A 72089-nucleotide genomic window follows, 5' to 3' on the forward strand; every position below is an offset into this window, starting at 1 on the left:
ATGGTTCTGTTTTCACTGGTGCAAGCAAGTTTCGCTGCAAAGACTGCAGCGCTGCCTATGACACGCTGGTGGGTTTAACAGTCCACATGAATGAGACGGGCCACTATCGAGATGACAACAAGGACAAAGAGGAAGATCAGGGAAAGCGCTGGTCCAAACCACGTAAGCGCTCCCTGATGGAGATGGAAGGGAAAGAGGATGCCCAGAAGGTACTGAAGTGCATGTACTGTGGCCACTCATTTGAGTCTCTGCAAGATCTAAGTGTTCATATGATCAAGACCAAGCATTACCAGAAAGTGCCTCTCAAAGAACCAATGCCAGCTTTGGCCACTAAGCTGTTGTCCAATTCAGCGAAAAAACGAGCTATCCATGATGCTATATTGTCCCCATGCTCTCCAGACTCTATCCATGCTGGTAGTGGTGGTGTTTCCCTTGGGGATGTTGGCAAAGATGCAAAGTCTGCAGCTAACCCCTATGTTACACCAAACAACCGCTATGGCTACCAGAATGGTGCCAGCTACACATGGCAGTTTGAAGCTCGTAAAGCCCAGATCCTCAAATGCATGGAGTGCGGGAGCTCTCATGATACACTCCAACAGCTGACTGCCCACATGATGGTTACTGGTCACTTTTTGAAGGTTACAAATTCTGCATCAAAAAAGGGCAAACAGCTGGTTTTTGATCCAGTTGTGGAAGAGAAGATTCAGTCAATCCCACTACCACCGACCACCACCAGACTCCCTGTTCCCAGTGGTGTAAAATCCCAGCCAGTGTCCCCTGCCCTCTCCTCTGGCTCAGAGGAAAAGAGAGAAGGAGGCGAGGATGAAAAGGTCGAAGGTGGTGAGCCAATGGAGAGAAAAATCAAGGAAGAGAGAGATGACTCGGGTGAGAAATCTGAGACTAACGCCACATCTTATAAATACCTTAGAGAAGAAGATCTGGAGGAGACAGCCAAAAGGGGGTTTAGATATTCTTAAATCCCTTGAGAACACAGTATCCAGTGCCATCAGCAAGGCCCAGACAGGCACACCCACATGGGGTGGCTACCCTAGCATTCATGCAGCCTACCAGCTGCAGGGTTCCATGAAGCACTCTAGTGTTCTACCCCCAATGGTCCAGAGTATGCAGATGCAGCCGATGTTTAACAGTGGGCTACGAGGCCTTGTGACTGACCCCAACTCAGTCATCCACTCACCTCGGAGCCCTTCCTCCCCTACCCCTCTCAGGAGCAATGTCACTGCCATGGAGGAGCTTGTGGAGAAAGTGACAGGGAAAGCGGCCAATGTGAAGAAAGAAAAGGAGGAGAAGATGGTGAGCCTGGAACGATGCCGGCCCCCATCGTTAGTAAAATCCCCCTCTCCTGCACTGAGAGAGCAGAGAGAACAATTAGTATCTCCAAATGACCTTTCTGTAGGTAAACCATCAGGTATGAGAAGTAGCAGCCCAGGCAGTGTAGATTCAGAGCTCATTTGCAAGAAGGAGCCCAAAGAGAGCCTAGTCGATGGCCACAACAACCATTCGAAGAATGGCTCCGAGATGTGCCAATCCCCAGTAACTAATGGCAACAGTCTTGGCATCATCACTGATCACTCACCGGAAAGTCCGTTCATCAACCCTCTCAGTGCACTCCAGTCAATCATGAACACACACCTGGGTAAGGCCTCCAAACCTGTAAGCCCAGCTGCAGACCCACTATCTATGCTTTACAAAATCAGCAACTGCATGATGGATAAGCCACCTTTCAAACCAACTCCTCAGGGCAAGCCAGCTGAGCCCATCAACCACTATCAGTTGTATGAAAGCAGTGACCAGCCCATAGACCTCAGTAAAAGTAAGGCCACCATTAACAGCAACAATAACAACAACAACAACAGCAGCAGCAGTGTGCTCTTGACCAATACTAGTGTAAATGGTAACAAACCCCTCATTTCCCTCCCTGACTCAGTCTCCTCTCCTCTGAGAGAGAATGCTCTGATGGACATTTCTGATATGGTAAAGAACCTCACTGGGAGACTGACACCAAAATCTTCAACCCCCTCCTCCATCTCAGAGAAGTCGGATGCCGACGGCAGCGCATTTGAGGACGCCCTAGAGGACCTCTCCCCTGTGCAGAAGAGGAAAGGGAGGCAATCCAACTGGAATCCCCAGCACCTCCTCATCCTCCAGGCACAGTTTGTCTCCAGCCTGAGGGAGACCTCAGAGGGCCGCTTTGCCATGACTGACCTGGGCCCCCAGGAAAGGGTCCACATCTGTAAGTTCACAGGCCTCTCCATGACCACCATATCCCACTGGTTGGCAAATGTCAAGTACCAGCTGAGACGGACTGGGGGCACCAAGTTTCTCAAGAACATGGACTCGTGCCAGCCTGTGTTCCTTTGTGGTGACTGTGCCTCCCAGTTCAGGACTCCCTCCTCCTACATCGGCCACCTGGAGTCTCACCTGGGCTTCAGCTTGAATGACCTGTCCAAACTGTCAACTGAGCACCTTCGGGAGCAGCAGGCTGCCTCAAAGGTGATCACAGACAAAATGACATTCGGCAGGCCCCTGTCAGCCTTGACCACGGCAGAGGACGACACAGGCTCTGTGTACCAGTGCAGACTTTGCAATCGGACATTCGTCAGCAAACACGCAGTCAAGCTGCATCTCAGCAAGACCCACGGCAAGTCTCCAGAGGACCACCTGGTGTTTGTCACTGCTTTGGAGAAACTGGAGAAGCTAGACAAGATGGAGAAGGTTTAAGTGGGGTCTCGTGCTGAGAGTAGAGACTGACAGCTGTGGAACTGACTAGAATTTCATTGCACTAAAATGACATTGTTCACAGTTACTGCACTGGGCCAAACTGAGCCGCCAGAAAAATATCGGTCTTATTATTCTTTGTTGTAATAACTGCCTGACTGGACCATGTCTTTTCATGTTGATTTGTTTTTGTTTTGCCAAGCTTTTTTACACTTATTTTGTAATATATTTATATGCTATTTGTCTGATCTGTGCATGTATTTTAGTGAATCAAGGTTAAACACAAAATTTTAATCTTTTCATGGCAAAAATACAACTACTGCTTCAACGGTAAAAGTGGTGAGTGGAAAAATAATTTGTGGAAGAGAAAACTGTATAATACTTGATATGAAGAAGGTGAAAATTAAATGTATACACCAAAAGAATGAAAGAATACCCTGAAAGACTGAAGTAGCACCTTAGACAGTTGAAATTTGAATTTGTAAAGAAAACATGTTTTGAAATATCTTGCATTTGTCAAAATCAGATTGATTTTAAAAGATCAAGGATTATCATTTCCCCCCTCTCCTTTTTAGTTCCTGTCACTGCAATGTTTCTGATGATGAATGGCCTGCTCATAAATCTGTCAGTGTATTAGAAAAAAGATCATGTGAACATTTGGAAAAACTGAAATGCTGCTTCTGGTTACGAGTCAATCAGTTAAAACGAATGGCCGTCAGTATGCAAGTTTGCTCAAAAAACCTTTCCTTGTTGTGAAGTATCACCTTATAGCAATTTTCCAGTTGTATGGTTTGTTACAACATTCTCTTTCTAAATTGTGTCGCTTTATTCAACTGTAAAGAGAACAGTCCGTTACATGTAAATGATTACCAGTGAAATGTCAGTACTCCATAAGACATATCTTACCATTTGAAACGGCTCAACATTCTTTGTATCTTAAGGTGTGTGCATTCTCTAACTTTTATATTGTCATTTTATATACAAAAATGATTAAAAAAAATAAAAACAGATGGTGTATATAGATATATGCTGTAGAGCTACAAAAATGTCCTTTTTTAAAGAAAATACAAATTTAGCTTCTTTGGCTTGGTTTACAGAAATGATTTTAATTATACTTGCATCCAATTTGATGCATGAAATGGTGTGGAAAATAAATAAGCGATGCACAATGACTATACATTTCAATGTTTTATCGACAATATTGTAAAAAAAAAAACTTTTTAGCACCAATTAGTTTGTTTCATTTCTTTCTCAATTGTAAAATAAACCCCAAAGCAGTTGTTAACAGTCATACTTTTGTGGTTGTGTGTTCATTTGTTATGGCGGTGCACCAAACTCGACATTCACTCTAGCATTTGCTTGGTGACAATCACAAACCAATCACACCCGTATCAAATCCTAACCCAGTGTAGCAAGATTCTTTTTTTTGGTTATACTTATGCCTTGCAGACGTGATTCAAAATATGCTTTTCCCTGTTAGTACATATTTTATGTTATGCAACAGGTCTGCTTTTATGTTTGCAAAATGTTAAGAGAAAAAGAAAAGTCACTGGTGACATACTGATGACTGAGCCGTATTATACTGCCGATGATTATTATAATGATGAAGATGACGGGGATGATAAGCTTGTAAGGCAGCCTATTGTACTGTAAGAAACTCATGCTAGGCTTGTGACTGGCCTTCGGAGGGCCCGTTCTGAAAGAATCAGTGTTATATTAATGACGGCGGTGTACTATTGCCTGCCTTCTCGGAACAAAATCAGATGGGTGTCTGTTCTGCTTGATATAGCCTCCTGACTGGCCACACTGAACCAACCAATGATTAACACAACTATCTATTTGATACATAAGCGAGGAGCTGTCTCTATTCAACTGATCAGCTGTCTCTGATTTTTGTCATGTGCATGGTACAGTGAAGCTGTGAAACTTGATATTTCAGACATGACCTTATGTCGGTTGCATCATTCGTCAGAGCCAGAATTGAATGCACGTGTGCAGTAAATGCCACGTTTTCAACATGTCTATCTGTGTTTAGCAGGTTTCTTCAGACAAAACATCTTTGCAGGATAAAGTGTCACTTCGGCAGTGTTAACATGGACAGGTTTATTGGCTGAACCTTTTTGATTTCACCACCAGCGTGGGATTGTGTAAAATCAGTGAAGAATATAGTTCAGTGCAGAAAACCATTGCCATTTCCATGTCAATTGACTTAGTTTCCTGTAAATTAATGTTTGCATAGTTGCTTGCAGAGCATGACAGAATATGTCAGAATAAGTCTTTCAATCTCTTATGTTGAACTTTCCCACAGCTTTTTCTCACAACTTTCTCTGCTTTGTGTTGTATGTATGTTTCACGCCTGACTTTATTCAATACCACGCCCTTAACATTTAGCTTTAGTGAGAGCCGAAAGTGAACCGATGTGTATGCTGACCTTTAGATGACCCCCAGCAGGTTGTGGGGTTTTCTTCCTCGGGCAGCCCTGAAGGTAAAGCGTTTGCATCAGGATTGTGATCTCGCATCTCACCCTCATGTCTCAACTTTCTGATAGAGTACTTACAGTGCCAGCCTTTGTATGAATGACGCCATGCTGCAGTGTTATGACTTCCCTTCCCTGACACTCACAACATGCCTCGTGTCGGCTGAGTCAGTCACACACACTCACTCTCTCCCAGCTATATTAGCACGAGTGTCTTTGTGCAGTTACACACCTCCTCGATCTGGCTGCACCTCGCTGTGTTGATACATGGATTCAGTGACAAAGGAAACACAGGCAGAGGGCAGATTAGCCCCGGCTGAAGATGCAGCTTCCTCGGAATGGGGCTGCTAGAGTTGGGTTATAAAACAAACAAGGCAGATAAACAAGCAACATTTGGAGGAGATAGTGTTCCCTGCACACCAGAAATAAAAAACACCTTGTAGGTTTAATACCCCACAGCTAAACCTGTAATTTTGCTGTGCCGTCAGATAGCAGCTGAGCCGATAGAGACTCTTCCCTGCTTTGTTAGAGATCAGTGCACTGTTTCCTGTGCGTATTCTATGTAAATTACATGCGATAATCGCCACGCACGGCACAATGCTGGTTCCCGTGGCGCAAACGGAAACCGAGGGTAGATAAATGCAGGCTGGGCAGATTTGCATAGCCTTTGTGTTTTGGGCGCTGCTGAACGTGAGCCCCGAGGATTGGTAGGGATTTCCTCAAGGTTTTGTATAAGTAAATGCCTGCTTCCTCCCAGGGCTGGGACCATTATGTACAGCAGACAGGGCTGGGTGTAGACAGAAGGCACAAATGGAATAACAAAATTACCTGGGCTGGTGGGAACACGGGGAGGGAGTATTAACCTGCATAACTCGTGCCTGCCTCTGCCGAGATAGAACAGGGATATATTCGTGTTTGCATGGGAGTGTGTACTCTTTACACTCTTACATTACATCAAGTATACTGTGTTAATTTGTGTCATCTGTAAGAGACAATGATAGAGAGGTGTCACTCTATGGTTAGCAGATCACAGAGAAGTTAAATAGAGGAGGGAAAGAAGTGCTTCTGATGTTTCCTCAGAAGTTTACCTCTAAAGCTCCAAGGTTTGTTATTACCTCCAATGTATGTATGCTCAGTGGAAACACACACTCACACCTGTGGTTTCCTGACAGGTCTTTTGTTAGGTTTTATATGTTCATGGTCCTTGTTCCTGGTTTGTATAGCGTCATGAAGATCATTGTCAGCCAGAAACAAAGATAAAGCGCCTTCTGAGGATCCTGACGCGCTTGTCTGCCGTCTCTAAAATCTTCAACTTTGCACACAACTCCGACGTATGGTTTAATACCCTTCCGAAGTACCTCAAACCAAACAAACAATGTCTGACAGAGAATCGACAAACAAAGCAACGAGGACTGAGAGCCTTTGCACTGGATCAGGAACTAAAGTCGCAGAAATCTGTTTGGATCCTGATAAAACACCTCATTGTGCAAATTGCATTCAGGAAGAAGTTATCAGTATTCACGTTTTCACAAGATACCTGCCTCGGTCTATTTTTATGTTGATTTGAGTCAGTGTGTAGACTTGATTCAATTATGTTGCATACTGTAAAATGCAGTGCAGGATCTGTGACAATCCTACTTTCCATACACACTAACCAAAAAGGGTTCTGCATAGTACCATAAAAGGTTCTGTTTCTTCTTTTTCATTTTGAGACACTTGCAAATGATCACACATTTAAAACTAAATACAACCTCACATTGTGGCAAAAGTTTTGTCCATAAAGTTTTCTGAACAGGTTCGATTTTCTGCGTTTTTTTATCTTATCAAATGTTTCCTTGAAGTTATATCATTTTGCGCATACAAAATAAATGTCTCCCAAATGTTAATAGCAAAACCTGCTGTAGTCTTACTGGAAAACCTTTAGAAGAATTTACATAAGACTTTTATGGTGCATTAGAACATTTAGGAAGGAATGAGAATTAAAGATCTAACCCATTTCTTTCAAAGATTTTAACCAGAGTGTACTTTTACATACTGTAGCTTTAACCAGCCCTCTTATTGTTGAGCATAACATTAGCTATACAGGTTACCTGATGAAGTCAATGACAGTCAGTGCACATTTTGTTTATAATAAAATCTTTTTAACGTATGTATTTATTAGTCGCCTTTTGATCCAGATACATCAATGAAGCTGTACAAGATTGCACTTTTTGAAAATTAGAGTCCTACAGTTTGATACTCACTGTAACTGAGAGTGCAGCACTCTGGCTGGTGTCAGCGGCAGTGTATTTGTATTTTTTGATGGACACGCGGCAGTCTTTTATCAAGGTGGGTTCATTTTGCGGTGGGAGGGTTGATGTGACAGAGTTGTCTTTGGAGAATGATGGTGTTTGACAGCGGCAGGCTAACGGATGTATGAGATCATCTCAGTCTGCCAAGCCTTTAGTTATGATGTGGTGGTGGATGAGAACTGTAGGTGTATTGCCGGACCCCTTCATCCATCACAAGCCCGGACAAAACACAAAGAATACAGGGGATGAAATGTTTCCTCCATCTTGGTCGGATGAGGAATGTGGTTTTACAAAACAAGATGCGATACCTATCCATTCTCTTTTATAGGGGTTTGTTTTGTTTCTCCATTTATTTGACTTGAATTTAGACATATAATAAACCATGAAATCATGAAGTGTTGATATAAATTCTTAATCTCTGAGATTCCGACATGATGTTCACTTTAAATATATCTGTTACATGTTTACTATGCACACCTCTCTCTCTGTATAACACCTAATCTATCTCTATTTGCCTGATCACCAGGGAACACGTCTATAGCTACAATAATAACCCACATATGAAAGATTAATGACATATTTCCCATTATCCTGCGTGTATGTATGATTCAGTCATTGACCTCCCAGTTGATTCTGAATATGAGAATGTCCCTGTCATTTCCTATTTCAAATCAAAGAGGTCAACATAGAAAATGTCTCAAAACCAATTTGTGTTTCAAAAAGACCCTTGAGAAATACAAGCTTGTGTTGTGTTTGATATGCACAAAGACACTTATCCCTTATCTATCTTTTCAGAGAGAAGGAGAAGGAGATAGAGGGTGAAGTGCTCCAGGAATCAGTGCTGCCTCCATGAGATATGATGCTGCTTGATTTTGATCATTGACATTTGCTTTTTCATGCATCCCGAAAAACAAAGCCTCCCTTCCATTAAGGAATTATTCAAATGACCTTCAACAGTGCATGTTTTCCTACAGTTTTGTTGTGGGAATATGAGAACACATACTGACATCTCAATTACTTATGCAAGGCTCAGAGTAGGCCCAGTGGATGCAATCACCGTGTGTGCAATCCTCAGTCACTCCGAATCACAGAGGCTCCCGGACAGACACACATAATTCAGACAAGTCAGACAGGATTTGCATACAAAGACTAAAAACAAAAAAAAAAACAGGGCATAAATAAAAAATGCACCATCTTGAGCAGGGAGAGAAGGTAGAGATTTGAGGGGAAGGGGGAAGGGGAGACCGGTAAATTGTTTTAAAAAGGTCTTACATGTCATGTTGTGTATGTAAAAGGGTTAGACCGATATACAGAGCTGATACTGGCCTTTGGCATTTGGTTTAATGTTGTATACCTCTGAGTGGAAAAATAATTGTCATATTGATTACAATGGATTAATAATATTATAATTATTATTCATAATTAAAAATAATTCATGGGTTCCCTACTTTTCTATTTTTTTCCATTTGACGAAAAAACATTTCAGAGGGAAAAACATGATTTTAAATGTTTGATCTTTGATATATCAAATATACTGAGTACCGGTACTTATTAATAATACTGCTGACCTTTAACATTCCATATTGGTGAAACTCTTCTATCTAAAGGCCCTCAACCACCACACTCTCACACTGGACCACACACTGGTGTCCATCTTTATCCACCTAAAACCAGAGTTTTTTTCCCCCTTCCGCCCTTCTGGAGGTGACACACTGTCTCACCGTCGTGTGATGGGTGGGGGCTGGTGGTGGTAGATGAGTGGGTGAAGGGTTAGAAAGGGTTGGGGTGGTTGAGGGCAGGCGGAGAGGTGGGGTGGGGTGCATCGGAGGCTAACCCGGCACCACGTCATTAGCGTTGCGCGGCGGAGATGCAGGGGCACCCTGACACATGTCACGGACAGCCAGCCGAGAGCCCACGTATGAAGCTGACACGCTGCGCATAATTTATCCTGTGACACGATCTGCATGCCGAGTTGTTGATCTGTTGTGTTTGGTTTGGACATGGGCGCTCTGGCAGGGAAGACAGAGGGGGGGGGGGGGGATTATTATGCAGGTGGGGTGGGGGGGCAGGAAGAGGAGAGCGAGGGCGCAGAGGTGGCAGTGTGTATGTGTGTGTGTTTTTGAGGGGCGGGCGGTGGAAGGTGGCATCTTGGTGTAGCACACGCTGAAGGGGCGACACATTTGTCATGTCCACAGAGAAGCAACATATACATAAACAAGTGGATTCAAGTTCACTAATACAGACACTCAGACTCTAACACGCACATTCACGCTTTGGTGATATGCATGTTCAGTGACAGTGAAATCGCAGCCATAATCTCGTCCCTTAAGACATCTGTTCATGATTGAAAAGACAAACATTGTTGACATGACCCTCTGTCCTTCCGCAGGATGAGAGCGTTCTCCGAGCTTCAGCTGCAGTGTGGGGTTAAAGCTTCATCGCTTCAGCTTCACGTGATTTTTGCTTCAGTGAATAAAGCGTTAATTAGATATGTTGTTGATGTCTTTGCGTGTGAGCTGGCTGTAAACAAGTGTGGCTATAAAGGCTATGGCACATATGGCTGGATGTTTAACTGGAATTGGTAAATGTGCATGTGTGTTGATGTTTTACAAATAAGTAAATATCCACATTAATATTGTAATATCAATTAGTTTATAGTTAGCTCTTCGTGTTATTTGTGATTTGCTGTGTGTCTTTGGGAAGTGCTCATCACGCATCAACTCCTCCTGCCCCCCCTCTCTGTTCCTGGCTCGTTTACATGAATTATGCATATGACCAGTCTTGTTAGAGGAGCCCCTCCCTCATCACGCTCCTAATCCCTGCCGTTGCCGCAGTAACCAAAATTAGACATGACTGTGAGGTACAGTATGGACCCTCGGGGCCTTTATCTGGACAGGCCTCATCCGGAGGAGGATTCGGAGGTCCTATAGGCCTGTAGGTCACCTGTCCACTGATATTACTGTACTGATACTGGTGCTTGTTGGGAAACATTCATTTCATTTCATCTCCAGTTTGTTGCCATGAACCCTAAAGCCGTTCAGACACTGTACGGAATCAGCCAGATCAGTTACCCAGTTAAGTGCCGTTCGATGGGGGTCACAACGCCTGATTTATCACCTGAACGATCATCAATCTGGCTCTCAGACGATCAGATGGATCTCTGGCACGTTCAAAATCTTGGCCGTCCGTCACTGTCTGGTTTCCCTCTTGGCTGCTGTCAAAGGTTGCGCTATAAACCGTGGCGAGCTTGTTTTACTATTATTAGAATATTATTGTACATTCACTTGCACTGTAGTCTTGTGATATAAAATGTTACTTTGCAGCAGAACAGACATTTCCCTAACATCTGTGGCTCCATACTATTCATGTTTTCTTCTTACTTTCTGTTTATAATTGCACAAAGTAATGCCTTTCTCTTTTCTTATGTTAAAATTGAGGACACAGCCATATTGTTTGAATAAACGTAATTGTAATTGTCAATGGGCATAAACGACATACTAACGTTAGGTCGATTAAAATGTGGTGTGAGTTTACGTATTGTACAACGTGTCTGGAGCTTAAAGATTATCCAGGAATAACAGCGCGGACTGAAAAACAAAAATATGCTGGAAGAATTTTAATGTATTACAGTATGTGTTTTCATGTTATTAGTGTGTGTCCGTCAAATGAAAAAGGTATTTACTGGTTAAGTTTCCGTAAGCAGCAACTTTGATCAGGTTTACGGTTAACTAATTCAATATTTTGCCAAATTAAGTCAACTAAATAAGCTTAACTCCAGTAAGTTTTGGTCAAGTTAATTTTAAACAAGGCTCACAAACATCTTGCCATAACTAGGGAGTTGAACCTGATTGTTTTATACTTGGGAGTTAAGTGTTATTAAAAGTTTTGTACAATGCAATGTTCTTCTGATCTTTGACTCCCTGTTAAAGATGCAATCCTTTCTGCAATGTTAACCTACAGAACATGCTCACACCTGTTTCAACCATGACCTGACAAACCTGATTAACATATTATCAGGAGCATGAAGTGTGGAGAGAATCTCCAAACAAGGTAAATGCAAATGTCTTTAGAAAGACTTTTGGGTCCTGCAAAAGAATGTTTGTTGGGCCTCTGGACCCTTAGAACTACAACAAGCTTACACCATATTGGTGATATCATTTGCAAAAGAAAACTAACAATTACTATTGATTGAATAACAATTGCCCTCTGATGAATTAAATTCTGACATTTTAAGAATAGATTCTTTAAACTGAAAAAGTCTATTAATCTTCGATGACTAATTGCGAATCAAGTGCCATTCACGGTAATTGAAATCAGATTTTATGGAATTTAGAAAATTAGCTGTAGGCTTTTCAAGCTACAAACTGGGTAAGTTTACTGTGCGTAAGATTGGTGCCAGCAGAATATAAGTGTGCTTGTGCTGAATACAAAAATACAATACAAAAATGTGGCCAGACAACACAATATCCATTTAGTGTCAGACCCTTATTACACCGGACAAGACATGATCTCACACAGGACAGGATACAGATGATCTAACCTCCATGGCCCTGATGGTGGTTCCTCCCTAACCACAAATATAGTCAATAGCTATGTGTTAATACGACTTCAAGATCAGAAGTGACAGAAATAATTCCAATGTGGTGTAGGGGATTTTTTCAAATGTCTGGAAAACCTGCAATGAAAGCTTTTTTATGGAGAGTTTTAGTGTCCAGTAAAGCTCTAAATGCTGTTTCTAAGACTTATATAAAAGTATTATTTCCCAGTGGATTTGGACCTCAGGGGCATGTATTGTACATCCATTGGACTTCATAGTGTTTGTTTGGAAGCAGTATCCCTAGATTACCCCCAACCATCTCAATCACTGCTCCCTTGTGACCCTCCATTAACATTATTGGTTTTTGTAGTCGGAGGTTGCTGACAGGGTTTCTTGGACTTGGCCGTTTTGTTGCTGAGATAAATAACTGACATATGGGCTTTTTGTGGCATGCATGCTGTGGTCTTTATTTCTGATTCCTTTAAATTTGTGGGCAACATTTCAATATTCACACTGGATAGGACTCGACTGGAGTAGATTTGCTTACAGAGAGAGATGCAGTAGATTTGTTTCTAAAAACTCAAACTGTAGGTGTTGGGGTATTAAAGGAAAACCTATAATAACAAAAGGCATTTATTCTCCAAATGTGACTGTCCTCACTTTGCTGAGGATCCTTAGGTGGCCCCAAGTCCTAACTTTGAGAACCCCTCACCGATATTGTATCAGTTTTAAGAAACAAAAGTAAAATAAAGAAAAAATGTAGCAGACTGCCATTGTAGGCAGCTTGCATGTAATTGTCCCGTTGTTATTTCGAGCCTGTTAATTTCACAGCACCAGTTGGATTGTCCATCTGTTTATCAAAGGTTAACTGCCTCCACACTTATGAAGCGTACGTTTCTCACAATCCTCAGAATTTACAACATGCAGTGGATTGTCTCTGACGAATCCGAAAAGTTTGTCCTCGCCTCTGATAAAAGACTAAATGACAGATTTTGTCACAGTATGTGTGGTATAAATAACTGAGACGGAAGATGTAAACTCAGCCTGAACTTGAGAAGAAATGAAAGCAGAGGATTGAGAAGTAATAAAGTAGCAAATATAAAGATGCGTATAAAAGTTCACATTTATTATACATTATTTTAATTATTGATATAAAAAGGATTGACAAGTCAGACAATCAAAGAGAACAGTTACCGTTTATAATCTATTTCATATTGCTTTCCCCATGGAGGAGTCTGCAGACGAGTGAAAGCTTTGGTCAATGTGGAGAGTACAGATGGGCAGACAGTCCAGTTAATGGCCATGCATCACCATAGCGGTAGGCAGGTAGGAAGCTGCAGTTCCTGGGTGTTGATTTAATGGACAGCCTGTCACTTCCCTGTCACTTCACCAAGATAATTTTACTTCACCCATTGTATGTGTGTGTGTGTGTGTGTGTGTGTGTGTGTGTGTGTGTGTGTGTGTGTGTGTGTGTGTGTGTGTGTGTGTGCGTGTGTGCGTGTGCTCGATGTGTATTTTCAACAGTTGTTATGGGCGATTTCAAATTAAACATGCTGGTTCACAAGCATGCCAAGGACACCCTCTCTGGGCATTTTTGCTCCTACAGCAGTTGGTGTGGAGAAATTATTTCCAACATTAATGCTGTTTTGGTAGTTTTTTCTCCACATACGAACACAGTTATGACACCCTTAAAGAAAGATGCTTTTCGCAGTGTTTCCCAACCAGCACTGCAGAGCTTTGTTTGCACAGAAAATTATGTAATCTGTTTGTTTGAAACACACTGTGAATAATGGCTTAAGGCAAGTTTTTAGAAAAGTCCTTCCCCATACCAAATTTCCGACTAGAGAAAGAAATGACTGCTCCCACATGGCACTTGTTGATAATGTCAGGTTGGCTTTGGTATTTTTGCCATGTAAAATCCATGAATGCAGTGAAGGGTCTTGGTGCAACTGATCTGGTTTCTGGATTCTCATATGACAAATGACTACTGTGAACACCTTAAAGCAGGGGTGTCAAACATGCGGCCCGCGGGCCAAACCCGGCCCGCCAGAGGATCCAATCCAACTTTGCAAATTGTGAAAATGAGTTGTTTTGATCATAAAGTAAAGTACTGTTCCAGATACCTGTGACTAAATGTGTTGTGCCTTTGTAGACACACTGTGACCTGTAGGTTGTAATGAACATGTGTAAATTATAAACTGAGGCATAATATTGTTGAAATTGCTCCTTTTTTTCTTAAGAAATTTCAGGTTCATAATGTTTTGTAAAAAGATAATACATTAAATGTGAATGTTTTCAGAATGTACTTTCTTGCACTAAAACGAAGGGAAACATTTGGAGTTGTTGTTATTTACTTAAATTGTGCTGCATGTGGCCCCTGAACTAAAATTAGTTTGACACCCCTGCCTTAAAGGGACAGTTCCCCCCATAATTTGCAAATATTGTTCCTTTACCTGTAGTAGTATTTTTCAATCTCGATTGTTTTGGTGTGAGTTGCCGAGTGTTGGAGATATCGTGTTGAGTATAGAGGGATAACCTTGATATGCAAAAACTCTTGCGAGACCTGCTGTCCGACAACCTATCCTAACCTTAACCATACCAGGTCAATGCCCAACCTCAAACATTACGCAAGAGTTTTGCAAATCGAGGATCAGCTTCTAGTCATGACCGATATATTGGCCGTATAGATGACCGCTTTCTTTTGAATATAATATAAAATCAAACGAAACCTGCCAATCGTGTCACTGCAAAGAAGGAAGCGTGGATCTGTGGATTCTCTTGAGTAACCGGGTCATGATTTCTGAAAAAAGACATTGCTGTTGCCATCTAGTTCCACGATTCTCGAAAGAAGGCAGACATCTCTGAATGCCGATATTACCAACACTACAACAATCTAAATTGATAAATAGCAGGTAAGAAGACAAATATGTATTTTTGACATAGGGGTGAATTGTCCCTTTAAATGTTAGTCATAGTTAAATCAGTAATCTGTTTCTGTTTAAAAAAGAAGCTGGTTGCCATGGTGACTTTTTTGCCCCACAAAGTTTGTGAATTCTTCTTCCTGTTCCTGAACCGTGGATGGAAGTGACACCATGTGACTGCGCTAGCAACACATTTCATCCACGGCTAGCCCCACCCAGCCTCCGACATCCGGCACCCAACCCCCCCCCCACATCACCACCCTGCTTCTCCTTTGTTAAGCCAAGCTCGAAGTGCCATAGACACAGATGAAGGCGTGGAGAAAACACATGCCAAAAAGGCCCCCCTGCCACTCTCACTCTTGCACAGCGACAATGATAGGCTGTCATCACACAGCGATCAGCACTGTCACCCACAACATTGCCGTGCACAAACACACACACGTATACAGGCATGCACACAGAGACACACTCATACACACAGACACACACACAAACACGCATATACACAGGCGTACACACACACATACCCAGGACCCACGGCTGTGAAAATCCGCACCAGCCTCGACAACACTGACAACCAAGTCACTGCTGTCACTTCAGTTATTTTTACACTGGGGCCTGACAACACATCAAAAATCCCTCTCGCTATGGGAACAACATGAGACCACTGCATCAAGCCCATTAGACGCCACGTGTCACATCAAATATCTAATTATCTGCTATTCAATATTCCCAATTAAGTTAGAGATGTTCACCATGCACATTCACACAATAATTCACCACAGTGTTGTGTATGCAAACGGAGATGATAAGGTTGGCTTAGCTGTAAAGAAAGAAGAAGAAAAAAACCCCGCTGCATCGCTGTCCTGGTGACAGTGAGAAGGCTGAGGTGGATTCTGGAGAGAGTGATGGCTTGCTGTGGTTTAGTCCTGTTTTCTGCAGAAACAATCTGACCAGAAACAAAGAGAATGCGAAACTCAGAAAGAGCCAGTTATTCTAGTATTTTTTTGTCCAGACTGGAGGAGGAAGAGTTAACTTTCTTGGCCCTGGCTGCTGTCAGCAAGCAGAAGGCAGCTATGTGATGAGTCTGATTGGCGGCCGATGGCGGTGAGATCAGTGGCAGGGCTGTGCGATGGATGCCATCTTGGCCGGCTTGTGATGTGCAGTTTGTCGCCCAGGCTACACTAGGAAGGAAAGCCTTGAAAATACTGCTGGCTGTCACTCAAAGAGAAATGTGGTGTAGTTCCAAAAAAACCCTTCACCAAATACCTTTTTGTTTGCTATCTCTCCTTTTCACAGCCACTAGGACGTAGTGCAAGTGTTATCGTAGTAAATATGAAGGTGAGTAAACTCTGATGTTGGTGATAATCAGAAGGATTACAGAACAATAAGTGCAATCGTTTAATTTAGGATACAGCTCACTACAACACCACCTAAAAGTGTTTCAAGTAAGCCTAAAAATGGGGGCAAACAGTCCATTTGGGATCCATTTGCGATACATTTTTCTCCTCTTTTCTGTATTGCTACTCTGCTTCACAAGTAATACAAGAAAATACAAGTTCTCATTCAGTACATAAATTACAAAATTGGTCGTTTGCCAATGCCTTTCAAATTAATCCATGAGACTATTCTAAAAAGCAACTCATTAGCATTTTCTGGTCCTTCGCCTCTAGGGTTAAAATGAGGTTTAAGATCGAGAAATCTAAGTTCAGGTAACTAAAATTACTTGGTTATGGTTAGAAAAAGATTGCCCTGATAGTTTAAAGAAAGCAGTGTGACTGAAGGAAGAAAATAGGATTCAAACTGCAGTTGCAAACTTCATAAGGCCAACCATCAACCCTGATGTCCTCCTTAAGAGGTTTTGTGGCAGTGTAACGTCAAATGTCTTTAGCCTCTGCTGCCGAAAGAAGACAATGTTTATTCTCTACAAGTAATACTGTCACATAAAGGAGAATGATGCTTAAAATATAATTTTTTTAAATCATCAACATCCTCATATAATCTGCAGGTTACTATCTGGAGTGCAGAGTACATTGTTTGTTTGTATTTCATGTCCTAAATAGGGTGCAGACTTGGCTGTGTCGTGGATGTCAAAATAATGCAAACCACCAGTCAACTGGCTGCACACACTTAAGGGAAAACCTCTCAACCACCCAACCCCAGACTCCCTCACCCCATTTTCCCCATTAGCCCCTTGTTTGCCATGACAGAGTGGGATTAAACACTGTGTAAAATGTTACACTTCTGAGCACATCTCTTCTTCAAATTTAGTGACAAAACAGGGAAATTAAGCCTTTGCCCCATGCAGTCATGCCCCCCCCCCCCTCCCTCCCTCCCTTCATCGCCTTGTATGTTTGTAGCCTGAAGGGAGGATTGCCGCCTCATCGCAGACAGTCGGAGGAGGATGGCAGGGTCAGCTTTGCCTGCAGGCACGGGGTCCCTCGGAGCTGCAGCAGCCGCTCATTACATCCCTCGACCAACATCTACTAGAACAGGGGCCCCGGCTGTATCTGCTGACCAGGAAGTAACACAATAACATCAGCAAAGCAAAGAAGACAAATGAGCACAGGATCAACGACTAACAAAATGAAAGAGGTTACTTTGCCATTAACCTCAGATGGTATGTGGAGTAGACATTCATGACATTTAAAAATATATTTTGTAACACTTGAAGAGGTGCTCATTTCAACATATTAGAAAATGTTGCCACGATCCAACCGCTGCACACTGCTGCCAATGACCCCGACACAGAACAACAAATCTTCCAGTCTCTATTACTGTTACACTTCTAAACCACAAGTACAGTAACAACTACAACGGCACTTGGAGAGCCTCGGCCGAGGTCAATGCTGCGTTCACATGTTCCTCGGATTGTCCCATTTACCGAGTTGGGAAGTTGTTCTTCCGACTCTTGGTATGTTCTTGAGCTTTATGTGGTAATGTGGAAACAAAATGGACCCTACAAAAAAGATTGGGTTGTATTTTATTGCTCCGAACGTTTAAACAACACATTGATATCTATTGCCGAGTTGCTGTTTCCACTTGAGGGGGCGTTCACGTGAATTTTCCCAATTGGAAACTCGACATCAATAAATCCTGCAATATTAACGAAAGTGAAACACAATCTGTGTATCCGCCCTGTGATTCGGATCCGCTCCAAAACGTTTCTTCCTCGGCCCATGTTTCACCCTTCAACCAAGTTTAATGAAAATTGGGCCAGTAGTTTTTCCGTAATCCTGCTGACAGTCAGACAAACCAACAGACCAGAGCCGGAAACATAACCTTCTTGGTTGAGGTAAATATAACTAAATAAATCATATTATTCCAGACCAAATTTACCAGGTTGGGTTTAAGAAAGTGCTAAGTAAGACAAATTGCCATTTTGTTTTGCTTCATTTATTCAGCCATACATGCTATTTTCTATTAATGTAGCTAGGTGGCCTTACACTTCCAGGGGGTAGACTGAAGGAGCTGCAGGGTCTGCCTGCAGTGTACACATGTATTGCGTCCATACGAGGCCCTCTACTTGCAGTTGATCAAGTTGATCAAAAATTGCCATGGGTAAGTAATCACCCATGGCAGGACGTACACAACTGTGACATCAGACAACTGGGCTGTCAGCTCCTACAGGAAGGCCCTGTGGGTCATGCTTTTCCCCTATGGCCTACATTGGACCTCATGGCCACGTTGGTTGACTGTTCTTCTTCTGAAGAAGCACGGGGACTAGCATGTTGTCCTACAGCAGAGGTGCTATGCTCTTGAGCAGCCTGTTGCTCATTATTCACTGTAAAACATAATACAAAATCATAAAAATATTGAAAGTTTGAATTATCAGATTATATGTATCAAACCAGTAAGGGTTTTTCTGTTTCACATCTCACACAGGATATGAGGACAATGCCTGAGATTGCTTGATATCCCCCAACCTCCACACTGAAACTTGTAGTACACTATTATCCAACCCCCCACACTGTGACATTTAACACCTTTGGTATGTAAACTGTTGTTTGTTAACTTGCTTTGGAATGGATATTTGTTTGGAATATAATCTGACATATTACAAATTACATGTGAGCACAACATGGATATGCAATATGGAATTACTAAACGTTTTTTTTTAACCACCAACCCAACATTTACTTTCGTCCGCCATGGGCGTAACATGACGTCAACTCGGCTAGTCTGGTCGGCTACCAACATTTTTGCTGACTTTCCAAGTTCTGACTGCAGGAGGCCATTATGTGTATTTGTACATTATGTCAGGAATGAATTTGTCTGATTATTCTGACGCCACATGAATGCAGCATTTAAGCACCCTCTACAACAGCATCTGATTTGTCAACAAACTCGACCCACTCGACAACTTGCCCTCGGTTGGCTTTAGCTAATGGCTAACGACAACACGTTGTTTTTAATGATTTATGAAGTCTCCAAAACACTGCTGTTCCATTATGGATTACAAAGCTTCTGAAAAGGATATGATCACCCTCCTTCGAAAGCTACAACAGTGACGAAGCAGATTTAATTTAAAGTAAGTCTCGACTGCAACGTTCCAGAAATATTCTAAAAATAGTTATTAGAGTATGTTGTTGTTGTGGATGACAGTGCCGACCTAATAAGATCGAAACGTTTTATTCTTGAGGGAATTCTTGTTTAGTGTAGTTAATTAACTTACAAGTCAATTAATACTCAATACTACAATTTCAATTCCTTAAAATAAGATTAGATTAGTTGTTTTTAGATAACAATCTACCTTGTTGGTAAATTAATCTAATTAATAACAGCCAACATTGTTCAACATTTTCACTTAACCTGTGAAATATATTAATATCTAACAGATAGATTGTGACATCATTTGGTTCGGATATTCATGTTCCCCAGAAGATGAATATCAATGACATTGGTGATCCACTGGCTTTTCATCTGCTGCCATCCTCAGGTCAACATTTCAATTTCTCTTATACTCTGTTTTATGACCAAATCCCTGTAAAACTGATGACATTCCCATCAGTGTTTGTTTTACTTTGTGTTCAGTACTAGCAAATATTAGCACTCTACCGCACTGAATTAAGATGGTGAACATAAGAAAAGTGATTTACGGTAGTCCTTTATTGTCATGAACATACGGTACATCGTTATGTCTGTGTGAACACCTGTAATCATTGCTGAAGGTTTACACAATGTGTCATTCTCGTTTATAGTATTTTCATCATTAATGAAGAGTTCTGTTCATTTTATAACTGAATGAGATGTAAACAATTTGAGGCACTGTTTTTACTAATGGAATGTAAGAGTTGAAAAGATTTGTTTACGCAAAACAAAAGGTTTGAGTGTGAAATTCCAATGCTTTATGTCTTGAAACACGTTTAGTTAATGTTTGTGTTATACATCTTCATAATGTGATTATAAGGCATTAAAGGCCTCTTGTTGCAACATGTTGCTAGAAACGAATGTAATGTAAAGGCTTTTAGAAGGCGTCCTAAGCAAATGGAAAGCACTTTGTTAGTTCTCTGTTGCTAATTGTTATTTGTAGAAGCCAGACAAAAAGATTTCTACATGGCATTTTATAGTTAATCAAATCATTTATTGATCATTATTTGGTAGTCACAAAAACAAAGGCTCTAATTTATATTTTCTCCTTGCACAACCGAACTTAAATCTGTTGGCAACACAATTCACAGTCCAAGTGTTTCCATTGTTTTTTGGTTGCTGGCTATAGAAACTAGACGAAGGGCACATCTATATGACTTTGGTCCTTAATGAGGCCTGTTCTGGCTTTTTAAAAACTGAGACAAGGTCCTTATCAGACGCTCTCTCCCTGGGGATTGTCACCCTTTGCGGAGTACGTTTCCACGTAAGAGAGATTTCCCTGACACAAAGGCATCTCTCGTCTATCTGCAAAGCTTCTTGAAGTGTTTATCCACCAGAACTGACAGAGAGCTGACTTTAATTAGCACCGTCTCCCTTTTTACCCCCCCTCCCTCCTCCTACACCCCCCACTCCCCACCCCCCCTCCTCTCGTCAGATTGCATAACTTCGAACTGAACAATATATTAGGTTTTTATTCACTGATGTTTTTGAAGGACCAGTTCATAGAGAGAGGGAGAGCGAGCCGGCTGCTCTCCTCATTTATGGCACATAATTAAAACTAAATGACAATTCCACTCTCCTATTTAATTAACCACTTTAGATAAAGCAAACACACATACAGTATGGTACAGAAATGAATATAGGCACACACGCGCACACACACACACATACACACACACACACACACACACACACACACACACACACACACACACACACACACACCAATCAAATCCAGACACACACAAACCATCGCACAGAAGCAGGTCACACCCCCCAAGTCTTATTAAACCTCATAATATTTCAATCTGGGGCTTTACTGACTTTGATAATATTCGGAAGGGAAAGCTGCCCCTCCCTTGACGCTTTTTTTAGGGGGGATGTCAGTCAACTTGACATCCTGTAAATATTCTCTCAAGATCCTGTTTCAGCTATTCCTCCCTCTGTCCAATCGTTTGTGAGTTTTTCTCAGTGTTAATGATGAAGGGTTTAATTCATCATAACAGTATTCGCACAACCTCTAATTAGCAGCAACACTCGTACAACAATGCCAGCGTTATCTCCTCATGCAAATGAGCTCTCAGTCTGTTGCGTTTGCTAATTTTATGAAACGGCAGGGTGATAACTACGCAGCCTGTGCTAATCTGCCTTGCGTTTAACCCTGGTTTTCTTTTTAATCCACCATCCATAACAAACAAACAACAAACAATAATCCTATTATCGGCATCATGATTCTTCTTCTTTTGACTTTTTTTAAATTTGACTCTAATTTAATCTCAGTTATGGGCAGAGGAAACACATGCACTTCCTCTATACATTAAGATTTTTACTCCAGATGAGCATATTGAGCTCATCAATACAAGTCCCCTGATAGAGGCCTGGTGATAACATCAATATAATATTATGCCATTGAAACTGAATGGTTACTTATATGCCATGTTGTGCTTTATACTAACGTGGAGACTGGAGTATAATGGATACAATTCAATTAGCGCCAGAGTGCATATATTCAACTATTCCAAAATGATACCCATGATGTTCACGTGTGTGGTCGAAGCCAGGCAGTATGCAAGCAAAGGCAGTGTGTTTATTGTGTGGATGTGGGGTGTGTGTGTGTGTGTGAGGTGGCGGGTGGCGGGGGTCTGGCTTGTTATGGCCCTGGGTTCACTAACCTTGTCCATATTGACAGCTCCTGCTATTAGGGGCCAAAACTGTGAGGGATCCCTGTGGTTAGATTAGTGAGAGATGAATGCTCTATGCCTGAGTGTGAATGTGTGAGTCCGTGTGTGTGTGTGTGTGTGTGTGTGTGTGTGTGTGTGTGTGTGTGTGTGTGTGTGAACGCTTTACTGATTACCCACTCTACCTGTTGTCACTGTGGGAGAAAATATCAGATATTTCCCTCAGCGACACAGCAATAACACTATCAACACCCATGGTAGTTTATACTCCAATTTGGCCATTGAAATACACTTAGATTCACAGTGTGGTGTCTTTAGTTACACATCAAAGCATCTTGAAGTCATACTTGATAAATATTTCTTTACAATGACTGCATCAATTGTGTATGTGGGCATGTGTGTGCGTCGAGGCCTACCTTGTGTTGAAGTGACACTCTGCTGTGACGGGTCATTTTCAGTGACCTCACAGAGGACCACCAAACCTCGTTTCACAAAGCCATTAAATGGCCGGTTAGAACACACACTTCCACTTTATATGTACATACGTATCTGGGCTGTAGGTTAGTCTTTAGAATGGGCCATGACATTTAAGATCAACATATTTTTCCTCTTTTCTTTATAAAAACTATTATTTTCAGACGAAGGGATTGTGTTCAAAGTGTTATTATGGAAATGTATTTTTTTTTTAACATGAGCCACAATATTAGCATCAAAGACAATGGGCCTATTTTTCATTACGACATATTTTAATTCCGACCTTGTTAGTACAGTTTTAGTTTAAGGATCGAAAAAAAATGTTTTTTTAAAGAGTGATGCATTATCAAGGCAAGGCTTTTCTGTTTTGAACTCGCAGCTCTGACTGGCTTCTTCTCCATAGCAACGGCCAAGGATCATGGGTATACACCAAAAGATTATTATGCCTAAAACATTGACTTTAAGTACTTCAATTACATGAAAATTGTCACTCTTTTTTATTACATAGGTTCAACGTAAAGGGTCACATTTAATACAGTGTTGAGTCCTTTTACTCTCGCACATGTGCAAAGTCTCCTTTTGAAATCAAGTAAAATAACGTTAACTCAATTAGTTTACATTCAGTTTATATTTAGCATAATTACACTATGTTAATTATTTTTTAATAAACTTTGGATTTCATATATTTCATTTGCATTTTACTTAATGTTATTATTGTTAATATTGTTCATGTTTGCGAAGGCCTTGAAACATTTTTTTGAGTATGTTTGAGTGTGCACAGCTTTGGATACAAATAGCTATGTGTAATAGCGTGATGACGTCAAACCAAGAACGTGTCACTTACACGCTTGCCTTTATTAGTAACTGTCTTCATCATTACCTGTTGAGGTGAGGCCCTGAGATGATATGTAAAAGACTCTGGAGAGTTTGCAGAACTAGGTCGACTAGACAATTACAGGGCTGTAGGGTGCTGGTGTCAAGGGTGAGATGTTAAAGAGGGAAGGGGGGGGGGTTGTTGGGGGTATGGAGTGTGAGGTGTCTAATGGATTGAGCTTGTGTTGATATGGCTTTTGCCGGCATCCTCTTTCCTCTCTCTGAGCCCACCAGCCATTCCCTTAAAGATGTAATGACATATCATAATTAGCATAATGTCCCAACTTGTCTGCTGCTTTTAGCTGTCACACTGTATTTGTCTGAGCCCAGCCAATTACAGCAGTGATGCACCAGGGGGGGTACATTTGGGGCAAATAGAGGCTCACATGATCGGCCACATCCCACTGGCTGTTACTCGCAATAGAAGTGTAATGCACTGTTGACAACACAGGACTTGACAATATGCTTGTACATGCTCCGATGTTAAATGGAATTTGGAGTTAAACATAAGATCGCTGACGTTGGCTTGGTATTACAAAAAAAGAACATATCACATGGTTAGTATCACCCAGGACAGATGGATAGATGTGATGCATTTACTCTACACATTTACTGGAAATTGGTGTAAAGCAGGTATTTCGAAATTCTGAAAATGGGATAGGCACTCGTTGTTTTTACAGTACCGTAAAAAACTCCCTCACTCTCAGTGAGTCCTTTAATCTCATCCCATCGACACAAAAGTACGCCGTAAACTCAACCTATTCTTTGTCTGATAATGGTACATTGTAAACAACATAATAACATTATAATAATAATAATAATAACATATTGAAATCAGCTACTAGTTAACGTTAGCTGTAAGTAGCTAATAACTGAGGCGCTATTGACTTTCATTATGGTGTGTTCAAGCTCTATTCAGCTAAATTTCCGAACAAAAGACAATACGCAAACATTATAAAGCTGAGTTGAAGTAGGTTACATGGATTACAGATTTATTGTTTTGTCGTTTTTTACCGCTGTAAACGGCGGTGCAACTGTCAAAATCACTGGATTGGATGTCGGGGGGGAAAACAATGTAATATCTGATACGATCCATTAGCCTAAACTCTCTGTCAACAACTGTCCTTGAGCTATAGGCTACATTGAGTGTTGCGTTGTATCCAGTATTTTATGAAGAAGTGGTTTTAAGCCACCCCTGACTATTGAGCAGTTCCTACTAAAGTGTTAAATATAAATGGACTGATTAGATAGGTCACAATCTGTCTTCAAAAACACAACTAAAGCAAAGTTTCCTTATATCTCCACGCTCTGTAACTGACACTAGTCTTAGCTTTATATAACTACAATTTAACACCTCATACATTTGATTACTGTGATGTATTCCGCGCTGTCATGTTTATACAGAGAGACAACCAGCTTGTCAAGAAGCTAAATAAACCTGCATCGTACGTGTCACACGCTGAAGCTGCTCTATTCATCAGACTTGTTTTAATCCATCTCCATATGATTCCTACCCATTCCACCATACATCCAAGTCTCAGCAGCCTTATATATAATGTATCTGAACAGAAAAGAAATGGAGGTGACAGAGTCAGTAGTTACTATGATCAAATATCATAGCTGGAGGCTAACTGGGCATCAGGGCCCACTGACAGTCACAATCCACAGGGAATGAAGGGAGAGAGAGAGAGCGCGAGAGAGAGGGTGTCTGTACTATAAGGTAAAGGATGGCTGTGTGTCGGTATAAATCACCATTGCGGAGACTAATCTCTCAGGGTCTCTGGCAGGATAAATACTTTGCTTATAGATCCAACACGCCTCAGTCTCCGCCACTCATTGGGCACGCTCAGTAGGCACAAGGCCTCCATGGGCACGGTGCTGGCTCTCCCCCTTAAATCATCCCTCATTCTCATCTTTTTTCACTCTCTCCTTTCAACACTGAGAGGCTGAGAGGCCGGCTGGGTGACTGGAAGAGGGACGAGAGAGATATCATTCTCATTTCTCTTTATTTCCTCACACTTCCCCTCACTGCAAGAAAAGAACCTCTCTCCCTCTCGATGAGTCTTTTAATCTCATATCTGATCTTAAAGTCTTATTTTTCTTGAAATGAGAAGGTAATTTGGACAGCAGTAATTCCTTTTGTTACTCATGCAGTTTCACCTGTCACAGGATTTTTGTTATAAACACGCCACAGTATCTTGAAACAGGGCAGAATATGCAGATTTCTCCACTACGAGTAAAACAAGAGAAATTCTCGTCTCTGTCTTGCCCAATGACAGATCATTTTCTCTACAAAAAAATAGACTTGTTGAAAGAGATACTTTTTGCAGTGTACCCATCATTCTGCTTTCCCCTTTTTTTCCTCCCTTAACTTTTCCAGCGTACAGGTGGCAACGCTGACATAAAATGATCCTCACTCCATTGTTTCTGCAGAGACAGGGAGCGTTTTCTCATTTCCAGCACAGTTCACTCTATTGTTCAAACCCTTACATTTGCAACCTTGCTCTCCATTATGTACATTTTGTATTTGCATGTCCCCTGCTTCACCCCTTTCATCTCTGTGATGGAAAGGTAAAGGCATCCTCCCCTCCACCGCCTCCCCTCCCCTCGTCTTCCTCTTCCTCCCCTCCCCTCTTCATCCCTCCCTTGTTCCCTCTCTCTGTAATCTGGCCCTGTCTGTAACAGTGGAGGTGCTGCCTGATTGAAACAAACGGCCGCTGATTGCTGATCAGCCAGCTGTAAAGCCTGGCAAGGATATGAGCTAATGAAAAAATGGACCTGATTCGAGAGGCACCGAGCGTCACTCACCCTGCTAGCCCTGCTGTCCCCTGCTGTTACCCTCTATCCCTCCATCCCTCCCTCGTCTTCTTCCTATCGCCCCCTCCCCCCACCCTGTATGCCTATCATTGTCAGCTATCCTTACTGGGAGAGAGAGAAACAAGGAGAGATGTTGAGGAATGGTTGGGTTGTTTAATAGAGGTAAAGGGGAATTAGCAGACATGCAAAAGTGTTGGGGTTGTTATCAAGGGTCTGCCTAAATATACATATGTTTGTGCAACTCTGTGTCCAACAAAATTATATTCCCATGGAACTAAACTGCATTCTGAATTACGTTTGGAAGGAAACACATTTTATTTGGATCACGGCTGCAGTTTTAAACACGTAGTTAATGAAACGAAACAAAAACGCACTTTAGAGAAAACATCATGGTTTGGTTTGAAATAAGTACATTTGCTACGTCATTTAAATGATGGATTAAAGTCTCCTGGGTCCGGTGTTTGCAGGACAAAATACATCTCAAAACATATTTGACAATGTAGTATTGCTGTCTGTGAATGTCATTTCTAGAAGACCAAGCTGTGTGGTCTTTTATTTCCATTTGTGACGGCTAGTATCCTCAAAAGGTGACACAATCTTGCAAAATGGCGACACTTTGGCCTGTCCTCATGTCAACAAAGGAATGATGTTTGTGGGTGTCACCAGATAGAGTGTCTGCATGTGTGTTTGCACATTAAAGAGTGAAAAACACATAATTCACCAATTGGCTGTCATACTAACGATATAAAGAAAGTGAAAAAAAAAAAAAAATACCGAACTGATTGCTCTTCAGTATCTCATATCTTTTTATATTCTTGCTTTAACATCCAACAAGTCGTGTCTTTGTAATATAAGTACAAAGGATGCTATAATAGCATACAAAGGGAAATTTGTGCACATAATGGACCACTTAAGCCACAATGAACATCTTGTGTTTATTTTTGCACATTTTGATAATTTTCCCTCACCATTTTGATGCATACAAAGGCACGAAGTAGCACACTCTGAACCCCCCATCTTGTAGGGTCAGCTCTAAAGTGGGCAATAATTGCCAGTGGCAACTCATTAGAATTGGTGATTTGGTGAAAGTAAAGTGGAAAAATAAGAGAAAACACACAAATAAATGCATGCACACACATAATGTGCAAGTGGATGCATATACACACACATAAGCAAACCCACGCACACATCTACAATGCCAAGACGATAAATTAAAATCTTCATGACCCTGAGTACACAAAATTAGCCACAGGGCCAACAGACCTGCATTAGAGCAGAGCATAGTAACAGAGAAGAATTCTAATTGGGGGTCATTATTTAAGCTGAGAGAGGGAAAAGGCTCAAGACTCTCATTTTCACTCGTCTTTCGCCTTCTTTTTTATTTGACAGGCGCAGTAAATTAAGAAAGTGGCGATATTTAATACCTTTTAACTTCCTCAAGACAGTTTTCTGATCAATTACTAGAGCAGGCTGTAATTGTTAGCCTGGATAATGATTCCACATGTGAGAGAGCAGCGCTAAGATGTAGCCCCGAGTGCAATTACCTTAAACCCCTCAAGTGTACTGGTGTCTGGAGAGGACATTATGGAAAAAGAGAGTTAGGAAGACAGGCAGAGAGAAGCTGCGGAGAGAGACAAAGTAGAAGATGATGTGAGTTCATCTGACAGTGAGGAGAAAACCCTGCTCATATAGCTGCTGAAAACACCAGCGGGCTACCGACTGATCACATCAAATAGGGGATTGGCTTTGCCAATAAGTTGATAAATTGTAGTAAAGACAAAATAGAGTTATTTTTTGAAGATAGAGAGTTGTTTGTTGTTCTTAAAAAAATATTTATGCCATTTGTTTGCTATTCCTAAAACAAAATGTATTTTCAGTTGTTGGGTTAAATCTCCGTATACTCTGTTTATCCAAGCGGTATCATCTGACGCTGAGCAGTGAAGCCTATGCGTAAGTGTCACAAACTGCAATTCCTCTTATGGCCACTGCATCGCTGGCTTCAAAAACGAGTCAATGTCCATAGACCCTCTATGTTAAAATGCCCGACATTAGAGCGGAAATAAACATGTTTACAGCCTGGTACAACAATAGTATCCATAGCATACTTAACTATCCATGAACACTGTACTGTAAAACTGTACGGGTGGTGATTTTTTACACGTCTCACCCGTTTTAATTATATAGGGTTTAAAATTGCATATTATTAGGGCCGTGGCCGCTTTAAGTGACAGGTGGATGCCGTCTCAGGTCACTACCTATTTTATACAGCCTATGGTCGCTAGCCGCGTGCTGTCTGCTCTGCTGCATCACTGGGCCTGCCTCAACTCCACCGACGATGCTCACTTGTGAATTAGTCGGGAGTTAGACAGTGTCACAATGGCGACGGCCTGAGCCACACACTTAAGGCTTCACAACGGCTCTTCCGAAACCTCTGGGTGACGTATAGTCTACAGTTTGATGCTAATAAGATAATGTCAACATGCTAACATGCTAAACTATGATGATAAATACTGTTAAACATTAGCTGCTAAACATGAACATGTTTGCATTGTCATTGTGAGCGTGTTAGAGTGCTAAAGTTAACATTTCTCTCAAAGCACCGCTGTGTAAGTGTACCTCCCCTCGCATCAGTATCTCTCAGCTCATGTTCCCGCAGGTTTCCTCGGACTGCTCTCATAGCTTTTTCCAGCAGCACCAGTTCTTTATGCTACCTGTCTTTTTTTATGACAATAAAAACAATAATTTAATACTTAAACACATCCTGAAGTTTTCCATGTCAGAGCTTTTCAGTAAAGAAGCAAATCAGGTAGTAACGATTGTTACAGATGTTTCTTTAGTCCATCTACACAGTAACACACAATGTTAGTATCAATAAAGTCTGAATCTAATCCACTGTTATACTGTTTTATACTTTAGTTGTAAAATGTTTGATGAAATTGAAAATGAAATGTAATATTCTTTTATTAAGATAAAGGACATAATATGTTTGCAATTTCATATTAACAAGGGCAGTGTCAGACGTTTTTAGTGAAAACGAGAATAATAAAAACAATTTAAGTTTATAGTGTCGTGACCCTTTGACCCACCTCTAAAAACAGAGCTATGCATTGGCACGTATCTAACGATACCATACATGATAAGGGGATATATATATATACATAGTATAAACCTTTTTAATGCAATCAGAACATTTGGATCTGCATTTATCACGGTCTCTGTAACATCCAACACCATAGCACTACTTTCAGAGGGCACATACACTGACAGGCACAAACAGTATCTTTGCAAATAAATAAAGTATTGACTGAGAAAATATGTAAACTAATAAGGAAAAATGAATAGTGTTTTTGAGAATCAATACAGTATCACAAAACATAATAGTGCGTTATCCAATATTATTTCAGTATTTTCTTATACCCATAGCTAGAATATCAATTATTCCATATTCAATTTTATTATTTTGTTTACAGTTCCTACAGAATCTGGCTGACATGTTGGCAGTGAACGAATGAAAGAGATGAAAAAGGTGATAACACTATGCAAACAAATAAAATGTGTAGAAGAAGAGACATCACTTCTCTGTATGTGTTGCCACATGCTGGCATGTTGGCACTTATAGCAATGTGTTAACATGCATATTTGTATAGGTTATGTTTGAATATGTACAACTTCTGGGTTATGTTGGAATAACATGTCTGCCATCCTTTTATTGAAAAACCTATGTGGGTGTCCCTTTCTTGGCTGGGAAAAATATATGTGGCCAAGCAATTTAAGATCAAATTACACCCTGTGAAATCTCCTGCTTGGCCTGACAGCCCCCCAAACACTAAATAAATCACCTTTTTACTGTGGAGGAAACTGCGTGGCTCAGCTGCACATGAGAGCACTCCCATTTTAAACAGCACATTTTTACACACGCACAACAGTGGCTTTCTATTTTACCACTGGTTGCTTTCCTTCACTATAGCTGACCAAAAAGGAATCGCACATTCCCATTAGCCAGAGTTTAAAACAAGCTTTAGAGCTGTGCACCCTGTCAATGGTGGAGTGTATTTCCTCACTGATCTGCATGTTTGGTTTCTTAGTCTTGGAATGCAACACAGTTTTGAATATTCATGATAAACAGCAACAGAGTAGTGCCAAATATCCCACTTGAGTGGAAGAACCATAAACTGAAATTCTCATACTGCTGGCACATTTAAAACTCAAAAGTAAAATTTAGCATTGACTCAAAATATTTTTTGAAACAATTTATTTGCATATGGCCGCAGATATATTTTCTATGTGCATAAAAAAGAGGACTAAAATGTTGAAGCTTGGTGGAGAATTAACTCACTTGATTCATCAGAACTATGACCGGCCTGTTTCTAATACACAACCTGTGAAATATGTATCCCACAATGGATGGGTTCTGAAATGTAGCAAAGTACAGGAGTCAAAGCATACATTTATCTAACTTCTTAAAGTACAAGAAAAGAGCTACTGCCTTACAGCTTTCACAAAGCCTTAATTTGTTACTTTCCACCCTTGAACTGCTCCACTGTTTTGCATAAAGTGCAAGATTTATCAGGGGAGGTGGAAAGAATGTGAACAAATAGTGAAATTTCAAACAAACAGAATGCTTGATTTCTTCAAATATTGAACAGTTGGTGGTGTTATCTGGCTCGGTGACCCAGCGCTCATAGCAGGCAGAGCGGAGTGGCATGGCTTGACCTCCTGTCTGCAGCGAGGCTGGCTGGAGGCTGAGGAGAGCCGAGAGAGAGAGGGAGAAGGGGAGAAGAGACAGGCAGAAAAGGACGAGGGCAAATAAAATACCAGACGCTTGCACAAGAAACACACAAAACTAAACTAGCATGAACCCGCTGCCACCCTCCCTTCCCCCTGACATCAAATATGCTAAGGCCATCTGTTTTTTTACACAAGTAAACAACAATGCACTGTCAATAGCAACAGGGCCGGGTGAGTACACATGTTTAATATTTAACAAAAAAAAATTACTGTAGTTGTAGAAGTTAAAGGTCTTACATTTAGTATTGTTGAGTGAGGTGAATGGTATAGCCTTTTCTCATGCCAGTGGTATTGCTAGTGCCAGCGTATTTCAGTTGTAATCCACATTTTTGAAGAACCACGTTCCCTCTTGTTCCCTCCAATGCATTTCTGGAGTTGATTGAGGAGGACAAACATGTTGTAGAAATATTTTTCAGTCTTTCACTTCCCCCACCATCTGGTGTCGTCAGAAAGTCTAAAAGCTTCTCTTTTTGCACTGGAAAAACAGCACCATCTTCCTGTTTGTGCTGTAAACAACCTCTCTGTGTGCTTTAAAGTAATGGGTTTGGCAGATACAGTAGGCGTCTATCTATGTTGTCACAAGTGCAAACTTTAGGGCTATCCTTTTTTTCTTTCGAAATCTCAAGTTCAACCTTACGCATTATGTGTTGGAATTATTGGAGCACAGCCCTTATAGCGCAATGCGTATTGGTAATGGCCGTTATACGACGTTTGGGTAAGGGTCCTGAGGATGAGTGTGTGATGAATACGTCAGACAATGTTGCACAGTTAACGTTTCTCCGCTTGTTTCTGGTGCCTATCCAGTTGCCCTCCACTAAGCGTACAGCTCTCCTGTCGGCCGTAGCGCGCGATCCAACTGGGCAGCATAGTGGTGTAAGACAACCCAACCATGTCCCCAACCTCCTGTCACAACAGGAAATACATCAAATCAAGGAAGTAAGAGGGGTCTGTAGTAGTAGCAGAAGAAGAATCAGATCACGGACAACATAAAAACATGAAAGACGCTTTTTCTTTGTTGTTTTTACTGTTGTAATGTACTGCCTACAACATAGAACATCATTTAGAGGAACTTAATGAGTGCTTAATAAAGTGAAGGTTAAACTCAAGCTGTGTAGATCGGCTATATTAATCAAAATATAAGCATATCTGTTTTGTGAGGCAGGCGACAAAAAACGTTGCTAAAAATAGTGATACGCTAAATGGGGGCGATTTACTAAGGCAAATGTTACTACTTTAAACGTCACATATCACACGATTCACAACCTGCCATTGGTTTCACGTTATTCTGTTGATCCACAGTTCCTGGCAGTAACGTGCAAAGAAGCATAGCAATGCGCCAACGAGACTGCTAGCTTGTAACCATGAATGTACCAAATGCCTGCACAATAAACATATTATTTTATGTTCTTCATTGTTATTAAAACATTTTCATAATGAATTCTTTGTTTGGTAAAATTTCACGTCAAGTGAATGATTTTCTAACAGTTTCAAAAATAAATGATAACACTTGAATTGAGGTCACATGTTATGTAGTCCAGAATAATAGAAACTTAGAGGCATTGATAGGTTTTTAGTCATAATTACCAGCCTTCAGAAAAATCTGTTACCTTTGCAAGTCTCATAAAACATTGATTCAATGATTCGTTTTTACAACATTTTAACATTGTGCTCATTATCTTATAACCTGGCTTTGGCATTACTCTCGTAATGTCCTTCTAATACCTTATGAGCACCAGTTTAAGTGGTCAAATACACAAAAAATAGTATCCGACAACAATTCACAGCTTAAGTCACGTGGTGGAACGAGTCAGTGAAGTGATGCTTTACATTCAGCAGAGTTGAAGTCCCTTGACTCTCCTGCCTTTTATAATAGAAACAGACGAGGATGATTTACCTTCACAGCTACTGAGATGATCCACGCAGCAGATGTTTTACACTTTCTGACCATTTATTTGTGGAGCAGGAGAGGGAGGGGGGACTTGGAAGGGGTATAATTAGGATTTATGGAGTGAATCTGCAGAGTTGCAAAGGCGACTGATGATCCCTCCCGTAAGAAGTGTCTTTGTCTGCTAGGTGAGGGATAACGGACGGCGCCATGTTGACAAGGGCAAGGACAAGAAGCTGGATGTTTTAGCGTTGCTCACCGGGTCCCTCATCCGCTTAGCACAGATGAACACACAGATATGGGCCTATGCACTGCATGCCAAACACACACACACACACACACACACACACACACACACACACACACACACACACACACACACACACAAATCATAAACGCGTCCATCTATTTAAGACACGGAGGCCCTGTTGGGTGAATGCACAAATTCTACACACATGCATGCACAATGACACATGTGCACATATAGAGCATACACCTTCATGTATTCCAAACGAGCAGCGTTAAATATGCGTTCAAGGGTAAATACACACAGACATACATATGGAGGCACACTAGCAGAGTAACATGTATGATGTGCATATGTCTCTTTGCAATAGGGATATCACGATATCAAAAATTCAGTAGCCAAAAGAATACCAGTAAAATTCTACGATTCTCGTTACCCAACTCGATACCACGGTAGTACACAAAAACAACAACAATAAATCCCATGTTCTTCAACATAGTAACATTTTTATTTCTGTTTGCTTTCTGGTTTTTAGTAGGAAGTTAAACATCATAATTCCTTCTTTAATATCTGTTTTATATTGCTGTGAAAACATCTCATCTTCTTCAAACTACTCTAGGTTAAATTAGGTTTCTCACCAAAAAATACATTTTACAAGATACAATCATAATGTTACAATTTACATTCGCCCAATACTCATTTTTACTGAATAAAGCTCAAATGCATAATGTAAGTAAATGGAACTTTGCTCCGGTAATGTTAGCTGTTAGCTACGTTATTGAGCTAAGCAGGACTGTGCTGGCCACCGACTAACATTAACTAGCTCTCCTCCTGCAGATTTCAACACAGATTGGTTGTTAACTATGTAGCATCATCAGGAAAACAATTGTCCAAAGGTCTCTGTTCATTTCTATCATCCCTAACAATGGGACACCTTAAGATCGGACCTGATCGGACATATTGAGATCCCTATTGTGCACAGGCCTGTGCATATCCAAGAATAAATGTGTGCCCCTCACACACCCTAACTACGGTATATTGTCTGGAGTCCTCTGGCCCAGCCTGTCTCTCTTGAGGTTACGACAGCACTTGATCACCCACATTCCAGCTCAAACAACATTTGACTTGAGACGAAGTCCCTCTTATGTAAATGTATTACTTTAATTTAGTTTTTTTTATTTCATGGCCAAGTTTCGTGGCATCACATGAGCGCGGCTCCAAAGTACCTCTGCTAAATCGCCTTATGGGGAGTCAACCCGATGACTCACATTTGTATTTCTGTTTCTCTCTCTGAGCCTCTGGCCTATAGCCTGAAGCTTGCCAGCGGTCATTAAATTGGTTATTTACAGTAAACAGCGCTATAATCCTGTCACAACCTCTCCCTCGTCCTTCCACAAAGCCCTAGCCAATGTTTGGTGGCGAGATGAGCGAGTGTTAAATGGGTATTGAAGTGACGTTATCTGGATTTCTTTCTCTCTCTTTTTTCCCTCCGATGGATGTGGAGCAGGGTTTGTTTGTCTAAATGTTAGCACTTTGGAAGAGGTCCACAGCTGTGGGCGCCTAGATCACATTGGAGGTTTCACTGCACACACACACACACACACACACTGCTCACTCACACTCTGACAGGCAGCCATGTTGGGCTGGCAGCTCAACAACACAAAGCTTTTATCTGTCAGTGGTCAAGCCTGACTGAACCCCCGCTACATTATGGGCAGTCACACACACACACACACACACACACACACACACACACACACACACACACACACTGACACTCTCTCCAAAACACACACACACACACACTTTGAAAAAGTGCCATTTCTATTTTTTTCCCTTTAAAACCTGGCTCAAATCTGCTCTTTTCCGGAAATTAGCCATCTGTGCTGCCCGTGAGTGACAGAATGTTCATATCAATCCTTCCAGGAGATGATGAGCACCCCGTCTGCACAGACAACACCCACACACACCCACAACGACATACACACATACACACATGGCCACATTTCCAGGAGCAAATCATTTGTGAATTTGTTTCTACTATAGATAATGGCATGAAGTGAACCTTCCCTTTGAAACAGATTAATTTGGTACTGATTCCCATGGCCACTCAGACAAATTCAGAACATTCACACACAATATGACCACATGCCACACAAGACAGAGAGTATGTGGAAGAGAAACACACAAACACACAAACACAAACACTCTTCCAAGATTCCTGTAGGACAAAGATGGCTGGTGGTTAATGAATCTTAGTTAACACCATTAGATTGAAAGATGAGCGCTGTCCGAATGTGCCTTCCTGTGTATGTGTTTTTTTTCTCCCCGTCTCTCTTTCTCTATTTTTTACGGTTGAATTTCGACGAATGGCTTTCATCAGCAAAGCGCATCTCATTAGCAGCGATGATGCGCCGTATGTTGATCATCATCATCTGTGAGTGGACTGATGAGCGATGAATGTCAGCCGTAATGGAGGCGACAACGCTGCGTCCCGTAAACCCACCGCGACGCACTTGGGCTAATTACTCCATATAGCGCCGTTACCGGCAGCAAAACGGCTGCAGCGGCACCAGTAGGAGCAGAAGTGGAAATGACAATCATAATGAACCATATCAGGTGCATCAGTTCACTAAATGCAAGCTGCGTCTGTTATAAAAAAAGAAATCACCAAGCCTGAATTTCTGACAACAAAGTGGAGAAATGGTATCATTCATGACATGATATTATTATTTGGTTAATGGGATCATTGTAAATCACAAAGAGGGAAAACTGAACCTAAATAGTCCCCATTTGTAATGGTGGCATCATGTTCGTAAGTATAAACCATTTTATGTTACTTTATACCTCTGTTTCAAATAGTATCCGAGGTATTTATTGTACTGTATACTTCATTTATTTGACCGCTACAGCTACTGCTTACTTTGCTAAAGAGTACTTTAGACTTTGCATACAACACATGATCAAAATGTGACACATTGCTGAAAATAGTCTTCCAAAAGTAGTCCGTGTAGTATAACTAAGCTCTTGCTCACAGTGGCCAGATGGGGCCACAGGAAATCTTGGGGCGGCACACCAAAACCAAAAGCCATAACTGAATGTCAGGAGTTCTATTATTGTGTTGTAGCTGAAAACTATGTCAATATGAGAGTCAACGAATCGCATACGGATTTACTTTGGTTCCCTATTTTACAGTTTATTGTTACTAATTATCTGATGACAAGTCCCCCCCCTGGCCACCCCTTGGCAGCGCTTTGGTCAGCTCAACCAATGCTGCTTCCACTAATACTAATACTAATTAATACATCAGTAACAATCAGTAACATCAGTAACAATATAGCAATCACTGCGGCCATTTGTCTGTAGAAGAAATAGTTTTACTTTTGATACTTTAAGCACACACTTAAGTACAATTTGTATTGGAATATTACTGATAGATACACTTTTACTTGTGTAACATATCTAAATACTTATTTTACCACTGCTTATTTGTGCCACGGTAAGTGACACCTTGTCCAACAAAGTAAGGCCTTCATGGACAATGCAATGCAAAACCTCTTAGAAGCTGTTTTCAACATGTTTTTTATAAATATATTTACACCTTGATGTCACAAAAGGACCAGGAATCATATATAGGTGATCCAACCCACCACTTATAGAGGATTATATTATTGGTCTTAGCTGGGCTGATTGACGCCCACTGCCTGTACAGTACAGTATATTTGGTAGAAGCAGCCTGATCGTGATGCCACCGTGTACCGGCTCTTGCACATCACAGGTGCCTCTTTTCACAGGTGACAGAAGGATGCCGAGATGGCAATGTTTTTTTTTCCCTTCGTTTGAGGGCGTTTGTTTGTGATATCGCACCTCATGCTAACTTGCAAATTATTGAGAGCCAGGGTAACAATAGCAGACGACTCTTTTGTCCTCTCACCGCTCTGGTTGCGGCTGCTGATGCTGTGATTCTCCTGAAATCTACTTTGGCTGCGACACAAATGAGCCAGTGAGAGAAAACACTGTCTGGAAAACACCCTCAAGGCTCCAGTCCTTGAACCAGTGGTCAGTCTGGAAGCTGTGGGAGGTTTTGGCCAAAACAACTGTTATTGTTCAAGTGGAAGTTCGAATTCCATGTCTGCTTTTATGTGCATGTTATGATAGAAATGCTGCTTTTGGTTACTTGTAGAAATTAGGAATTTCTTAAATTGCAAAGTAGCGAACACAGGAAGAAAATATGTCTTTTTGATTGTCTGTCATCTACAAACTGATAGCTTTTCTGGAATTGAATACATCCAAATGTTTCTTTGGATATTTAAATATAAAAGTACTGAATCAATCAAAGCAAACTATCTTATTTTGCTTATCCCAAAGTCTCCCGTTTCTTTCTGTAGCTTTCACATGTGTATTCACAAAAGTCAGCTGGCCTCTCCACTGTTGTTTTGACTAATCTGAAGTCTCCAACTTCTGTGAGCGAGAGAGAGAGAGAGAGAGAGAGAGAGAGAGTTGGAAAGAAAGAAAGAAAGAAAGAGTGTGTACGTTCGCTCCAGTTTGGAGAGATTTATGAGTGGACCAAACCAAAGAGTGTAAGAGTGTATACTCAGAGAGAGTTTGGGAGGAGAGATTTACGATTCGCCGTGTGGGTCATAATTCAAAGTTCACGCTCACATATATCACATTTTGAATCACATAGATTATGAGAGAGAACAGATTTATCATACACACAGGTAGCACATGTGCAGGCTCCAAAAAGCAGAGAAAAGCAAAAACAACACACACTTTCAAACTCGTACACCAGATGGTTTTTCACTTTCAGGGAATGTGATCCTCACATACAGTAAACCTGGTAATATGATGACTTTGAATTAGTGTTGGTGATTGCCTTAATCCATAATATGCAGGGGCTATCAGTCTTTTCCCTGCATACAAGTAAAAGTGCAGATTATTTATCATCAAAGCATCTTTTCATTACCTGGTAATTTTGGATAATGTCATAATATGCTATAAATAACTGTTTGTGACATACAGCTTTTGATTGCAGAAACATCCATTTGGGTAGCACCTTTTAATCATGTGTTGGAAAAAAAAAAATGGAGGCCGACATCCATGCCTCATCCAGACCAGTGGAAGCTCTTTTACAAGTCTATCTTGATGTAAACTTTACTTTTCTATTTCCTATGATTTACTGTTTGGAGTGTGTTAAATGTTTCATGCGCCACACAGGCCACTCTGCTGAAACCCATTCAGCTCTGAACACACAAGCCCATCTATTTCTGTTCCTGTTTGTTAAATATTAACCACACATTCCCGCTGTCTCATCCACTGTGTTTAGGTGTATGTGTGTGTTTGGGAGATAAAGAGAGCTTACGTGTGTGAACCTTTCTGTGTGTGTGTGTCCGTGTGTGCATGCATCAAGAGTTTGTGAATGTGTGTTGTCGGAGTGTATTGGTCAGTGGGAACTTGTTCACACCAATACCATCCTGTACAAATGTCTATCAAGTACTGTGGTCAACCAATTCTACTAATTTCTAATTCAGTTTACTCTGCTAGAATTCCATTAAACATGGAAGACCATGAAATCTAATGTACACAGGAGAAGTCAGGAAATGTGATAAATCCACTTTTATATCTGACTGTTTTCTGCTCCGTGTCTTTAATCAAACTTTCCTCGCCTCCTAAATTCCCTCATCCTATAAACCCCGCCTCCAGTTTTTACCGCACACTTTATGATATACATTTGGAGTCTTAAGTACAAGCTGTAAGAATTCTGATTACATATTGTTTAGAAACTTTGTAAAGCTCCTCCAGAGCCACTGAAGACATTATTCTGGTTAGTTGTTCTAGTCATGACTAACCTAACGATGTCTAAAATGAGTTAAGGGAAATACAAAGACTTCAATACGAAATAAAATATGAAGAACTGATAATAAAGGAACATTCTCACACCAGTGAAAACAAGGCAGAGTATGGTAGAGTACTTCGTCCCACAAATCAAAAAGCATTATATTAAACGTCTTGTTTCTCTGATTATATGTTGTAGTGCATATTTCAATCCGAAAGACATTCACTCAGCTAAAGCCTTGATTATAAGATCTGAGGCCATACGCACAGTACCTTACCTCTCAAGTTGTTCTATTCATACTTAAGTTCTGTTTTGTGTGTCTCACTCAGGTGGAAGAAAACAGCGAGAATCCCCATTTTGATGATGCAACGTTACTTTTAGTCTGAACCCTCTCACTGGCCCGCGCGAGAACAATTAATGAGAGTGTTTTGTTTTCTGGAGGCTCAGTTCTTGTAAAAGTCAGTGTGATGAAGCTCTTGTTTTTTTTTTTTTTATCTTGACCTTGTTGAAGCCTCCATCACCCTTCCAAATTAATATTCAAAAGCCCTTAATTAAAAACCCGCCACCCCGTCATCCTCTGGAGCAGGATAAACAAATCTGGGGCTGTGTTTGTTCCCTTCTGGCCCATCCTATACTCTATTTTAATGATTTCACTTCAACCTCCGAAAAAAGAAAAAAAATGCAAGATGGCACGATGCAGCAGAATGTGACATAAAAAGATGAAGACAAGACATAGCTGGGGGTGAGTGAGGAGAGAAGTGGCGGTGGCAACGGGGGGGTGTACTGTATTTCAGAGTCGTGGTTAATTACAAAAAGCATTAATGTTTTATTAACCCCTTATCAGTAATTAATCACGGGTCTTTGATGTAAAGTTCAGCTTACAAAAGCACTAGGAAAAAAAAATCTCTCATCCATATTAGCCCATTAAGCCAGCTGGTGTGGACCAGTCTTGCTAACTGCAGAGTGCAGGACAGCCTCCGCAGGCATTAAAGCATTTGTTTTGACAGCGCTGTTTGTTTTCTACTCCCAGAAGCCATTGCACTGCACCTCCAACTCCCACTAGTCTCTCACCAAAGGAGCCGGTTTGCATTTCAAATATGATGGAGCTATTGCATATTGTGCACAAAATTCTACCTTTCCCCCAATGTTTATCTGGATTCCTGCATTGTATGGAACATGTTATATTGGACCGGCGGACACAATTAGATTTGCTTTAATACATAAATGATGTACTCTCTTTTTTAACACAATGACTCTCTATGTCTATGTTATCTAAACTACAAGACTTTTATTGAATCCCAGAGGAACATTGTCTGAACCAGTTAAGTGGTTGGGCAGTGAAATGACACTAACATGTCAGGAAAGGCACGTTTTGAAGAGAAACATGTAAAGACGAGGGGCCATTAAGGCACTCGGAGACTTTAAAGGTGCATTACAAGCTAACGTATAATAACCCGATGAGCACAATGTGTGAAAATGTAGAGGTAAAATATTAGGGGGGTCAAACTGGATATGATTAATATTCTGTATTTTAAGAAAAGTTTATCAATTGAAGTAGATTCTTGTGCATAAAATGCAAATATTACAATATTTAGACTAGTTATATAAGAAGTTGGGAATTGGAGATTCAAGTGATATATTATGAGACCTAAAAGGTACGTTATACATATATCATATACAAAATACAATGTGGGGTACATGTAGAGGTTAAATATTTCAGGGGGGGGGGGACATTTTAAAGATAAACTGGATACAATTAAAACTGGATATGATTAATATTTTGCATTTTAAGAAAAAGGTTTATTAATTATAGTATCCTATTGTGCATCACACTACACTTAAAGACATTAATTTCTAAAAGGCTCTGATGACTTCAACAGGAAAATCATATTCCAGATGCATATATATATAATTACTTGACATTATTTTGTGCTTTTCCATCCATAGTCAGGAGATTGATATGCATATGAAACTGGATCTGATTAATATTTTGTGTTTTTTAAGTAAAGCATATCTATTCAAATTCTTATTTGCTTAAATCCTGGCTCTAATCCGTTTCACTTGAAATTGTATTCTGCATTCTACCGATCTATTGACACAAACATTATCGTTAAGTATTTTGATTATTAATTAATTGTTAAAGTAATTTTTTCATGCAAAATGCTGTTTTCAGCGCTTCAAATATGAGGCCCCTTAACATGAATATCTTTGGGTTTTGAAATTACAAAACAAGTCATTTAAAGAAACCTTGGACTTTGAGAAACTGGGATTTCTTTCTTTGAACTATTTTTTGACAAAATAATGTGCAGATTCATCGATAATGACAATAATCGTTAGTTGCAGCACTAACCCAATATGAGTACTTTAATTGTATTTATTTTTTTAATGTCTCACATCTTATTTAAACTGGTTTATGAGCTGTCTTGAGTAGGGAAATGGATTGTTGACACCCACTGAGAGGAAGATGACTGTAGCCTTTCACCTAAAACCCCAGCCAGCCCTTCTGTCTCTCTCAGGGTGCTGTCTGGGGTGATCCAGAGGTCGGGGGTGAAAGAGAGGCCAGCTGGACTATGAGAGGGTGATCATGAGGTCAGTAGAGCCTATAAACACTGGTGTGTGTGTGTGTGTGTGTGTGTGTGTGTGTGTGTGTGTGTGTGTGTGTGTGTGTGTGTGTGTGTGTGTGTGTGTGTGTGTGTGTGTGTGTGTGTGTGTGTGTGTGATATTTGGGGTGATAGTCAGGTCAGGTTGCCTATGTACACTGAATCTGGGCAGTTCTGCTGGGGTCAAGGAATGGTCACTTTCAGGAACGTCTTTGCTGGGAGTGTTTCAGTGTGTCATCCTTTAGTGTAAACATGTGCTCAGACAAACACAGAAAACACACTCTTCCCCCGTGTGAATCAGTTAGCAGCTGATAGATTGACAACCGCATTATTAGCACATCCAGACTGAAGTAAATGTCATCTCCTCTGTAGTTTTTCTCACCCCATCCACACACAGAAACCCAAACACACACACACACACACACACGAGTTTCCTCCACATCCAGGCCTGTTCTCTGCTCTACAAAAGTAGAGACAAGACACTTGAGGCCATGTTACCATTGTTGATGCTTTTGTTGTTATTGTTCCTGCCCGTGTTGATTAAATTAGGAAATCCTTTAAGTCGGCAGAAAAGACGGGAGCGTTGTTTTATTATTAAAGAGGGAAGAGACACCCTGGCAAACATTGCGCCGGTTAATGAGAAGTACAGCAGAGTGCTTCAGGACTTGGAGATTTCAATAACATGGCAGAGCACCGCTCCCCCCATTTCACCCCCCCTGTGAGGAGGATAATACAACAGCCCCCCTCCGTCTGGTTGCTCCTTCCTTGTTTTCCTTGCTGGCAGAGCAGACTGTAGGTGCTGTCTGAGAGACAAATGTAGTTCAACAGCCTTTAGGTTTTCTTGTTGTTTTCTCCCTCTTAAAAAACAAAAGAAACAGGTTTCAGAAGATCAGGGCTTGAACAATACGAGTTTTGGATATTATTTCATTTTTTTAGGAGCATTGTATTTGACAAATCCCATTAGTAATCTCATTAACATAAGTATTTGTTGCAACCCCCAGAATTTCACCTTTTTTTCACCTTTTGACATTCAAATTGTCCTTATCATAGATAATGGTAAACCATAACCACACATCTTTAAGAAAAGCTAATGTCATATCCATTCTGCAAAATGATTTCAAGAAAACTCTCTCTTTTAACTTGACCTCTGTGAACATTTCCAAAAGGCTGTTGCTGAAATAAAACTTCAAAATGTTTTCTGGACGTAATTTATTCTTGCCATTTCACCCATAAACTAGAGCTTACAACAGATCACTACATTCCACAAACAATACATTTTCACCTGGAATTTGAACTTTTTTAGAACTGACTTGTGTGTCAGTTTTAAACCATCTCTTGAGTACTTACTTCAGCTTTTTAGCGCCTGCATTTCGAGCTTACCAAAAAAAAAAGGATTTCTGTCAGTTTCATCTGCAATCGCATAACGACCACAATACCAGTGCCAGGAAGGCATCCACGATGAAATGTTCAAGAAATCCGTTCATCTCTTTTTTTTTTTTTGCTTTCCACCGTCACAGATTGTAGCGTAGGTGGGTGCAGTTGTCAGGGCAAGGTCACGTCTACTGCATGTATTAAGGTATTTAGTGCATGTGTAGATGTATGGAAGTGTTTATACTTTTGTTAGTCAGAGTGGGTATGTGCGCATATTTGCCAGAGTGTGTGAGACTGCATCTGTTGTTTTGAGGGTCGTGTCAGACTGTTGATTCACCAGACATACTGCAACTGCATTCCCTCCTACACGACTGCTGTTTTCCCACTGCTGTGTGTGTGTGTGTGTGTGTGTGTGTGTGTGTGTGTGTGTGTGTGTGTGTGTGTGTGTGTGTCTGTGTATGTGAAAGACAGCACATAATGTTTACATGCACACACTCTGAGTCTTTGACCAGGCAGGGCAGTAAACAGACAGCAATCATAAAAACATGCTGTTGATCCCTCATTGTGTTTAATCAGTGGAAGCCAGCAAAGGAAACTGAACATAAATCATTATGGCTGTCTGTCAAAGGTGGGATTACATTACCTTCATTTAAACTCCCTTTTACTATTGCAACTTGTAGTTCTACTGAATGTTGACTGATTACTGAAAACATGATGTTATAGCTTTAGAAGAATATAGATTTACTCACTCTGAGTACTGTGACATGTTGAAGATTACATTTATAAACTTGAAACTTGGAACATTATTTTCTGTTCTCTTATTGCCAGGTTTGTCTGACACTGCATCTGAACTGCGTTAACGATCACAGTTTCGTTGATAATACAGTTAATTGCACTAAAACTAGCCAGGTGAAGATAAACAGTTTGTTCAGATAAACAGAGCTGGCTCTTTTCAATAAGTAAGGAATTGTGTTTTAGTTTAGCGTAAAGGGGTTAAACACCACTCATGTATGGTGAATATTAAGTATGGGCTGATATGATATCAAGATTATCCTGGACAAAATAATTGAGATTCACAATATTATCCCAATAAACATTGACTTATGCTTAAAACTCTTAAAATGGCTCTAAAACATACTGCAATGACTTCATCTTACATTTTGTTACAGATAGTAAACATCATTTTAAGTGACCAAACGGACCAAGTACGGATAATTAGCTGGTTAAATGCAGAGTCTACATTTCACTGTGTGCGCAGTGCTGTGTACATGTGTGTTCGATTAAACACAGGTTAGTTTATCTTAGCACAAAGCCTGGAAACAGCTGGTCCTGTAAAACTACACCTCTCTCTGCACTTCAGTGTTTGTATGGATTAAACCAACAATATATGACATGTTAACTCGTGACGTTTTTAGGTGCTGGTAGGTGGATTGTGTTACTTTGGACAGAGCCAGGCTAGCTGTTTCCCCCTGATTTCAGTCTTTCTGCTAAGCTAAGCTAACCAGCTGCTGGCTCCTGCCACATATTGAACAGGCAGATATGAAAGTGGTAGCAATCTTCTCAGCTATCTCTTGGCGGACGAGAAAGTGAATAAGCATTTTTCTCAAATGTCAGACTATTCCTGCTACCTGGACATTAACTAGATGTGGCTGAAGGAGCTAGGACTGATTAAAGGAGCACAATCTAACAGTTGAAGAAGTATTATTACTGAAACACTAAAATACTTGAGATCAAAGGGGCTAATTTCGCCCTTTTACTTTCTCTTAACACCCTGCTTCTTCATTCCCCAGCAAGGTTATCAGTGAGACACAGTGCTAAAGTTCAGACAAGAGTCCTCTCTGTGACCCCTGAACCTCCCATGACCCAGTGTCCTCGGATTCATCAGGGTCGTGTTAGTACTGAGTTTGCAGGGGTCATCTGCTGTTCAAAGACACACTCCATCAGCCATTTCAACCCTCCGATTATTAAAGGGCTGTCCCGCAAGTATGGTATAAACTATAGTATAAAAACCAAGGAAAACACATGTTGCCGCAATTGTCTCCATGCCAGCATGTATACCCCTCTGCAAAGAAATGAAATGTGAAGTGTTGACTTCTCATGATGAATTATCCCTTTCTGCACCACTGCTTTGGAGTTTGTGTGTTTTGCTTATGCGTTCAGCGAGCATTATAATATGTCATTTACATAAAATAGATAAATGTCAGGCACACTGACAGTGATAGAAGATATTTGGCAGTTCCCTGGTGTTTCAGGTTGACAAATCTACAGAGGCCGCCCCTTGACCTTTTGACCGAGCCGGGCCTTATGGGTAATAATGATACTGATGGCCTGACAGCCAACTTACCCAGTGGCCATCTGGAGCGGCTGTCATGGTGGCTGATTGAGAAGGAGACCCACCACCGGCCATACATTGATTTTTTTTTTTTTACTGGGATCCAACACTCTTTCCGAGGCTCCCTCTATCAGATCCTTTAGCATCGTCCTCCTCACCCTGAACTTTGACCTGCGAGAGAGAGAGAGTGGAGCTGGAGGTCACTGTCAATGCCTCATCTCCACCACCAGCATGTATTGCCTTTTCCTAACAGACATACACACTCAGACACACACTTACATTCTATTCAAACACACATATTTATAACAAGACTTACGAGTGTAGATGAGCTTCTAACTGCGATATTTAACGTTCATCTTTAAACATGATAACAACAAGCTGCTTTGTAATATTATTAGTTATTGATAAAGAAGCACCAACGTGAACAGTAAGAATGTTCTGTGTTCACTTGTGAATGTACTTTTACTCAACTACTGCTCTACTACTTCAGAAGGAAATATTGTGCTGTTACAGATTTTACATACGCGGATCAGATTTAATATGAGTTTAAGCATAAAGTGCTGCATAGTTATAGATTAAGCTACTAAGTTAAAATGAGCTCCACCATGACCAAATACAACAGTAATATGGTGCCTTTATTATTTATTAATGATCCAATATGAAAATATATATTACTAGAAGGGCAACTGGTGAGCGCAGACCAAGGCCGTTTCCATGAGTGAAAAATAATGCGTGTATACAACCCGAGCTTCTTGCAGACAGAACTAGCGCGAGAAAATTCACTTTACATTCACAGCCCTATATACAACCAGACAATAGCACCAGTCTGACCAATTCAATTCAATGAGCTTACCCTGTTGTCTGTTATGTAAGCAGAATGATAGTGATCTGCTGCTTTGACTGAATGTTGAATGTGTCGAGGAGCGGAGCAGGTTGCAACCATGTCCAGCTTTCCCCTACAATACCCAAACCCCCATCACACCTCCTTAAAAAACCCCACACCCCTTCAACAGACACCTACACATACCACCGCTGCCGTATAGTGATCCGCATAATCCGACAGGCTCTGGGAGTGACTGATAGCTATTGTTGTGTTGGAAAGCTTTTGTCACCTGACAAAGAGCTCTGGCTTTGGCCCTCATCCCTCTGCATCATCCTCTTCCTCATCCTCTCTCTCACGGGGATATGGAGGGGCCTCAGCGCCCCATCATGATGAGTGATGGAGTCTCAGGGATGGGTGAGGAGGAAGAGGATGGGGTGATGGCACATTCAAAAAGACTGTCTTCATAACAAGGAAACATACAAGGCTGTGTGTGGCATTACAAATGAGAAAATACTTTAAATACAGTTTGTTGATTTTCTAAAGAAGGAGAGACAAAGCCATCAAAGTGCATTGAGAATTACCAGCTGTCTTGATTAACACATAGAAGGTATTGACATCATAGAGGAGCTTTCTGCTGCTCTGACACTTTTATTTTTGCTCATTTAGCTTGTTTATTGTCATGATAATGACCACGGTGTTAGTGTCATCAGGAGAAATCTAGCATTTTGGCCTGGTTCCACTGCTAATGTATGCAAGAGCTACTTTCCTGCTCCCATCATTGTCAGCGAGCTGCTCGCCACCAAAATGGCTCCTAATTGAGCGAACTGGAAACAGTAAGCCAAGAGTTGAGCTGCTAATATAGGAGATTCAGTATACATGCTGCAGAGTTTTAAACCGTGAAATATGCTCCTCAATATGTTACTGTGATCACCAAATCATTGCACGTGATAAATGTTTTGTTTTTTTCCGACGGTGAGGATTTCAATGCACTGTAATGAGTGGGAGTGACGGAGCACTACTGACAAGCTTAAAGCATTATAAATGTTGGGACAATACAAACTGGCAGACTGAGTGCTCGAGAATTTCTCTTTGTTTTATTTGAGGCAAAGACACATTTTTTCCTCCTTCCCTTTCTTCTCTTTCGCTCCTTTTCTTGTATCCATGCCATTTATCTCAATGGCCTCTCGCTGCACTATGGGAATAGCAGCAGCACTTGCGCCATGTGTGAGACAAAGAGAAAGGTCTGTTTCAACACCATCAATCCCACAATCCCACACAGTGATGAGCGAGAGATAGTCACCATCTGTGGATGTGTCTCTCGTCACTTTGCCTAAAAGTAAAACTGCACCCAGTAAAAGTTAAAAGTGTGAACGCCTCAGTGTGGCGTTTGTCTAGGTGTTTTTGGAGATACCTCCCACTATATTCAATATCGCCTTGTTTTTAAATAGCGTGGCATTTGCAGTCCACATTGTGTGAAGTCATTTTGCTTGTTAAAAATACAAAAGACATTTTCCTCTTCCGTGCGTCTGTGTAACTCTGCCTCTGCTGGTTGCCCTCTTTCCCTCTATTTCTCTCTTCCCTCATTCCCTGTCCCTGGCTGCAGCGCAGCAGCCATTAGCTTTACAAATCCAGCCTTTGATCTCTGATTTGGGCGGGTGCCTAGCAGAGGAGGGGTACTGGCTGCATGTGTGCTTCTCTCTCTATGTGTGTGTGTGTGTGTGTGTGTGTGTGTGTGTGTGTGTGTGTGTGTGTGTGTGTGTGTGTGTGTGTGTGTGTGTGTGTGTGTGTGTGTGTGTGTGTGTGTGTGTGTGTGTGTGCTCGCGCGTGTGCGTCTAGCTGTCTATGTAGGCCATTTGAGGGCTAGTTGGCACTGCAGAGGAGGAGGGTTCACGACCGGTCCACTTCTGCCGAGGTATTACAGAGGGAGTCGATTTCCAGGGAAGAGGCCGTGATGATAATGCCGGTTCATTTGCATTTGTACTGAGCGAATAAGCTGCCTAATGGTTTAAATATAACTCACTTACTGCTCACTCCAAACTCCAGTTTTCTCTCCTGTACCACTGTTTCTCCAACACCTCCACCCCCCCCTCACCTTACCTTTCCTCCCCCCTTCACTTATCTCACCCTTCAGAGCCTCTCATCCCATCTTATCCTCGCCTCATCTCTTCAGAGAATATCTCCTTTCCCCGGCCATTTGCCCAGATATTACATTATTGAACAGAAATCACTTTTAGCACTTTGGCAACGGTCAGGGACTCTAAATAGCTACTAGACCACTGTTATCACACACACTAAGTGTTTCGGTCAAGGCTCATTATTTAGATTTTTGAATGCTGATACCAGTAATAGTGTTGTTAGATTGTAACTAATGACTTGTCTGACTAATATTACACTGAGTCTTAACTTCCATGTGTTTCCAACATAAATGTATTGTAATTACAGAATCATCATCATAAGTTAAGTTGTTTAGAGGAATCTGAATATTTAATTCTTTACAGATAAAAAGGTTTCAACCAAAATCATATTAATCATGTACTATACAGTTAATCAATCACAACAAACAGAATCATATCCATCAAATCAGAAATGCAGGACAGTCACTGGTCATTATCTTTTGTTTTTCAGAGTTAATATCAGAAAAAACAATATATTCTCTAACCTCGGACTTTAAAATGGAGGTTCAAACTAAAATAAGGGGCCATGATGAACGGCCAGAATACAGCTGTGTTTCCTTCACTGAGTCCACCCATCTGTCCATCTGCAGATGTCCAGCTTCTCCTGTTCGTCCCCTCTGCTGAGATGTAATGAATGGCGTCCCTCACTGCGGCGAAATCACCTGTTTCTGCCTCAGCCTTTCTGCGCCGCATTAAGTGGGAATTTATGGAGGCGGCTTCCCATTGAACAAAACCATTCCTCTTCCAGTTTGGTTTAACAGCACTCTTTATTCCCAGCAGATTTAAAGATAGGAGGCTGGGTCTAGGTGGGTGGGGGCCACACCATTAAGGGCTACGGCCCTCCCAATTTCTCTCACACTCACATTGGGAAGGCAAACAGCCCTGAGCGGTCTGCTCCTAAAGAGACCTCTGTGAATAGATAGATGCCTGATGGATCAAGTGGAGTGCTAACACATGCAGCAGGACTGTCCCATTTCTGCCTCTTTTACATGGCACGAGCTGCTGGATCTCAAATGGGACTTTAAGTCAGGGCCGTTTTATTCTTCACCTAAGAATAGAAATGTATAAATGAAGTCAGAGGCAGGTCTGAAACACAGGGGATACAGCAAATGTAACAGCAGGACGGTTGTCCCGATAGTGAATCTATTACCGGACCCTTTATTGAAATTGAGCCCACATGCTAGTAGAGACCCTCTACTATCATAACCTATGATATTTTTTAATTATTCAGTGGCAGCGTATTTGGGTGAATCTTTTGACTGCCAATGACTGTGTCATATGTAGCTGCATTAGCGTCTCATTACTTTGGCGATAGGGGGAAGATTCCTTAATGCCTCTCGACAGGCCATGATGTAATTACACAGTGTTTGTTGCGAGTCAACATGATAATTTGTGTTTCCAAGGGATCTGTCATACGCCCGGGACGCCGGGCGCATAAATGATTCAACCCCTCATAAATGTCCTGATTGAAAACAAGCTGTTGCCCAAACCAACTTAACTATCTTGTCATCGCGGCACTTCTTGGCCTCTAAATACACAACCCAAAAAGAAAAAAAAAGAAAATTCCCCTGTGGAAATTCATCACATTGTTTGGCGCTGTGAGGCAGAATTATGCATGAAACCATAAGAAAAAGCTTACCTTTCACTTCTCCCTGTGCCTCTGTGTGTGTACGAGAGATCGAGCTAGGGAGGGCATGATGCGGAGAGAGAGTGTTTAGAGTATGTGAGACTACTCTGCAATTCCCCAGAGGCTGCCATTGTCGAATTTACCCATTCCCACCCTCTGAGCTCGACCTAACAAGACTACACAACATCTGCATGGGGGCTGCTGAGTTTATGTACATGGTAGAGGCTGTATGTTTGTGCGAGGCCGGTGTGTATGTGTATTTGGGGGCGTTGATTTTTGTTTTTGACTATCTGTTTTGAAATCTGCGGGGTGGGCAGGGTATATTAAAGGCAGAGCGAGGTGTTCCTGCGTTGCCGTCGGCTCCGCTGCACCTCTCCAGCATTCTCACTGTGACCCCAGCCTTCGGGTGTGTGTGTGTTTTCATTCCCTTTGTACACACTCTCTAAGATGTTCTCGCTCTCCTCCTCTTTTCTCCTCTTTTCTCCCCCCCCCTTGTTGTATTCCTTTCAGAACAGAGCCCCAGATACTGAAGATATTGCCCCTGGTTTGTTTGGCCTGTCTCTCTTTTTTCTCTCGCTCTCTTGCCACATATATCTCCTGATGCTCCTCTCATCTTCTTTCTTTTTCCCTTTTATTTATCCTCTGCAAGTCCTCTCACTTTGCGATCAATACGGTTTCCGCTTGAAGCCTCGCGGCCAATATGAGAGGAGCTACGGGATTTTTTGAAGTTGGAATGCTAAACATGCTAAACAGCGAAGATGTTTTGAAAATCTGGGATCATCGGAGAGATGTTAAACGTCTGAATTTGTTTTTCCCAGTTCCCAGCTGCATACTGTACGTGCATCACACGTTATGGCTTTTTATCAGCTATCTTTGATCTTTTTGTAGCTTTTTATATAATGTTTCTGATTCTTGCATTTGAATCCATTAGTGGATCACTAAATCAGGGATGTAGCAGTTATCCTTACAAAATGAACATGTGATGTGCTCCTTAATATATTTATAAATCTTCTTTGAAAATCTGTTTGCTTCATTTGAAACCAACACTGCATCAGCCGATCTTCCTAGTGTATGTGAGCTTTTGCATGATTCCTGCAAAGACTCGGTAGTTAAAAGACTATATACTACATAAATACTTCTGGTTTCATTCTCAGTCAATACAAGGCTTGTTGGCGTGTTCAATTCCTCATGAGGTCATATCTCTTTGTTTATCCTTAAACAAGATACTTAACCACCTCTTAGGGTGGCTTAATACATTAAAGTATATATATTAAATACAGTATATACTAGTATAATATTATAATATAATAGTACAATATATAAATAGTAATATAGTATATTATTTAAAAAATGAATAACATTGTATGCTAGACGGTAATGGCCAAAACAAATTCAGAAACACATTGCTGTTCTTGTTTTATTGAACCATCTACATATGTAGCTGATCCGTTTGATGCAATTTATTATATCTAAACATACAAAGACTATTTGTAGGATATGGGGAGTCGTAAATGGTAAAGTCTTATCTCACTATTGTTCACTAAAAACTGCCCAATTATGAATTATACAATATAACAAATATTCTTTTGACATTATTACAATTTAATAAAACAAACATATGAGTAATTGATGTCAATTTTATAATTTATTTTGACAAAATATGTAATATTCAGTCTCCTGGCAGCAGCTCATGGATGAAACCAACTCTTTAATGTGTCTGTGTTAGCCATGCTAGCAGCGTGGTTCTGTAGATGGTCATGTGTGTCTGGCGGTCGGTCGGTTAGTTGGTCCGTCACTTTAGTCCAGAAGGAAATATCTCAACATGTCATAAAACATAATACTTGTCCTCAGAAGATGTATTCCTCTGACTTTATTGAATAAGGGAAGCGTTACAGTACAGCGCTACCCGACAAGTTCACTATCTCCGTCATTTTCATATTTGTTTGATGTCGATTGTTGATGCATTGGAATTTTGACCACCTTTGCAGTTAGGAATGTGTTTGATCAGAATACCACGGAGCACATTTACACCTGGAGTCTTTCTGACCTGGAGTTTAATCCAACATAACCTGTGACACATTGATAACAGGGTGAAAAAATGCTTCTTTGTTGTCCTCAACCAACCTGTCTCTCCCTCTATCAGTCTCTCTCCTCACTCCTTCCTCTTTGTTCTGCATTTTCTGCACCTGCTCCTTTCGCTCCTAGTGTTGGATGGACGGTCGGAAGGCTGCTACATCCCCGATGACTGTCATCATCATCGTCTGTGTCCGACTGGCATTGACGAGCCAGAAAGGCAACGAGCCAGCTAGCCAGACAGCAGGGTGGTGGAAATAAATGCAAACTGCCCCTTGGCCCCTGTGTGCAACCTACTGTCAGGCAAATTTTATGCAAACTTTTGAAATGTCGCAAAAATGTTTTAATGTCAATTAGGTGTGTTGTCAGTTGGTTTGTGAGAGAATAAATTGGCTTTGTGAACGAATACAAACACAACCACCAGCCTTTCAATAATTTATAAGTATTTAGCAAGTTGTTATTGCTCTATAGAGATAATGTTTGTGACCTAAAAGCCACTTTTTGATTTGCAATTTAACACGATTTCTTTACATTCTAAACCATTTGAAACTAACAAATAGAGATCTGCACTCAGTTTGTAAAACACGACAAAGGCCAAATTGTGGCCTGCAACAGACGAGGAACTGTAAGGCTTGTTTTCAGCCTGGCCGATTCCCGCCAGTGCCTTTTGCCACTGAAGCAGTTATTGATCACTTGCAGCCTCTAACGGCCGGTTAAGAGGACTGAAGAGTCAACAGTCAATGACGGTATAAAACAGTCAATAAAATAGTTTTTCTTTTTTTATTGTGAATCCCCGCAACCGCAAGAAGTCCTAAAGTCATAAATGTTCACAAAAATATTAAGCTGATGGTTCCAGTTGAACACGAGATCAGCCGTGGACAAACACGCCTGGCTGAGATAAAACCATCAGAAAACCTAAGACTCTGGAAATTGGCTGATTGAATGCTATGACTAACAGCATTCAGCTTTTCTGAATTTGCAAAAAACCCACTTGGATGGAAAGCCAGCCTGTGTGAAAAGACTCCCCGTAAACCTGCATGTGCAGATGTTTTTACAGTATCCGTGTGTGTGTGTGTACTGTACACTTCCAGATCCAGACTATTTATATGCACGCTTTTCCTGATGGACCACATGAGATAGAAGACAGAGGGGTAAACATCAAACCCCTTCTCTGATGGTCGTCAATATAACACTCCTACAGCGATCGTAGCGATTATTAAACACAGTGTTTTAAATTGTGACACTGTGAGTGATGTTTGTGAGGAACAAAGAGAGAAGAGTGAAGGAATGAGGATGGGGGGGGGCGGGGGGCGGGGGGCGAGAGAGGCAGATGAGACTCAAGAGTGACGGCAGAGAGGGAGAGAGAGAGAGAGAGAGAGATATTCAGGCATCACTGCTTTTCCTCCAGGTGTCTTTGGCCTGCATGATTTCATCTGCGAGGCCATAATAAACTTCCTTAATGAAATAAGTAATTAACATATTATAATTGTGCAGCGGATGATTTTGACAGAGATCATTTTCCATATCTAATGCTATGCTAATTTAATCTGTTCCCCTCCTCTGCCCGACACGACCCTTTCTGTGATTAAGTTTCATGGCATCTCACTTTCGCTTTTCCTCACCTCTCCTTCTTCATGCACCCCCCCTCACCCCCTTACCACTCATCCTCTCTCCCTTTACTTCCCTTCTCTGTCTCTTTTTCTCTTTCTCCAGTGATGGATTGACTCCTCCGCGGAGGTTCAGGGCCTTGTTGTTGTGGAGTTGCAGGCGGATGGACGTGCACAGATGGCGGGGGAACTGGAGGCTGGGGGTGGAGGGTGGAGGCCTGGATCTGTATGTGTGGTCTGATATCACTCCTTCCTCCGCCTCCTCAGCATGGAAAAAAAGAAGAGCATGGAGCAGGAAGCGTAGGAGGTGGGAGGAACAGCGCTGATTGAAATATAGCCATGAGCAGGTGGCCATATGCCTTCATAGTTTGGTCATCTGTACTTATAGTTTGGAAGGCAGTTGATATCAGGCACATGCCCTCCTGGTCTTTGAGGATATCTTCATGATAGGATAACTTGCTCGGACAAAAAGGAAGAAATACATTTAAAATGTAAATGTATTCTAATTCTGACAAATGAAGTGATACACCAAAGTGCCAATAGACACATTTTTTGTAACTTATCATTATACAGTAAATGATTGCACTATGTAATGGCTATAGAATTACCACACTATCAGCGTTTATATTGGTTTCCTGTAAGCCTCGCTTTCACTATGCAATTCTGTCTGCCACCGGGTACCATCTCCCAGGAAAATGAAGGCTCAATTTACGCACAAAGGAAGTGCGTCAACAAACCAACACAGGAAGAAAATAGTGTGTTAGCTATCGGAAGCTATCCCCAAGTAGCAGAAATGGCGGAGGGTGGAACAACTACAGTAACTGTGGAAACTCCCGTTGACAGAGGAGTCAAAGAAGGCAAAGCGGGAGCGATAAACCGAGGAAAAACAAGAGTGAACTTTGGACCGGCCTTAATTTGATGTTTATAAAAAAATGTAACAATAAGCCAAAGCTAATTATGTTGTTGTAGTACTAAGTATACTACTTAGGATATTCTATACTCTGCAGTCATCGTGTTAGTAGAACTCTTGAAAAGCGTTTTCAGATCACAGGAACACTTTCATTTTATTTTCATAGCAAGAAGGTTTGCATCAACACAAATTAATGGCATTAGTGCATGAATTTTGTAGAAACAAAAGTCAAATCCATAAATTGGAAAGAATAAATGATCAACAGCCTGAAAACTGAAAATATTATGATCTCCTCTGTTCCATAACCTCTCTGATAGAGGACAGGGGATTGGAACGAGGAGGTTCAAGGGGACAGAGGGGTGGATCGAAAGAGTGGGAAGCAAGGGAAGAATGAAATCAGCCAGCTGTGGTTTGAATCGTCCCATGTGAGGACCCCCCCCCCCCTCTCTCCTACTCTCTCAGTCCCTAAAGTCCCTCTCCCCTGGCTTCTCTGAGTAGAAGAAGGCACCCACTGGGGGCTCTCCATTTTCTGTCACCCATGAAATTATGCGTACAACACAGCTACGAATCCCCATAACCCCCCCCCTGCCTTTCCCTTTTATCCACAGTTCCACAGCATGCAGAAAACAATATTTCCCACCCCAACCAATGCCCCAAATCAACAGTTCATGAAGGAAGACAAACTCCCAGTAGCTAATTATGTTTTTGCAAACACCTGGAACACCAGCCTGGTCCCACCAAATGGTGCATGAATAACATATCAATGTAAAGCATCGCAACGCATTTTTTGCATTTCTTACGTCATTTCACAACGCTTATAAACGCTCAGAGCAAGTGCACTGGACATCAGTTGACATGGTATAAAGAACGAAAAAGTTCTCGTAGGGAGGAGGACGGGGTAGATTGATGGGTCAGACACACACATGACTTTACCAAAGGTTTAACTGACGTAATAACTTTCCTTATTTTAACCAAAACCATGATCCTTTAACGAAAACCTAACCAAGTAGTTGTGTTGTCTAAACATAGTTAGGTAGTTTATAACCACGTTTAAAACTGTGTGTCCGTATGTGATGGGTTGGGAATGAGAACAAGCTCAAAATGCAATAAAAACAGGGATACGTTAAAGTGACGTGCTATTTATACGGCTTCCCATGAGATCACATTGGGAACACTGGTTCTGAATGCTTTCCTAACATGGATGGTTTGAGTGTTATACTGTCAAATGTTCAATTTATAGGATCTCCTATGTCACATTTTAATGTCACTCTACAGCTTTATTGACAACATTGTTTTTGATTTGAATAAAATTAAATAAAAAAGTAATTACATACATAAATTGTAAGGATGACTGGGATGTCTATAGAAAATGTTGTATTGTGAGAAACCTTTTGAAATCCTGTTAAATTAATTCCAATGTGTCTATCTAATGCAAAGGCATACAGCACATGATTATAACCATTAGTAGTGTTCCAAGACATCCTGTAAAAGGATTTCCCCATGCTCATGTACAGAATGTGGTGCTACAAATGAAATGATGAGTAGAACAAACAAAGTTAAAGAAGGGTAAATAATGAATAGGCAGTATTTTGTAAAACAATTCCCCCCTATTCTAAGTTAAGCACACAAGAACAAGTATGATGTATAAATATTGTATTGTGCAGAGGCTTTGTCTGCCTGAATACTCAGCCATGTTTGTGTGTGAGAGAGAGAGAGGTCAGGTGGGGCAAACAGAGGATGAGTAATGTGAAAGAGCTCAGATGTGAATATGGCCAGTAACAATGACTGAGTGACAGGACACATGCCACTGGGTAATGAGAGGTTCACACCTGCATGTTACCCTTTCCTGCCTGAGACAGAGAGAGCCCTCATACACACACACACACACACACACACATACACACACACACACACACACACACACTTAGACCGAACCCCCCCCCCCCCCCCCCCCCCCCCCCCCAACCTACCACCGCCTACACCCCAGAGCGCCAAATGAAGGTGAAAACCGTCCTCAAGGACAACTCCCCCACTGTGCCCGGGACATGGCAATAATAACAAGGCAACAGTTAACATGTAGTCAAGCACCAATGACGCAGCCACCCTTAGGGCCAATCAGTAACTTGTCAAGAGGTCACCGTTTCAAGTGTGGAAATATAAGATGCAAATTATATATTAGATAAAAACTATGTCCTAACTTGGTTGAGTGATACAGCTCACCCTTTGGGCCAAACGATACATAAGGTTGTAAAGATGTGTGTAACAGATTGCTAGTCAGCCTTGAAGAGTAACTTCGCCATGTGTTTGGCTCTTTGTGTTTGTCTGTCTGTTACTCTGTCAGCAGGATTACGGAAAAACGACTTACCCAATTTTCATGAAACTTGGTGGAAGGGTGTAACATGGGTAATGGAAGAACCCAATAAGTTTGGGGGTGAATCCGATTCACAAGGCAGACACACAGAGTTGTTTTAATTTTTACTTGCGTTAACAATGCGAAATAGAGCATTTGTGCTTATTTCATGTGATGTCGGAAAAATATACTATCTGGTTAAAATAATTTACGGTAACAACCCCTTAAATTGTAGCAACAACTTGAACATTTGGCGAAAATGTTGTTACACGACATGGCTAGTTGATGTCATATAACACAGAAACCCGGCGGACAGAAGTAAATAAAAAACAACACATTGCGACTTAAAGCTCATTACAAAGTCAGAAGAACGACTTCCCAACTCAGAAAATGGGACCATCCAAGAAGCAGCACATGAATGCACCATTGGCCTTGTCAGAGATCTGCACTCTTCAAGTGCCATTGTAGTTGATTTTCATTTGACACACAAAGCGGTTTTAACAAGAACAAACTATTCTTTCTTCCACCCACTCTGAATAGATGGTGTAACATTGCTGCAGTAAAAAGAGAGTTGCGATATTGTTAAGGTGAAGCCCCGGAGCACATTTTCAATAGTAAGATGTTAGCACATTATGAGTACAGTATGCTATCATTTTAAAACATCAAAGATCTTCACAGATGCACTTGATAAAAAGAAAAGTTGTACTTCACCTCATCAGATGATTTCAGGTGGCCCTGATGTGAAACATTTCACAATACAATACACACAAATGAAAATGGCCCTCTCTCAAGACCACGGACTATTTCCTTCATAAATGTGTCAGATACTGTATTTCCCCTGTTTTGAAATATCTTCCAGTTGTACAAACATCAACAGGTGCTCAAAGAATAAAACAGCAGTTAAGAATGTAAATGGTTCATGACCCTTTCTGCATCTTCCCCCCTCTGTTTTTCTCCGTCTCTGAGACGGTGGCATCACTGCGACCTGATGATAATTGAGGGCTGTCAATTCAGTCAAAAGCAAACATTATCCAGTGTGTCACTCTGTGCACATCAAGAACAAGAGAGAGAAACTTTGTGAGAGAGGAAAATGGACCATGAATGTCTCTCAGTGGAATTCCAATCTTTTAGTCGGCTTTATTTTTATGAAAAGGTCCCAATAATGTGCCAATACATGTCAGAACACACCACCGCTAGAAGCAAATTGAACTTGTTAATATGTTCATCAGACAAGCTTTTTACTTTAAAAGGTGAACATAAGTTATTATAAGACATAATTAAGCACGTTATAAAAGTGTTTGATGGACATAATACGTTTTGATATGATACAAAAACGTGTTACTGTGGCAACTAGATAGCAAATGAAACAATGTTAAACTGACAATTTACACTGACATTCCATTAGAGTCCATTAGAAATGCAGATAAAGTTTTCTTACAGTGTAATCATCAAAGAACAGATTATCACAGTCAAGGTAATGTAAAGCCGTTAACTTTACAGCTACCCAATAACCTAGCCTCTTCCCTAAATATTTTGCACATTACATTTAACTGCATGCAAATCCAAACATTGGCAAACAAATAATTGAGAAGAAAAAACATAATTTTACTGCAAATGAGACCTAAATATCATTTTATCCTTTCTTTTCCTTTCTTAGCACCCCCTCCCTCCCCCTCACCACAAACCCAAAACCATCTCAGTGTGTCTTTCTTCTTTATCTCCGTCTTACTGTTTCTCTTTAGCTCAGCTCTGAGGTTTGTGGGGAGATCTCAACATCCCTAAATCATCATCAGAATGAGAAAGGAGTCCCACGGCTAATGCAATGCAGATATGTTGTCTTTTGTGTCGGAATATGAGAAAAGGAATTTATGTGAGGCGCTCAGTGAGTCAGAATTCATTTCTTGCTCGAGCTTTTGCCCTGCAGTCAAACGTAAACTGACTGCAGACTCAGCTGGCTGACTGAGTGAGGACACACACAGACATGGCACACACATACACACACACGCATAGAGCCGTGCAAACTCAACCCACTCAATATACACGTATAAGACTCCCTCAACACTCAGCACATCCATACACTCATGTTCACCTCAATAGAGTGTGTCTGTGTGCATAGAGTGGCCTCTCCATCCTTGAGTGACAGGTGTACATGGGTGGCACAATGGCCACCAATATTGTCCGGCGACCATGGTAACAATGGCCTGTCTCCAGGGAAATGTGGAGCCTCAGACATGAAAAGAGAACATTTCAGGTGGCAGTGGGGGAAAAAAAGAAAACATTTTGAGGGTTTGTGCTAATCAACATTGCCGGCGGCAAGCGCTTTGATAGGGAAAATGGTTTCTGATCCTTGATTATAATATAGGGCACAGTCTGAAACAGCTCAAACACACATGGAGCCTGGATAAGCAAGCTAATATAACAAGAACATTGTCTCTCCTTGACCAGTAGATACGAGATTGATCCTTTTCAACATCTGAGGAATAAACATGAGTGCTCCATTGGAAGCCCTACATGCTGAATGTGAACCTATTAGACATCTGGTTTTGTAGAATACACATGAAATGCATAGACAGTGAACATCATGGGGAGAATATTTACAATGAACAAGTCTTGCTTCAAACAATACGATGCTGTTTGTGATCGCACTGAAACATAGCCTCGATGATCTTCACTGATGATGAAGACCGCCGAAAGGGACAACTAACAATCTGTAGGTGTTTGTGTGTAATGTGTGTGAGAGAGACAGACAAGGAGAGAGAGAGAGAGGGAGACAGAGAGTGATGTACTCTTATCAGTCTTCCCAGTCCTCAGCAGCAGCAGATAAACAGAAGTGTGAAGGGCAGTTGCACTGCAGGGGGCTGATTGACATGGCTGGCTCCCAAAGAATTACACACACACACACACACACACACACATTTGCCTTTTGCTTTCTTCACTTGAGCAAATATCCACAAATGCATCATCAAGTGACTGTGAGTAGCACATTCAGTACTACTGCTGTCCAATAGAAACATTATAGGACTGAATGTATGATTCACTACAATAAATCCAACAATAATATATCATGGGCCAATTTCCTGTGGTGTCTTGGTGTGAATACTATAAACAAAGAACACCAGTGCTACCTAATTGTTTTGCTTTGTGAACCCCCTAAAATAAAAGAACGAAACCACTAAACACAGGTTACAAACTTAGTAAGGACATTGGTGAACTATTCAAACAAAGAGTACATTCTTTTTGGGAATTGAAATGAAGCTGCATTTTACAAGACACAAAAAAGAGTCAAATTGTGAGAGAAAACATAAGACCTTTCTTTCTTATACCTTTAATCATCTCACCTGCTTCAAATCAGCTGATTAAATGGCTGTTATCAGTTTTCAGTGGGAGCATAGATTTAAGGTAATATCGCCCTAATCTACATCCTAGATGGCTCAGTAGGCTGTTATCATCTATAAGAAAGCTGGATCACCGCAGGGAGGTTAAAATTAGTTTGACGCCGATCTCTAGTGGCAGAAGTAATTATAGCAGGAGTAAAGAAGAAAGTCAGCTGACGTAGTGTAAAGAGTGACAATGTCCGCCCAGGGAGGAGGTCGGGGTAAATGTCTGGGTCAAAGAAACACAGGACTTTCACCCGGGAGGTGGCTGTTCGGGTTCTGTGGGAAAGCAAAACTCAAGACATTTACTTATTGTACGTAACATACTTTACTCACGAATGTAACTTAAATTACGTACCAAATGTTCTTTTTTGAACCCAAAAAATTATATTTTCCTAAACCAAACTAAACTGTTTTCTTGCCTAAACATAATTAAGTAGTTTTGTTTCAATTCTCAATGTTAACTACATGAATACAACTGCAACTGTTTTGTAATGTGTGGGTAGGTGCAGTTTACCCATGTCCTGTGTGACACATTATAATGGTAGTGATAACAACTGATAACGGCCATTTAATGGGCTGATAACATTCAAAACCGGTGAACATCTTGTGGACCCTTATCTCCAGGTTAGGAACCACTGATCTTGACAATTGGTAGCAAAACAGTAACACAATTTTCTATTATTTGCAACCAGGACATCTACTTGTGCTCCAAAGCAATCTCCCTTTTGTGTCACATACGGTAGCAATAGGTTTCCTACAAAATCTGAAACGGCAGACAACGTAAATGAAAAAAAGAAGCAGTATAGAGCCCAGGTGAAGCCACCATTCTCTTGTTTCTTCATGGTTATCAAATAAATATCTCAAAATCAATCCAGCCATCATGCTTTATTTATGTTAAAGTGTGACACATCAATTACTTGCGCACTCATTTATTTGTGATTTATTGCAAATTAATTCAATCACATACTGTATATTCAAGCTAATTTATGCTATGCTATGTGTGTATGAGTGAAGATAAACACTACCTTAGTACCAGCAGCTGAAAGCAAATAGGGGATTAAAGCAATGGGGAAGAAAAAAGAAGAAATAGCCCATGTCTCGTGGAGGACAGAGGGGAATGGAAATGGCTGGAAGAGTCTTGATGGACAGTCAGAATGAACCTTGTGTATTTGTTTTGAATGTGTAGATTTGTTAGTGAATGGATGTGCACGTACAACTTTACATGTGCCACCTGCGTACGTCCAGCATGCTTATGCATATTGGTTTGCATTTATGAACCCGTGTGTGTGCGTCTGTTTGAATATGTTTGTGTGTGTGTTTTGTTTTTCAGTGTGTTAGCAGATTATTGAGCAGGCATGCCCCGTGGCACCACGCTGTTCCACAACAAACAGTGAAACCAATACCTTTTTGTCGCTGATAAAACTGGATGGCCAGAGATAGGCATGCATATTATCACACACACACACAAACACACACACACACACACAGCTCAGTCAGAGCTACTATGTGTATGTGTATGTGTGTGTGTGTGTGTGGGTGGGTGTGTGTGTGTTATCTGTGCATGTGTGTGTGAGTAATACACTCCCACAAAGCCACCATACACTCTCCCTCCTACTCTTTCCACTTCCCCAGAGACACAGTCCCAATTTCTCCCTTGCCTGCAGTCAGACAGAAAGACTAGGGGGAGGCTGCAAGAGAGAGGGGGGAGCGCGGGAGAGTAAGGAGAGGTAACGAAAAGAAAACCCAGATGCTATCAGCCCTCAGAGAGTCACCAGGGTCATTGTCATGTGTCAGTCAGTGTAACACAACTCTCCCTGATAAGCCGGACCGATTGCGACGATTGGCCGCAATGGGTGACAGTGCGATACCGTTCTGTGCCGGCGCTCCTGACGAGACACGAAATTAACCCCCAGCGCTTTGCCGATAAACATCTAAAATGGTTTCGGGACCCCAGGGGCTAATGGGAAGAGACGGGAAGCTATCAAAATATCAAATGTGCGTGACAAGCGGCACAAGGACCAGGTCTGTCAAACACTCGCCTCTCTCAGAGTGTGATTTAACTCCGTGTCTTCACACAAAGCCTGGCAGCACAGCACTAAGAAATAAGCCAGTCGTCACCCCCTGTCTGTACACTGTGAAGTCTTATTTTAATAGACATAATTATTTAGGCAAACCGATGCGAGATTCCGGGTTTTTATTAGGTAAACAGCTCGTTGGAAGGAATCAATAGCGATCCGTTAATGAAGGTCGGTCCAGGCTAATAGCTGAGGCCTTTTCTGTCTTACAGTGTGGAAACGAGTGAGTGCAGTCATCTTTTTCTGTGAAGTGCTGGTTGGGTAAGAGACAGCTCTATTTTAAGTAGATCGTGTGCAGTGTATACCTGAGTCTGTGTGTTTTTTTTGGGTTCATGTCCTTGACGGGATGTTTAAAGGACAGGAGAGTGGTAGCGGACAGAGAGGCCTGTGTGTGTGTGTGTGTGTGTGTGTGTGTGTGTGTGTGTGTGTGTGTGTGTGTGTGTGTGTGTGTGTGTGTGTGTGTGTGTGTGTGTGTGTGTGTTTGTGTGTTTGTGTGTTTCATGTGTCTCAGCTGGGTGACATGTGAAGGTGATGGGTGTCACCGGTGTCCCCGTCGTCTGAGGGCATGTCTCTGCTGCTGGCTCTGACACCAGCCTGACTGACTTATGATCAGGATTTATCATCTTGATTTATGATGAGCCTGGTTAGTCCCTCTCACAGCCAGGCAGATGGAGAGACCTGCCTGTGTGTGTGTGTGTTTGTGTGAGAGAGTTAGCTGGCCTAGGCCATAGACTGTATATATAACAAGAGAATGTAGTCACTGGGATGTCACCCATTGGTTTGTGGACAAGTGATTTGAATCCTCCGGTTTGGCATTTTAGCTGTCGCTAGACACTAGAGGGTGGAGCTAAGTACAACCGAATGCTGAACAAAAGATTTTGACTAACAAAATGTGAAAGGTTAAAGTTGTAAGACAAAAACACGGAGAGCCAGACCGGACAACATCGTGTTAGTGACTTGTCAATCACAAGGTAGCCACGCCCTAAAACATACCCTGGTTTGTTGTCTGTTTTACTCTAAATGGAACCATAATTTACTAAATTAACTCCTTGTTTTATTAAAGACTAGCAATTGAGACCATAACATTGTCAGGAAAATGTTTACTGAGGTAATAAATCAAGTGAGAAATAAGGGTCATACAGAATTCTATATAAACAGACTTATTTTTGCAACCAGTAGAGTCGCTCCCTGTTGGCCATTAGAAAGAAGGGAGGTTTAAGGCATTTCTCCATTGGTTTCAATTTTCAGACCTGGAGGTTGATACATTGCCTCGGCGCATAAATGAATGCCTCAACCGAAAAAATCTGAATTTTAAAAAGTAATTAATATCACATTGATATCACATGGAAAAAAACTGTGACTCTGATAAGTGTATAACACTCCACTCCCTCAGCAACTAGGAGGCACTATTTTTTGTTTGTGTGTGAATTTCCGTCACGGTGAATGTGAAGCAGGGTGTTGCAGGAAGTGAAAGTGATTATCCGGTGTTTCCCTAGATACATGAAGGTTAGAGAACATATCTCAAGACTGAGTGATAATTGAAATGACTTATTAAAATGTTTCAAAACTGTGAACACGACGCCCGAATATCTGAACACAGAATGCATCCAGTGTGTCACCATGCACGGCAAGCTATGCGTCATTTTGCCTTCATATTGTGCTGTAACGGGCAAGCAGTCTTGACTACTAAATGCCGGGCGCAGGGACATGGGGGCTATTTAGTAAACATCTTTCAATTCCATGCCAGCCGGCCCAGCAGCCAGGCAGCCTCTTAGACTCTCCCCCTCTATGTTGGGATGCAGAGAAACAGGCCGTCTACAGACCCAGGGGATGGAGGGATGAGAGGGGAAAGAAAAGGAGGAGGAGGACGAGGAGGAGGACGAGGAGGAGGAGGAGGAGGAGGGAAAGAGACAGAAAGAGAGAAGGAGGGCACTGGAACACATGCACAGATTAACCCTCATAGAGGAGATGGAAAATAGAGCGGAACTGAACATCCATGTGTGTGTGTGTGTGTGTGTGTGTGTGTGTGTGTGTGTGTGTGTGTGTTTGTGTGAGAAGGGATGAACGGCGACATTCAGAAGTGTCTGGGCACCACAACACAGAGGTGCCCATTTTATGCATCTGCCATGCAGTGGACATCAACAATAAGAAGCAACAAATAAATACATACCTTTCATTGTCGAATGCGACCCTCTACCCTTCCTTCACTACACCCCTCCTTCCCTCCAACAGCCACTGCTAATCCTCTCCTTCACACTCCCAAATAAAAGCAGCAGAGAGGGGAGGAGAGAGCAGGAATGGGGGTTAGGGCAAAGAGGGGTCGCTTGTCGCATTGTGCCAAGCCTTCATCCATAGATATGGTATAGAGTTCAGCCTAATAGAGAGGCATCGTTTGAATGACAGGGACACGTGTGTGTGTGTGTGTGTGTGTGTGTGTGTGTGCGTGTGTGTGTGTGTGTGTGTGTGTGTGTGTGTGCCACTTTGCAGGGCTCAATTATCTGTTCACACCATCATGGGGGGGGGGCTCACTTCTTATCTGGGGATATAAACCCTATTTTATTACATTTTATTTTAGGGGTGAGACTTAAGATAGGGTTAGGGTTTGCATTGTAACCAGATCAAGGTCAGGGTTGGGGTTAAGTATGTAGTGGTTATAGTTAAGCCTTCAGAGAAAGAATGTAAGTACAATATCCTCACAATATATAATATTATAATATATACAATACAATACAATATACCGCTGTAGTGTTTGGGTGTTTCACATTCATAAAGAGAAGCAACGATTGGTTGACTTATTATTCAATTGACGGAAAAATAACCGGCAACTATTTTGATAACCCATAAATCGTTTGTAGTTTTTCATGCAAAATTTAGCAGAAAAAGCTATTTTCAGCCTCTCAATGGAGATGTTCTGCTTTTCTTTGTTTTCTATATTATTGTTATATCATATTAAAGTGAATATCTTTAGGGTTTGTGCTGACGAAACAAAACATTTAAAGACATCACCTTGGACTTGGAGAAACAGGGATGGACATTATTCACAATCGACAATGAAAGTAAGTTAGTTGCAACCCCACATTCATAAGGTAAAGATATCCACACACCTCTACACACCATGTACTTTGGGATCAGATGGATTCCCACCACCTCTTTCTTCATTGTTTGTGAGAAAATGTTAACTTTTAGTTCTATGGAGTTCAAGAGTTCATGATTTGCATCGTGGCCTTCTGAATAATGTCTTTTGTTGTTGATATTTTGTTTATGCGTTCTATACCTTTTAACTAACAGTTTTACACTCAGCATGAATAATTATTATCGCTCACGCAGCGTGTGCTAAAGTTAGTATGGATCAAAGGCCTACTGTAACTTAACACAGTGTGCAGCAAAGTGTTTGCACTCAAACACATACTCAACATAGTTTAAATGTAAGCGGTAGTATGAAGCTGTCACTTACAGCGGAGTCGATCAGTAATCTTTAGAAACAAAAGGAGGAAAATACTGTACTACTGAAAGTACTGTAATGATAAACTTCTCACGACAAGTCATTATGCTGATCATAAAAAAAAGATGGCCAGAGACCAAAACGTGACAAGACCACTACAGAACTAGAATATTCACCACAGCCAATGGACCTGCGCTTGTGTTACTGTATTAGACTGCATCCATTTGCCTGTGTATATTTTCACATCAGGACCAGTGTTATTTATGGTTTGTTGTTTTGCACGTCCCGAAAGCATACTGTATGAATGTGTGCATCCTAAACACCATATAGGACTCAATATGACATGTTTTTTGGCACGCAATAACCAGAATATAACACTTTCTAGATGTATTGGCACCTCAAAAATGTAAAACCATCACATTTTATCAGTCAAAGATAAAACCAGAATGTTTACTATTGGCTATTTAGCATGTTTAAATATACTTTCACTAAATAACTCTGACTACATTTTTCACAAATTCTTGCATCATCTGGCAGTATTAGAATGATCATTTGCTAAAGTTGTTGAGAATTGCATAAGGGTTTATTCATCTATATAGCACATGTCTACAAACACAGTGCATGTTTACTTGCCTTTCATATAATGCTAATGCTTGTATTGTACTTCACATGTTTCCCGCTGTGGAGAAAGCTGCAGTGTGTGTGTGTGTGTGTGTGTGTGTGTGTGTGTGTGTGTGTGTGTGTGTGTGCGTGTGCGCTCCCTGTATCTGTAGTTGTGGAAACAGAGCAGGCTGTACAGATCCAGATACACAGTCAGATACACAGGAGAATAGCTGTGAGTGAGTACTGTTGGTTTGTTTGACAGGGACCTCTTACCCCTGTCTCTCACACCTCAGATAGAGAGAGACAAATACACCGGGATGGCAGATAGAGGCAGATAGCAGACGAGTGAAAGGGAGAGCAGAGAGAGAGAAAAGCATAAAGATAGACCACGAGGTGTAGAAGACGGGCCTGGGGAATAGCAGGCGCAGCATAAAGGAGCTAGAGCAAAGCGCCAAAGGAGGGGCGACAATAAAAGCGTTGGGGAGAGAAGGAGAGAATTAAGGGAGGAGAGGGGTTAGAGAGAAAGGGAGGGGAAAGCGAGAGATAAGGAGGGAGAGAAAGCTTGGCACTGCACCGGGTAGTGGAGGGTTTATTATTCTCTGTTGCACTCAATCAAACGTTGGCCCTCTGAACAGAGAGCAATGCTGGCGAATCATCCTGGGGGCTTTCTCTCTCTCTTTCTTCCACTCTCTCGCCATCCCTCCCCTCCTCCCCCCTCCCTCCCCCCGCTCTCTCTCTGTCTTTTTTTCCTGCGGTGTATGAGTGCTATCCATCTGTCAGCTGTCAGTGCCAGTGAGAGATATACAGAGCTGTCACTTCGCGTCAGCCCGGGTTTGGGAGGCCCTCTTTTGCAGCTGCCGCTCTACACATACTTTCCCTATGGCAGCAAAGGAGCGCTGCCATTAAAGCACAAACACCAATATGCTAGTCAATTAAAAACTTGATAATAAGCAGTCAGTGTTTGATAAACGATGATTACCATGATTATTGCTATCGTTCTTTTAATGTCCATTGGTCTTATTACAGCTTTATGACTTCTCCGCTCTGAACGGTATAACATAATTGCATGTCTTTTCTTTTGCTGTGAAACACTCAAATCTAATATCAGCAGTGGATATGATTTTTTAAAAGTTATCCCTCTCCAAGCTATAGAGCGCCAAAGTGAAACTTCTACGTACTGCTACAGAAGAAAGCAAACCTCATTCCTTTGACATTTGTAATGTCACTAAAATAAGCCCTGGAACGGAGCCTTACTCAACTGCATTGTGTGTGGTTCACTCGTGTAAGGATGATAATTAAAAAGAAAATCTAGGAGCTCCTTGTTAGCCGAGTGGTTACAGCGCATGCCGTATAACCGCAACGTCCTGGCGTCCAGTCTTACGACCTATGTCTCATGCCATACCCCTCTCCCCCCGTTCTACACTGTCATCCGTCAAATGAAGATGCCAAAAAATATTTTGAAAAGAAAAAATCTAATATTCGTTTTTTATTTAATATGTATATTTTTAGTGGCCTTTAACAAACACCATTTTCCAATTTTCCATGAGCCCTAGACCATTGCAGGTTAAATGCCATGGCCCAACAGAAAGGGCGATTCTGTTGGCAAGTCGAGGGGCCACGGTTACTTTAGCCTGGCTGTTCAGCGGGACAGAGAGGACTGAACCGTGTAGACATTTTCAGAGAGCAGAAATTACAGCTTAAACGTTGGGAAAATGACAGTGTAGGAGTATATCAGGATGTGAATTAAAGCATACTGTAGCTCTACATATTCATATGAGCTGCATTTGTTGTATGCTAAGAGAGTAATCGTTGTTTAAGGTTAAAATCACAAAGGTTTTACATTTGTAATAGCAAGTGGTGTGGTGGATGCAAATTCATCTTCGAATATGGATAAACCCCAGAAACACACTTTTTAGAAAGACCATTTAAATAATTGCTGAATGAGAGATTGCAGTGATTTAGAGCTAGTTGAACGAGACGTTGGCCCTCTATTTGTGGCTTAAAGTACAAAATATCAAGATCTGCAAGATCTGGTTTGACAGATTACAACCCTAGTAATATTAATTACTTAAAATGAAGCAAATAAGTCAGTTCTTCCGTTATTTAAGCCCTTAAATCCTTTAAAAAACCCATTTGATAACGTTCAGAACACATTGGTCATGGCTACAGTGAAACTGTGTCTTTGTGTTTAATTGAATGTTTCATGTCACATATTGGCACCCTATCAAAGTCCTGAAAAGAAAGCTGTTGGGGTTTGTGTGTATATGTGACTGTGACTGGTGGTAGTGGGGTTAAAACAGGATGACTGCAGTGCCAAACTCAAGAAGGGTTGAAAGCATGGGATGAAGGGGTAGGTGGTGTTGGGATGGATATGTGTGGGGGGCAATTACACAAATTAATTGCAGGCCTCTGCTGGCACCACTCAGGAAGAAGACATGAAGGGTACACATGTGTGTTCTATGACAACAAGAGAAAAGGGGGATGAGTGTAGCTTCCTTCCATGCCTTCCATTTGTATATGTTGACAAGATTGCCGGGTTTTTGTGCCTATTGTGCCACTCCTGCCATTCCAGCGCCAATTGTGTTGGATTTTGGGGCCTCGTTATTAGAGGGTGACAGTTTCTGGGCGGAAACAAACACGACTCTGACAATTAACACCGTGTCACCATGTCAGCTCATACAGTAATCCTGATATTCCGTCTATCGCACATGTGTGCAGAGAAAATGAGGGGGGGGGGGGGGGGAGGTGAGAGGAAGGGACAAGGATATCATAGCAATAGAGAGGGAGAGGGGAAGATCCCAGGAGAGACAGATAAAGCCGTGTCGTTCTTTGAGGACATTGTGTACGTGGCGGCGTACTGTAATGCAATGTTAACATTCCTCCCAATCCTGGCCTCTCCACAGGGAAGAGCGAGGCCTGCTGGGGGATCTGTTTAGTTGATCAGACGTGCCAGCGCCAGGCAAGGGAATAGACTAGTGTAGGATACAATAGAAGAGCAGGGTGTGACAGACTAGAATGAGATAAAGGATACTGCTGAGTAGAATAGCATTGTAAGGCTAAGTATGAATAACATAGCAGGCAAAGGACGAGATAGTGTCGTATAGTATGGTTTTGTGTGTGGGTTGGAGTGGGGATACAGAAGGGTAGGGTATAACATACAGTACATTATGATAAAGTTTCCAGTAGGCAGTAGTAGATGAAGTACCCTGGAGCCGGTTACACCAGTAGTTCCTACTTGCAGTTTTAGTTCTGACACTACCGCGTAAGCAGCATTAGCATTTACAATACATTACAATAATTTACAAAGCTAGTTTTTAGATGGGACCAGACAATTGGTCTGTCGGTCCACAAAAATTTCCCCACCCCTTGGTGACAATAGTTTTTACCCAAGGAGGATGAAATTTGGCAAAGAGTTACAGCTATCGCAATTTGCTAAATATGCTCAAGCATTGACATAAATAAAAAGAGGGCAAATTAAAATGCGTCATTTCATTTGAACGGTTACGTTTGAATATCACCACACTAACCACGACACATCATCATAGAGACAAACGTGTTTTGCCGCATTCCCTCTGATGCAGTGCCACAAAATAGGTACATTTTAGAAATTTGAAATGAAAAAGCTCCTGAGTGAGTGCTGAAGAAATATGACCCTGAATACAGACACTGGGTATTATACTGGTATTAGGCTATAGGGTAAACTTGACATGTATTATACAGTAGAGTATGGCATCTTAGTGTTGAATGGAATATGATAATCAACAGTATGACTGACTCAGGCTATGACTGGTGTGACAAAGACACAAAAACAGTAGAGTATGATAGGATGATGTTGTATCGGAGGTAAAAGCTTATTATTGCATTGAACACAGTGGTTTTGCAAAGGAAAGGTGAAGCTAGGCCAGTTTATCCACGGGCATTTTTGCGATCAGATTGTAACTCAGCGGCACTCCAACTGGAACTCCAACGCCTCTGTGGGCAGATTGGCTTCACCTTCACACTCTCAATCAGCTTTTTCTATCATAGAGGTGTCACATTAACATACATGCATGCACACATGCCATGCAAAATAAATGGCAACTTGCAGATGGGCATGTTTGCGTGCAAGTAAACACACACACACACACACACACACACACACACATGCTCTCTACCCCCTCCTCCAGCACCTCTCAAACCCATTATTGGCAGCAGTTCAGTGACGGGTGTGTGACTGCCAGTACTGCGGATCTGCTCCTGGAGCGAGCTCTCCCCATCAGCGCTGGCTTGATTACCCTGATGTATGCACACCCAGACACTTGACAATCTCTCAGCATTTACATATGCAGCCTCAGCACTCCACACTACTTCTGATCTGAGGTGTGTGAGTGTGTGTTTGCGAGATTTACTGTGTGTGCGAGAGTGTGAGTGTTCATAAGGCGAGTGGGAGAAGATGAGGAGAAAGGAGGAGAGAAATGGCAGCTCTCGCTCGCTAAACGTAAAACAAACAAACTTTAATCCGACGCCGAGCCCCTGCTCTTCAAAGCTGAGACGGAAGTAAGAAGGAGAGAGAGAGAGAGACAGTGAGAGAGAGAGACGCCTCACCTAAGGGCGTGCAACGCCGTAAACACACAAACAGAGCGTTTACCAGCCGGCCCGTTATTCACTCTCATGTCAAACACATAGCACTCAGAACTAACTACCACACACACTACCGGGGATAGAGCTGTGTTAAAACCTTCACAAAAGCCTGCACTTGACTGATGTTTTTCTTTCTTTTCACATGAAAAATCATCATACAAACAACCCCCCCCCCCCCCCCCCCCCCCCTCCTCGCCCCAACCCTGATTCAAAAGGGCCTGCCTCTTGTTCTTTCTTTCTTTCCATCTCTGTCAATGTGAGGGAAGTGTCGGTGAGAGGCAGAAACAGAGAGACGGAGAGAGAGAGAGGAGGTCTGGGGAGTTGCACTGTGTCGATCCTTTTTGGCTGGCGCTTCACAGGGAAACCGGGCTCGGCTGATCATCATTAAAACGCACACAACTTGACATGTTTATTTAATGGCTGCTCCCGGCGAAGACGGCAAGCTGCTGCTATCTCTCACCGTCACATGTTGATCTACCACCGTGCCATGTGTGTCTGCGAGTGTGCGTGAGAGTGAGAGAGACAAAGTGTGTGTGTTGGCATAAATCTTCTCATATGTGTCTTTAATTTCCTGTATGAAGATTTCTGTGTGCAAGGGGAACTATGTTCTTTGCAAATACTGTAAAGTCAGGTCAGGCCGCTTTGTGTTTGGATTAAGTGGATTGAAGTGGTTGTTTCTCATACCACTGCAATATTTACACTAGGTTTAACTGTGACTGAACATACAATACAGATTTCCAACCTCCCCGAAATTTGTAATCTAAACAGTCCATGCCTTTAGTTAACATGCCAACGCAGTGCCACCCCGCTGTGCTCTTTATTTCTCTTGTTACTGACAGCTTCCATAAATACCTTTGATGGCTTCAGATCACATCGGCCAACAATCCAAGAGTGCCACACACTGCATGTGAGTGAAGCCCACGGTGATCAGAGAGGAAGACATTCTTTATGTTCTG

At 41.5% G+C, this 72089-nt stretch overlaps 1 protein-coding gene and 1 long non-coding RNA gene across 2 annotated transcripts in view; both read left to right on the plus strand.

The window, feature by feature from the left end:
• LOC115020825 (teashirt homolog 1-like) overlaps positions 1-4027 on the plus strand; it is a 36364-nt gene extending 32337 nt beyond the window's left edge. The window contains 2 exon segments of the mRNA XM_029450823.1: positions 1-950; positions 952-4027. The exon segment at positions 1-950 is cut by the window's left edge and continues 801 nt beyond it. Coding sequence (XP_029306683.1) covers positions 1-950; positions 952-2739 — 2738 coding nt within the window. The 3' untranslated portion in view covers positions 2740-4027.
• A 15308-nt stretch (positions 4028-19335) lies between these two features.
• On the plus strand, positions 19336-52515 carry LOC115021754 (uncharacterized). The gene is made up of 3 exons (XR_003833754.1): positions 19336-19492; positions 41666-41738; positions 52282-52515. It is a non-coding gene; the product is annotated as an uncharacterized LOC115021754 (long non-coding RNA).
• The last annotated feature ends 19574 nt before the right edge of the window (positions 52516-72089 follow it).

The sequence above is a fragment of the Cottoperca gobio genome, chromosome 16, assembly GCF_900634415.1.
Source record: "Cottoperca gobio chromosome 16, fCotGob3.1, whole genome shotgun sequence".
NCBI classification, from domain to species: Eukaryota; Metazoa; Chordata; class Actinopteri; order Perciformes; family Bovichtidae; genus Cottoperca; species Cottoperca gobio.